General features: G+C 42.0%; 2 protein-coding genes across 5 annotated transcripts; one reads left to right on the top strand and one right to left on the bottom strand.

Annotated features, from left to right (window-relative positions):
- Positions 1 to 13066: 13066 nt before the first annotated feature.
- GVQW3 (GVQW motif containing 3) lies at positions 13067 to 41018 on the bottom strand. 2 transcript variants are annotated; one of them, XM_037522990.1, is made up of 2 exons: positions 40087 to 41018; positions 13067 to 13327 (listed from the first exon to the last, which is right to left on the bottom strand). In XM_037522990.1, exons 1-2 carry the CDS (start codon positions 40549 to 40551, stop codon positions 13067 to 13069), a joined length of 726 nt encoding a protein of 241 aa, XP_037378887.1. In that variant the 5' UTR covers positions 40552 to 41018. The 2 variants fall into 2 exon arrangements, with proteins under 2 accessions (XP_037378887.1, XP_037378888.1); XM_037522991.2 differs by lacking the exon at positions 13067 to 13327 and having other exon boundaries at positions 31835 to 41018.
- Positions 41019 to 41506: 488 nt separating this feature from the next.
- Positions 41507 to 60160, top strand: THAP12 (THAP domain containing 12). 3 transcript variants are annotated; one of them, XM_054699548.1, is made up of 6 exons: positions 41507 to 41636; positions 49571 to 49691; positions 51531 to 51638; positions 53667 to 53703; positions 55261 to 55667; positions 60047 to 60160. In XM_054699548.1, the coding sequence occupies exons 1-6, from the start codon at positions 41548 to 41550 to the stop codon at positions 60143 to 60145; spliced, it is 861 nt and encodes a 286-aa protein (XP_054555523.1). In that variant the 5' UTR covers positions 41507 to 41547; the 3' UTR covers positions 60146 to 60160. The 3 variants fall into 3 exon arrangements, with proteins under 3 accessions (XP_054555523.1, XP_037378886.1, XP_037378885.1); XM_037522989.2 differs by lacking the exon at positions 60047 to 60160 and adding an exon at positions 56440 to 56478 and having other exon boundaries at positions 41509 to 41636; XM_037522988.2 differs by lacking the exon at positions 60047 to 60160 and having other exon boundaries at positions 41509 to 41636; positions 55261 to 58115.
- The last annotated feature ends 11929 nt before the right edge of the window (positions 60161 to 72089 follow it).

Here is a 72089-nt window from a genome sequence, read left to right as displayed (position 1 = left end):
GGGCCTCCTGTCTTCAGTGATGATTCTCTGCAGCTTGCTCTGGCGGTCTTACCTCTTCCCCATGTGTAACTGATCCCAGTCCTTTGGCTCTGTCAGCACTCTGCTGTGTACACCATGACATGTGCGAGCCTCCAGCGGGTGGAAACCTCTGAGTGAGGTGTGAGTTTCCTCCCAGGCCATGGAATGCCAAACACTTGGTGGGAAAGCAGTGCTTTCACTTGGTAGTCAGGGAAAGGTGATGCCCTAAGTCTTCAATTAATCTCTTGGCTCCCCATCTCTTTCCACATCAGTTCTGCTGAATTCACATACATTAAAATATAATGCTAAATTTATTTTTCCAATTGAAGCCTTTATTTAGTTCCTCATCTCCTATCAAATTCAAGATATCTACCATTGTATGTTGAAGCTTTCCTGGAATGGCCCCAAAGCTTTTTCTAGACTTATCTCCCACCAAACACTCCAACCAGAGAACAGCATTCTCTGTAGACATCTCTGTCAACACTGGTTCTTCTCTTCCTTCTTCCTGGCCCATTTCCACCTGTACAGAGCCCACCCAAGCCACAAACCTCATCTCAATATCCATAATGGCTCCATGTCATCTCTTCTTGCTTGGCTGAGCTTAGACGATAGGGATCATGTGTGTTTGTTTTTATCACCATGTCCTATACAGAGTGTTATGAAATCAGTTGTTCAGAAACATTTATTTGAATCAATTGAGTTCCTCCTATATACTGTAGATTTTGCGGTTAAGGAGGAAGCGCTCTTGGCACCTCTTTTATAATCCTAGACTCTTTAGCAAAGGAGTGCATTTTAACTGTCATTTTGTCCAATTTTGCATTTGAGATAGGAATTTCTTCTTGACATCTCTGCCAGAGGATGATGCCAAGTAATTTCTCACTGGGCAGCTGAACAAGCGGATCAGTGCCTCCAGTTAGGAAAAAATACCTGGAGCAAGAGAGGAAATTTATGTACAAAGCACCAGAGATAGTCCATCTGTGTCATTAGAAGCCAGGCTGTCTCTTTCAGAAGACATTCTCAAACCCTTGTAGCAGGAAAGATCCTGCCACAGTAGTGGGGTACCCAGGTCAAGTCAACTCTTGTGTCTGGGGTCCTTTTAACTGCAACCATCTTGCCCTTCCTCATCCTAACAGAGGCTGTCTTTGCTTAAGTACCACACATCATGGATTCATTTCTGAGAATAGGAGGCAATGAATATGGAAGAAAGAGCACGGTCTTCGGAGTCAGTCAGAATAGATTCAGTTTTCATTGTCATGCTCAGTGTGATGTGTTTGAGAATTCTGGCTCTGTAACTGGGCACAACTTAGTTCTAATTCTTTTCTGCATTTCCTGTGTCCATGACTTTGGGCAAATTATATAATTCTCTGAGCCTTCATTTTCTTATATGTAAAATAGTGACACTGATTTTTGGTGATAATTAAATGAAAAAGCATATGTGTATCAACTAAAATGTCTTCAGTTGCAAATAAGAAACAAAAATCCATAATGGCTGAAGCAATAAGGAAAATTTATTTTTATTTTGTTTTCTTAAACTTTGTGCCTTTTTAAGATTTATTTTTATGTATTTATGCATACAGGAACTGGGGTGAAGGCCAGAGCTGTGGGGGGTGAGAGGATTTACCAGAGACAGAGTGGAGAGCAGAACAGGTGGATTGACTGAAATGTACTGCTGAGGGGAGCAGCAGGCAAGACAGGAGAGGTCTGCTGTGCATGTGGGTTAGCTTTCTGGCTGGGGATTGAACTCATGCCTCAGTTGCTGGTAATAACTTGACAGCACGAGACTTAATCCCCGCACCACCAGGGAGACCTGAAAATTAATTTCCCATATAACAAGATGCCCAGAAATGGGGAAGTTTAAGATTGGCTACCTGATGAAGGACCTAGATCCCTTCCATCTTATGCTCTTCCAACCTCAGGTTGGAGGTTTTCCAAGGCTGGCTTATCATAAGATGGCTGCACAGTTCCAGGAATCACATTCAGTCACTACAGCCAAAGAGGGTCATCTCTTTCCTCTGTATTTGTTTTTAAGAGTGAGAAAACCTCTGCCTGCTATTCTCACAGAACACACACCCTCTTCACTCAAAGTCCTCACATATGCTACTTCCTCTCTCACACCCCAGCCCCTCACTTTAATACAATCATTGACAAAGGGGATTGGATTCACCATGATTGGCTTGGCTGCCAAACAGGAGATCAAGTTCCTTTTCCTGAGGGATGGATCTCTGAACATTCTGTGAACAGAGAAGGGGTAGGATGGTTGTTAGGTGGGCAACTAACAGTGGCTGTTACGACATGGAATGTGGCACATGGTAAGCATTAAATATATGTTAATTATTATCCTTATTAACTTTCACTATCTTCCTGGACTTATTCAAATCACATCTCTCCCAGCATCCCATTTTCTCATCTGTAAAGTGGGAATAGGATTATTTGATTTGTTGGACGGTTATACAATTAAATGAGATGACTTATGTATAGTCTTTAGTGCTTAGTAAATAATAACTATTAGAGTTTTATGTAATAATTGCCTGGGAACTTGGGCAACAGGCTGAGATCTCCAACAAAGGTTGCTGGGATTGACCTCAGACTGAAAAGCACAAAACTATGAGCACTAGAAACAGTTCATACTTTGTGGCAACAGGAACTTAATTAGGGACACAATGGTGGTGGAGCAGGTTTGCAAGGCAAGACTCTGCTACTTGTGCAGAAGTTCTTGTGCCATTTATTGAAAACATCCAGGCTAGTAAAAGCTGATCATGTTACAATAGTATGAGGAATAGGGTCCAGAGGGTGGGATAGGAATGGGGGACAAAGTTTTACGAGGGACAGGGAAGGGAACATCATGGCCATGTGTCAAGAGACATTTGCGTCAGCAAAGTATTTGATGTTATCACAGGCAGAGTTATCCTGGGCCCGCCATGGAGATAGTCACGTAGTCAGGTCAACAGTGGCCTAGCCGTCCCTGGGGCTGCCTCGTGATAGGAGCTATACTCTGTAGGGAGTCAAGGAATGTTCTGCTGTGATGTGTAGATAGCAAATAGGTCACAGCTGCCCATGAGTGGCCAGCTCATAGGAACCCACAACACTTAATGTTCTCTAGCTACAAAAGTACATATTAATTTGCAGGACCCAAATCCTTCAGGAATATGTGCCATGCCCAATATGTCTCCCTTGCATCAGTACTCCCAGCAAGACAATAATTCCAACTAGGTGGTCCATTGCCCTGGTGTTCTTGCCTCTAGAGACCACTAGTGGCTATCCCACCTGAGATCTGGAGAGTTCCATGACCTGATGGCCAGACAAACAGCCCATGTACCAGCAAAAGAAAATCTTATTTTTGGTCCTTGAGCCATCAACTCAGGATGGGAGCTTAAAGGCAGGAACCATCTTCTGTCTCCTTTGCTCTCTTCAGCCCCTATGACTATCCCGTGTCAACTCCCTGTTCCTACCCTACAATACCACTTAGAGTGACAAGTAGCAATGTGGCGTTGGGGGAAGTTCTCTGCCTGTCTTTGGCTATTTCCCTCACCTATAAAATGGGGGTGATAATATATATCCAAATGGATCTATCCTTGTCCTAGAATTAGGGTAAAGACTAAATTAGGTGATGGCTGTATGTAATGATTGTCAAACTGAGTGAAGCTCAAGAACAGTGGTTGTATTCTTGGAAGCACTCAATAATGATTTGCTGATTGATTATAGAAGGTGAATCTGCACATATGACTTGAAGATAGTGATAGTTAATATGGATCCAATGCTTAGATTTTAACAAATTAAGTTTTCTCTGTAAAGGTAGAAATCAGGGGGCCTCCCTGGTGGTGCAAGGGTTAAGACGCAATCTATGAAGTTATCCACAGCCACTGCAGAACAATCCCCAGCCAGGGAGCTACCCACATGGCGCAGCAGACCTCTCCTGTCTTGCCTGCTGCTCCCCTCAGCAGTGTATTTTGGTCAATTTGCCTGTTCTGCTCCCCACCCTGTCACTTTTTTCCCCCAACACCATCTTTATACTTTTTAAATAACCCTCAAATCACTACATTCTTTTCTCTTCCCATTATCATCAACCTGTTTCAGGCCTCCAACATCTCTTCCCAGAGTAATGCAGCAGCTTCTTAACTGAGCTCTCTGCCTCCACCTCATCCTCCAGAATGACATTTTAGACAAAGAAAGCTGACCACGTTGCTCTGAATTTAAAACTCTTCCAGAACATGTGGCCCTGCTCAGCTGGGCAGCCTGTTTTCTGTCACCTACCTCTCAAATTCTGGTTGCTGGTTATTTGGAACAGCCCACACCATGTCTCCCCTCCAAGCCTTTGCTACTTCCTCTGCCAGGATCAATGACAACTTATTGGTTTGCCAACCCTGGAAAACCCATCCTTATCCTGAAAGATGAGGTTCATAAAACAATTCCTCTTTTTCCACCTCATACCTACAGCTCAAGTGATCCTAAAGCACCTTGCAATTATTTCTATCATTGCATTGATCTCCCTGGATTGTAACTGTATTTTTCTCTTCTGTTTTTACCACTAGATTATAAAGCCATGAGTCAAGGGGAGGGTCCCCCAACTTATCCATTGCCCCACCCTCAGATGAGTAGATTGTTGAAGTGTCATTACTACCATGAAATCTTAGCGGTGAAGGGAGTGCTGTGATTTCTAAAGAAGGGCCATGGTTGTTGTGTGGAGCGCTGAGCAGCACCGCAGAATCATTCTCCCTCCCTCCTTCCTTCCCTCTTCACCCACAAAATCTCAACCACAATAAAATAGCATGATGACTTACTGCCTTGGGAGACTTCCAGCAAGTGGAGTATTTCAATAAACAAACAATAAAAGTGTGGAACAAATGGGAGAGGGAAATGTAGGCCCTCAAGAGGAGGATTGCATCGGACTTGGCAAGAGGCTGTGAATGCTTTAAAGCTGATGGATTTATGATAGGGAATTTTGTGTTTCCACATGGACCTTGCTTGTCTCGAATACACTAACAGACAGGGCTGGACTCAGAGTCAATGTGATTTGGAGGAGATAGGTGACCTAGATTCATTTGACTTGGAAAGAGCTTTGAATTTTTATATTTTGCCTTCAAACAAAGGGTTCCTAAATGGCCTTAGGGGAGTACAGGTACCTTTATGCACACATATATTCTCTCATTCTTTCTCTATCTCAGCACACACACACAATCACTTCTGCTTGCAAGAATTGATTTTTCAAGAATTTGACTGCATTCCCATGCTTCCCCAAGAAATTAGATAGATACAGAAGAGATGTAGAAATTTTTTTTTCCTGGGGTTCAGGGGAATTTAGGTATTCCAGGTTCTCCTGTTTGTCTGAGCCAAAGAAAATGTCTCTAATTCAAGTCTCTGTCTATTTTATTCCTTCCCATTTGTGCCCTAACTTTAATCTAAGAAGCCTGGGAAACCTATGAATTCTAATAACATTAAATTATGCAGTCAGAGTTTGGGACTGATTCTCAATGCTGTTAGTCCTGCAGCTATCATAGGAAAAATCATTGTTTTTGAGCCATAGAAGAAGGCTCTGTGCATGTGCCTATAACTGAGAACTTAGAACTCTGAGCTTATTAACTTCATGAATCTTCTAGTATAGTCAGAAGCAGCCTACCCATTTCAAAAATCTTAGTAATCACAATCCTTAACCATAACAGTCCATTCTAGCAGAGATTTGGTCTCCCAAAGGCTTGTCTTTAATAGGCATTTCATTCCAGGTATTCCAGGTGATAGTTTCAGTGTCTTTTGCTGTTGCATGCCATGGACAACTAGCTATTGGAACAGACAGTCCCCCAGGGACCCCAAGTCTTCCTCTGCATCTTTGTCAAATGTGTAAAACAGCTGAGGCCTAACCCTACTCTAACCCTTTCTGAGTCATTTCTGTAACTCATCATAGAGACAATCAGTAAGTCATGGTGACCACATGTGACTACTGTACAACTCTTTACTCCTTAAGGAAAAGAAAAAAGGTACTGAGCCCGGGCCTCCCCGGTGGCGCAGCGGTTGAGTGCTGGGTTGCGAAGCTGCCCGCGGCCTCTGAGGAGCCGGTTCGATCCCCGGCTGCTCCCCGGCCACCGGAGGAGGATCCCACATGGCGCGCAGACCTCTCCTGCCGTCCGCTGCTCCCCTCAGCAGTGTACTTCGGTCCTTCTGCCTGCTCTGCTCCCCGCTCTGGCTCTGGTGAATTCTCTCACCCTCCCGCGCTTCTGACTGTACCCAGTGCATGTATAAACAAAACAAACAAACAAACAAAATAAATAAATAAAACATGCCTCTATTAAAAAAAAAAAAATTAAAAAAAAAAAAAAGGTACTGAGCCCTTGGCCCTGGGTGCCTAAGCAATGTGTGACCTACTGCATATGTAGCTATCCTCTGGGTCCATTGCATTCCCCTTGGAACTTGAAGGCAAAGAAACCAGCTCCACCATGCATTGCTCCTGCTGTTGCTGTGCTGTGAAACTATCATTTTCTGTACCCCTGAGTCCTGTATACTTTCAGCACTTACGGAGTGTGGCAAATCTACTTGGAGTCCTGTTTCTCCTTGCCATCTTCCAGGAGGGTGAGAGTTCTTCCCTGACACAATATCCCATTTTCCACTGGCAATGAGGTCATTACTGATTTCAAGCCCAATCGGGTTATATAACAATCCCAGATTCCCTTCCTTGAGAGTCAGTTTCTCCCACCCACTTTCATTTTATCAACTACTACATCAGCTAGTGTCCTGTCTGAAGAATAAATCATTCTGGATCTGTGCCATCCAATTTAGTAGCCGCTAGACACATGTGGCTATTTACACTTAAATTGTTAAATTAAATTTAAAATTCAGTTCAATTCAAGGGCTCAGAAGTCACATACAGCTAAAAAATACTGTATTGGTCAGCACAGTTGGGGTATGTCTATGATCACAGAACATTCTGTTGGATAACACTACTCTAGCTCATTTCAAGCAGGAAAGTATTTTTTTTTTTTCCAAAATTGTTTTTTTTTTTTTAAGATTTATTTATTTATTTATTTATTTTATTTATACAAGCACTGGGTACAGTCAGAAGCGCGGGAGGGTGAGAGAATTCACCAGAGCCAGAGCGGGGAACAGAACAGACAGACTGACGAGGTACACTGCTAAGGGGAGCAGCGGGCGGCAGGAGAGGTCTGCGCGCCATGTGGGACCCTCCTCCGGTGGCCGGGAAGCAGCCGGGGAACGAACCGGCGCTGCAGAGGCTGCGGGCAGCTTCGCAACCCAGCGCTCAACCGCTGTGCCACCGGGGAGGCCCAAGCAGGAAAGGATTTAATGCAAGAAATTATTTACAGAGGAGTTGGGTACATGGGAGTAGCCTCAAGAAGAAAGGTCTCAGAAGGCTAGAAGAGAAGTGGTAGCTCAGGAAAGTGCTGACCCCCTGGGTGAAGTCATTCCACAGTAGGTACTCATCTTCTTGGGGTGCTGTGCTGAGGAAACCCAGGGTCTGCACTCGGTGCCACTGCTGCTCTAGAAGATATTACCAAAAGGCGAGACAAAACAATGTCTTCTTCCCTCCAAATGCCTTTCAGCTTCTACCTGGTCTTAAAAATGTAATTTTAAAAAAACTTTTGCAAGTTTACACAATTCTTGTAATACCAAAGAGAGCAAAAAGTGGGGATGTATCATACAACAAACAGACAAGTTACCACAAAGTAGGGATTTTTTCAATAATAATATTACTAAGCCTCCCTGGTGGGGCAGGGGTTAAAGACACTGCACTATCAAGCTGCTGCTAGCCACTACAGCATGAGTTCTATCCTGGCCGGCCTCCAGGGAGCTTCCCAAGTGGCGCAGCAGACCTCTCCTGACTTGCCCGCTGCTCCCCTCAGCAGTGTATTTCAGTCAGTCTGCCTGTTCTGTACCCCACTCTGTCTCTGGTGAATCCTCTCACCCTCCCGTGCCTCTGACCTGTACCCCAGCTCTTGTATAAATAAATAATCTTTAAAAAAGAAAAAAAAGAAACAACCAGATAATTGCAACTCTAGGGAAAAACAAAATCTCTTCCAGAGAATGGAAATGTGGTCACAAAGATCTATACAGCTTGATCATGAATAACATTTACAGAGTCATAATCAGGGCCACAAGACTGTATTTATTAGATTAATTGTATAGTAGTTAAAATATTGAAAGTTTTCTATACTGGTTAGTAAATAGTACCTACCCCTAGCTTCCTGAATACCCCACTATCATTGCTCCAGCTGCCTCCACCAGCCAACCCTCAGTCTTAGAACTTCTGGAACTTTCCCAAGATCCAGCAGCTAATGAGACAATGCCTGACACAGCAGGGGCTCCAAAACTCCACTGGAAAAGCCAGTATCTGTTTCGATCAGTTGGTGCCTGTGCCAATCAGCAGCCTCCAGCCCTCCTGGACACTGCCTTTGTTTCCTCCAGAAGGCTTACCTCAGCTCTGCTTGCAACACCTACTGCATCCAGGGAACCTGTATCCAGAGACTTTCTGGTGCCCACCAGGCTACCAGCCAATGGCTGGCCTGCTCCCCCCACCCCCATCAGCCCTGCCCTCAGACCTCACCAGGAGAGACAGCAGTCCCGCGGTCGGTTGGCAGTTCAGAGGGAGAATATATTTCATGGGGCTTCTGGCCACAATATGTAAATACCATATCATAATTTAACCAGAAATTGCAACATAATCATATTGGAGGGTAGGGCAGGGAAAGGGTGTTAGAAAGAACTTCTGTTGTTCAATGTCAGTAGATAATGTCTGAATTTAAAAATCAAGAGGCAACAGTAGAGGTATATTATTTCAAAAACAAAAGCAGATACCAAAGTACCTGCTGAATGAGTTGAAAGCAGCTAGTTGTCTCTGAGAAGCAAAGTTTGGGGTGAGAAGGGATGAGACAGGAATCTACTATTTTTTATTATAAGCCTTAGAGAAAAAATTGACTTTTTTCCCCTCAAAGATCGCACATATTTATTGCTGAGCCAACAAGCTAGGTTTGGAAGCATATAAACAAAGAGAAAGATAATGTCTTAAACATGTCCGAGTTGTGATGTCTTTGGTGTGATATGCTAAGAAGCTAGAGATTTGAGGCAGCGTGAAGATGTGTGCCGGCTCGTGTGAGATTCTCCTTAGAGACTGCCTTGGTTCTTCTCCAGTGTCTCCTCTTGGAGTTGTGCCTGATTTTTATGACCAGGTTTCATCCAAGTCCAGTGGGGAATGGGACCCTTGAGCTGTTGTTTTTGGCAGGGACTCTTTTAATCCCGAGAGTCTCATGAGAAGACATGGTGAGGATCAGAGTCAAGTGCACACAATCAGATGGTGGACAAAAGGCGAGAAAGTGAAAAGTGTGCCATTTGAACCATATACATCACTCTTTCTTTTCTTTTTTTTTTTAAGGTTTATTTATTTATTTATACATACAAGAAGTGGGGTGTAGGCCAGAGGTATGGGGAGTGAGAGGATTCACCAGAGACAGAGTGGGGAGCAGAACAGGCAGATCTACTGAAATACACTGCTAAGGGGAGCAGTGGGCGAGACAGGAGAGGTCTGCTGCGCCATGTGGGTCAGCTCCCTGGCCGGCCAGGGGTCGTACTTGTGCTATACTGGCTGGCAATAGCTTGACAGCGCTCTGTCTTTAACCCCTGTGCCACCAGGGGGGCCCACTCTTTCTTTTCTTTTAGGAGATCACTGTAGGAATCCTACAGAGAGGCAATGGTCAGTGATGGAATAAATGAAGAATAAGTGAGTCCAAGAATATTTAGGATATGAATTGGCTTAACTTGCTTTTTGCCTGGTGCGGTGAGTAAGGGGAGAGGGAGGAGAATTACAGATTTGGGTGTTTAGCTGATTCCTGGTGAGCACTTGGATGCCAAGGATCCCTCCAGCCACCACAGATAGCAAGAGTAACTAATCCTTGTTAGGAGAGTTGGAACTAGTTCACAGAGAAAGGCACATTCGAGCTGGGTCTTGAACAGAGTCTAGAAGTTCCGAGGTCTACAAAAGGTCAAGTCTAAAGTGAAAAGATATGTTAAGGGTTGCTTCTCGGGCAAAGATCATGGAAAATAATAGGAAAAGGCACAAAAGCATGGGAGTATGGTTTCTGTTTTGGGCCGTCCCCTGTGACTACAGTGTGGGAGGCTGTTGCGGGAAGAAAACAGTATGAAACAAAGCAGCGACAGGAGATTGTGGTGAGAGCCCAAGATCCTACAATGTAGTCCAGTGGTCCCCTCTCTGAATTAGTGGCAGAATAACAGGAAGAAACTTTCTGAATAACCACTTGGAAATACACATCAGATGCCATTAAAACGTTTTAACCTCTGTCCCAGTGATAATATTCCAGGAAATTGTTAAGAAAAACTGATTTCTTAAAGGATGAGTGAGCAATATACAACAAGATATTTATTGTAGCATTACTGAAAAGAGTGAAACGTTGCACAACTTTTCCATCAGAGGAAATAGTAAGTAAAAGATGGTACATCCATTTACATTACTGTGGACTAGTATGCCTATGTATTCAGCTGGAGCCACCCAGGAGGCCTGCTGGGCCCAGGGGAGGGGAGAAGGTTCATTGTGGACAAAAGACGAAGCAGCATGAACCCTTGGTCAGCCCAGCGAGAGTACCATTTATTGGGTGTTTCCCTTTCGGTGCCTCATTTAATCCTCACAGCAATCCCATGAGGGTAGTTCTCATACCATCCCCGTTTGACAGTCAAGTACCTGAGGCTCAAGGAGATGGAGTGATCTGTCCAGGGCCCTCTACCTTCAAAGGGCAGGAGCTGAAATTCCAACTCAGTCTAGGTAATACAGAGCAGCCAGTGCTTTTTCCTCAGCACTGTGGTGCCCACTGTTAATGATGATCATGGTGGTGATGGTCCTGGCATCTTTCTCCAGACTTGGGGATACAAGACCAAGCCTGTGGGACACTAGGGGCTGGCAGTAAGTAGCAGAATGGAAAAAGCTATAATATAAAGCTGAGGAATAAAAATAGAAATGTAATAGTATCCATGATGAAAGCAGCCAAAAAAAAAAACAAAAAACAAAAAAACAACCAAAAACATGGACACAGACAACAAGAGGAAGAGGTAAGGAGAAATGGAAACAGATGATGTGTGAGTGGGTGCTCATTTTCCTCTTTCTCTTATTTTTGGGGTTTCCTGTCTTATCACCGTATTATTTGCACAATAAAAAAATTTACAATGAAAAATGGAAAAACTGAGTAAATATGAGCCCCCAGGGTAGCCCATGGTCCTGCTTTGATTCCAGCTGCAGCTCAGGACCTTCCAAAACCATTTTGAAGGCAATACTCGTTAAGGGAAAACTGACTTCTTCTGGACAAGGAGGAAAAGAAAAAAATGTGGAGTGTGACCCCGACCAAGAGGCTTCAGTTGTTTGCCATTATGCTCCAGATGTTGGTGTCATTGTTACATCCATGTGAAGGTCCATGTGGACTGGGGGGGTGTGATAGCGCTTCCCAGCCCAGATGCCTTGCATCTGATGACTATTGTCCCTGTTCATTTGGCGCTAGCAATCCTGGTGTGTGGAGAGAGGTGCTGGCAGCATAGGGAGCGGTCACAGTGGGGGTTGGCCTTGCTGGAGGAAGAGCCAGTATGGAGCAACAGAGGCCAAAGTGACCTCAGCCTGCAAAAAGAACAACAAAACCACAATAACCATGACTGGGGTTCAGAGCTGGGGCCCAGTGATTTTCCTTCCAGTCATGCTCACACTTCATACCTCACTCAATTTTATTCTGCTCTCCAGATGACCGTTCTTTTCAGGATTCCATACATTAGTCCTGCTCCCTCAGTCTGGAGTATCCTGTCTTGGTGCTTCCTGACAGAGCTAAACCCTGTCCATCCTTAATACCACTTCCTTTGTGAAACTTCCCCAATCTGCTTTTAGGAAATCAATCATTCCCTTCTCTGAGTCCTGCAACACTTGATTTGTGTCTTTCTGATATAGTTTGTATTTTCCTGCAGTACAGTATAGTTATTTAATCCACGTCTGTTCCTCCCACTAAGTGGTAAGCCTCTCAAAGGGGCCAAGGGACATGACTTTCGCATTTCTGATTCCCCACACAGCATGGCCGACCTCCGGCATATGGTGGGTGTTCCAGCAACGTGTGGAATGACATTAAATTACAATGACTAAGTTCTTTGTTCTGCTGCAGCATAGTCTCTCTGGGAAAACTGTAGAGATTGTAGGCAGATGACCAACTAGTTTTATATCTTTCTTTCCTATGCATTTTGAAAGGGGCAGGAAGAGGAAGAAAGTTAAAGCTATCTGTGGATCCATATTCCAGAGATTTCAGTCAGCAATCCTTAGAGGGGTAGTAATATGAGCGATAACCAACATGTCTGAGACTTATACTTTCACACCCATGAACTCTGTTGGGTCTCACAAGAACTCTAGCAAATAGGTTAGCTTGTCCCAATATTACAGCTAAGGAAACCAAGGTTCAGAAAAATGCAAGTTTTTTGCTCAAAATTATATCAACTCACAGTAGAGTTGGCACTGAAATCCAAATCTGTTGACTCTAGATCCTTTGCTCTTGGAACTGCTGAGGTGATGAGCACAGGATTTCTTGCCCACTGAGAAAGGGTTAGAGAATGAAAGAAAGAAACCCTGGTTAACCCTTGCAAGGTGAACTAGTGTCTGGCCTTTTGCACATTCATCTGTCTCCCAAAGCTAGGGTCTTGGCAAGCCCCACGCTTTGGCCTGGTTTTGGTTTCTGTGCCTATAAAATGAGGAGCCTGCGCTAGAGGTTTAAATTGGGTCACATTCCCCCCAGCGCCCAGCACAGAGCCTGGTCCACAGTTTCCATCACCCTCCCTTGTGGACAACTCCCAGCTTCAACACTAGAGGCCTCCAGGACTCCAGCTGACATGATGGAGTGTGTACCCCGCACGTTGCAGCCTCTTCCCAGGCTGGCTGCGGAAACCCAGCCTCCTCCAGACGGCAGGGCTGCTCTGATCGCGCGGATCAAGTTGGGGGCCTCATTAGTCATGTCAGATGACATAGTTAACACTTGGGGCCGGCACAGTCAGTTCATCAAAAGCTCCTATGTGCCTGGCTCCATCACTGCAGTTGAGGAACTACTGTATGTAGAGCAGGCAGTACATCAGAGGAGCAGCGCCAGAGTGCTTCCAAATTGGTTTTGATTAATTGCATAGACATGTCTTTAATTGGTGCCAGGGTAGCGGCCAGAGAACTTATGGGAAAGCAGGATGTTATGCTTTCATTCCCCGAAGTCCCATAAAGCAATGAAAGATGAGGAACAGAATCACTGCTCGTTGAAAATTTATCGACTGTGCAGACCCAGAAAACACAAATAACTATCTGAATAGAACCTAACCTCATTTTCCCAACCCATTGGAAGCCATACATATTCCCCTCGGTGCCCCTGCCTGCCTGCTGAGATGTACAACCGAGCAAAAGGTGTGATTTCTAAGAAACCAGGGCTTTCGCACATAGACGACACTCTTAGCTTTCCCCAGATGAGCAGAGGTAACTGGGAAGACCCCTCCCCTCAGAAACAGCTCTCCCTTCTCCCCTTCACCAGCCTATGAGCTGGTATCACTTTGGGTGAGACTCATTCCACGTTCATGCTTTCTTTTCCACCCTGTGGGGATTTAAGGCACATACATTAAATTCCTACCAAATACAAAGCACTGTCACCACAGCAAGGAAGATACAGAGAGAGTCAAGTATAGACACTTCCCTCAGGGAGATGCTACCTAGGGGAAAAGAGGGCAGGTCCCCAGATGAACTAAACCATGGTGGGTGTTTCAACTAGAAGATGAATCACAGGGATTTGGCATCAGAGGACTTGGGTTCAAATTTCAGCTGATTCTTATTACTGAGGCTCCTTCGAAATCGCATTCTCCAATTCCCTGTTTTCATTATAGAATGGGATGTTAACACTTACTGCACATATTGGTCATGAGGGTTGTGAGAATTAGCAGAATTGGAAATATCCAGCCAGGGCTCAACACTGGTTAATAAATGGTTGCTAATTCTGAAAAGAGTCACCGGGGAGACTCTGGTAGAGCACTCTGTGAGTTTACATATTCAAGGAGCAAATGTTTGCATCACAGACTGTGCCAGGCTCTGTGCCAGGCATGAGGCATTTAGACAGGAAGCTCTGCCCTTGGTGACACCGAGGTCCACTGGAAGTAACAAAGTGATCGGTAGTACGGTAAGAAAGGCAAACTGGTACAGGTGTGACGGCCAAAGCCCACTGAACCTGTGGGGAGGATGGAGACAGGCCTTCTGCTTGGGAAATCAGGATAATGATTGAGCCAAGTTATAAAAGATGACAAGATGTTCATTTTCAGATAAAGCAGGAAAAGATATCCTTGCACAATGCCAATTTCCTTCTTTCTGTTCCTCGAGCAAAGGTTATCCCCTGGGGTCTTGGTAGCAGCTGCACTCTATGAATGGAAAATTCCTCCCCTTGATTTTCACAAAGCAGACTCCTTCTTATCATTTATAACCTAAGTCTTTCTTATTTGTTCTTTGGTTTATTGTGTGTCTCTTCCATTAGAACGATGGGTCCATGAGAATCCGAGATCTGGGAGTCTTTTTCTCTATTACAACATCTAGAATACTGTAGGTGAGGTGTTCAATATGGGTCTGTTGCATGAATAGACAAACAACAGAGGCATGAAAGGGAATCCTGCAGTCAGGAACTCAGAGCACACTGCCTGGAGCACAGCGGGCATTGAGTTTTTCTTCCTCATAACATTGAACAATTAGGAATGCCTGAAGCATAGGTCAGAGGAATTGAGGAGGGAGTAAGAGAAGAGGTGGACTCGGAGCTGCACCCTGAAGACAGAAGAATGACAATGTGGTGGGGATGTTGACGAGGGAATCAAAAGAGTAAGTCAGATAATTTTTGAAGTCAGATAATATATCCTTCCAACCTTGGGCTTCTAAGGATTTCTCTGAACAAATCATCTCTTGCCACCATTCCTGGTCCCTTCATTCACTCCACTGCTTTCCACTCCACCCTGTCTGGAGGCTGTAAGGACATCTGACACACTATTTCCTGCCAATGTAAATCATGGACTGATGTGTGATGCTCGGTCTCCTTTTTTACCATCCCCCGGGGGGGATGGACCTATAACTCAGGGTGGAGACCCCAAGCAAAGCCAGCTTTTCCACAGGGTGGCAAATTAAGGGGAACTTGTTTACCCACCAGCACCCTCCTGGCCCTGCTCCCAGATAATTTTATATCCTCTGGTCCTGGATCTGCTCCTTAGTTGGATGCACCTCACTTCACTTGCTGGAGCACTGATGTGTGACTGTTTAACTGCTGCTGCTTCCTCTCCCAGGGATTCTGGACTTCAGGGAAAATGGGAAGGAGAAAAGAAAGAGAGCTTTATGTAAAGGAGGCTTTGACAGTAATACTAAAGTCACAAAACTAACTTACATATGCTTAACAATTTACAAAACTGTGGCAAACTCCTAATCATCCTTCAAGACCCTGCACAAACGTGAATCTCTTTTCACAACCTTCATCTGTCCAAGGCAGAGATAATCCTTTTCTCCAAACTTTTAAAAATCTCTATCATAATCCTGTACCTTGCAATAATTTGTGTACATGTCTCCTTTCATCCTTTCATCCATTAAATCACCAGCTTCTTGGGGCATATCTCTTCTCTCCCAGGGAAACTTTTTTCCTTCCTTCCTTCCTTCCTTCCTTCCTTCCTTCCTTCCTTCCTTCCTTCCTTCCTTCCTTCCTTCCTTCCTTCCTTCCTTCCTTCCTTCCTTCCTTCCCCTTCCTTCCTTCCTTCCTTCCTTCCTTCCTTCCTTCCTTCCTTCCTTCCTTCCTTCCTTCCTTCCTTCCTTCCTTCCTTCCTTCCTTCCTGTTCTTTCTTTCTTTCTTAAAAAGTAACTTTTATAATATATACATGTATTTATATTATATTATATTATATATAGGTTATTTACTTTTTTTACGCTCTCACAAATAAAATAGATATATTCAGGGGCCTCCCCGATGGCGCAGCAGGTTGAGTGCAGCGCTGTGAAGCTGTCCGCAGCCTCTGCAGCGCAGGTTCAATTCCCGGCGCCGGGGAGATACCCACATGGTGTGGCAGACTTCTCCTATCTTGCCTGCTGCTCCCCTCAGTAGTGCTTTTGGTCTATCTGCCTGTGCTGCTCCCTGCTCTGTCTCTGGTGAATCCTCTCACCCTCCCGCACCTCTGCCCTGTACCCCCAGCTCTTGTATAAATAGATAAATCTGTAAAAAAATAAAACAACTATATTCATAAATCTTTGTATCTTTGACTATTTCCCTAAGAAAGATTCCTAGAAATGGAATTTTGAGGTCAACTGGCTTAAGCTCTTTCAAGGTTCTTGATGCTCACTGCTTAATTACTCTGAGAAAGTGATAACTAATTTACAATTCCACCAGTGCATGTCTGTGCCCATCCCACAGTGCCCTCCCTTGCATCACATGCTATCCCACTGGTATCATTACCAAAGTCAGTGCTCTTTTCATAATGCCCCTCAAGGTGAGTCATTTTTCTTAAACACAGCAAAAATAATACAACTGAACACAGATTTGTTTTCCTCCATGATATCAACCCGGGAGTGTATATATACGTGAACAGTGCTTCTGCTGCTTTAAACACTTCTATTATTTTGATTTGAAAATTGCCTGCAGAGCAGGCATCTAAATTGTAATGCAATTCTGTCTTTGGGGAATGATATTTTATTTTTTAGCAAGAGTCAAAAGCCATTTGGAACTCATGGAAAATGAGATGAGAAGCTACAGATGATTTGGGGTCAAAAATCAGGTGTCATTTTACAATAATGAAAGTGAGGTCTTTTTGTGACTTGTAAAAGGGAGTCCCCCAGGAGTTCTGGGCAGTAGTGAGTATATCATCAGAACAAGTTGACCACTCCACAGTGATTGTGCTCAGTGGAGGCAGAGTCTAGTCCCTGGGAACTCAGAGCCTCTCCTTTTTTTTTTTTTTTAAAGATTTATTTATTTATGATTACAAGAACTGGGGTACAGGCCAGAGGTGTAAGGGTGGTGGTGAGAGGATTCATCAGAGACAGAGTGGGAACAGAACAGGCAGATTGACTGGAATATACTGCTGAGGGGAGCAGCAGGCGAGACAAGAGAGGTCTGCTGCACCATGTGGGTAGCTCCCTGGCTGGTTGGGGATCGCACTTGTGCTGCAGTGGCTGCGGACAGCTTCATAGGTAGCATCTTAGTCCCTTGGCCACCAGGGAGGCCCTCAGAGCCTCTCCTTTTGACTTCATCATTGCTCCATGTAGATCCCCAGGGACAGGTGCCAACTTATTTCAGAGGGAATCCCTTTCTACTTTCTCTCTTCACCAGCCCCACTGGGTCTGCTGTGATTCCAAGACCAAGACCTTACAGGATCAGTTTAGGGAAAATGTAGAACATGGCATGGCAAGGGAAAGAGAACTCTACAACAGTCAGAAAGCACTGGGTCTGAGTCCTGGCTGTGCTTTTTACTAAATGTGTATTAAGTCTTGGCTATAAAAGATCCTACTTCAAAGACTTAAAAGAAGTGGAGCATACATTCAACTGTACCTTCATACACACACCCAGACACACACACACCCACAAACACACAAAATAGCTAATGTATATCAAGCACTCACTGTGTGCCAAGTGCTGTGTTTTATATATATGTGGCAGACCCCATAAGTTGGCCACCAAGAAGATATTTCCTCTTGCTATCTCCCACCCCAGCTCCTTTGTCACTAGAGGTAATCTTGTGACCCAATTCTGGCCAAGGAGATTTAGGTAGAACTCTGCTGGCAGTTCCTGAAAGAGCTTTTGCTTTCCTGATGAAATAAGATTACTGAATCTGAACTGTCTTCCCACTCCTATCCCACACTGCCTTGAACTTGAAGGTGAAAGCTGGGTTTTGCAATCATCTTGTAATGTTGCAGAAATAAATTCTAGCCTTTTACCCAGGCAGGGGAAGAACAAGCGGTACTTTAGGAATGGTGAGGTCAGGAAAGCTTTATTACTCATGCATGAGGTCTCAGACCTGGGTAGTCCCATAAGTTCTGAGCACTGGTCTAGAGACAAAGAGTTTCTTTTATACACAACCACTTTACATTGATAAACTTGGTTAGTTAGCTTACAAATTCTTGACACAGGAAAAGGGAAAGGATACAGATCTTCCAGGATGGCCTGGGAGATCAATCAGCCTAGCAGGCTGCCAGACCTTATTTAGATATGCTTATTAAGGAAGCAAACTTATTATTTACTTTACATTTCCAGGTCTATGACTCTTTAATAGGGAAAGATTTCTTTTTCTTAGCAGTTCCCTTTCAGTAACAAGGTGAAAAGGCCAAAGGAACACCTCTGGAATTCTTAGTATGTCAGAAAACAGCTACCTATTTGTTTAACGCATAGTTAATTATCACTATTTGCAGCTAAAAAGACTCTAATACATATGTATAAAGAAGGGCTACACATAATAGATGCTCAATAAAGGGTTTTTATTCACATTCACATTCACATATAATTCTTTCATCCAAAGAACTGATGATATTTAAGATTTTTATCTAATATTTATGCATCATTTGGCATTTTCTAAAAGATATTTTCATTACCATTTTGTCATTTGATCCTTCTAACTCTGCAAACACAGCAACTTTTCATCCCGATGACTTTGAAAAAGGATATGTAGGAAGTATTTCAGAATGTTCTTATGTTAATATAGGCACCCTCCTGCCCAATCTTCTTCATTTTCTCCATTCCTTCTTTCCTTCCATGCCAATTCTGAGCCTGGCTTTTGATTTGTTTGTTTGTTGTTTCAGACCCAGCCTCAGTCTTCTTTGCTTTGCTCTATAACACAGGTAGGTTGATCCATTCACCCTACAATCCAAGCCCCAACATATCTGACATCCAACTGAATTTAGCTTTTCTGGAGAGAAACCAGGGGCTCTGAGCTACTTTTAAAGTGCCTAGAAATCTTGCATGACAATTTATACAGAAAAAGACTGAACACAAAACCTATTTTCACATTTAAAATATTATGACTCTCAGTATCTACCTAAAGAATGTGAAAACTCTAATTCATAGGGATATACGTACTACTATTTCATTGCAGCAGCATGTACAATAGTCAAGGTGTGGAAACAACCTAAGTGCCCAATTAAGAAGACGTGTTGTATATATACATGATGGAATACTACTTAACTATAAAAGAAAATGAACCTTGTCATTTGTAACAACATGGATGAAATTGGAGGAGATTATGTTAAATGAAGTAAGTTAGATGTGGAATTCATGTGGCATATAGAGAAAATAAACAATGGAAGTAACAAAGCTAAATTAAACAAAGTTTAGATATATGACTGCAGAATTAAGGCTACTTGAGGGGTTGGTGAGTTGGGGGTGGAAACAAAATGGGGTGGGGGCCCAATGGTCTATGATAAAAGACTATGAGTGCTTTGGTGGTGGCTGTGGAGTGGTGACATACATCTGAGGAGGTATGAATCTATTCCTCTAAATTATATAGTATTGTAAACCAAGGTTACCTCAAAAAGAAAGAAAGAAAGATTATGACTTTGGCAATTTAGAGACTCATTCTGAGTTTCAGTTTTCTTATCTATAAAATGGAGATAATGAATATCTTCCTAAAGGAATTATTGCTTCTCATCTGGCAACTTGCAGAAACATGACAAAGTAGACTAATGTAGATGGGTTTCTGGGCCTACCCTGGTGGCGCAGCGGTTGAGCACTGGGCTGCGAGGCTGCCCGCAGCCTCTACAGCGCTGGTTCGATTCCTGGCCACCGCAAGTGTCCCACATGGCGCGACAGACCTCTCCTGCCTCTCCCACTGCTCCCCTCAGCAGTGTATTTCTTGGTCAGTCTGCCTGCTCTGTTCCCTGCTCTGGCTCTGGTGAATTCTCTCACCCTCCCGCGCTTCTGACTATAACCAATGCTTGTATAAATAAATAAATAATAAATAAATAAAAAAAAAATGATGTATTTAAAAAAAAAATGTAGATGGGTTTCTCATCCACCCTCTGCTATAGATACGTAGAGATGCTAGATGAACTATAAGATTATTTTTAATGCCAAGTATCAAAAATACAGAGAGAAATCCTGAGTTAGAAATGAAAAAGAATTTAAAAATTCAATCAGTAGAGGTGATGCAACTTAGCAGCACACGAATATTTATATTTAGCGCTTGATCCTGTGAGCTGAGGCCAGGCCTCCACTGTATACTAAAGGGTAGGAGCTAGGGCATCAGTTCAGGCCGGGTGGGTGAAGACGGTGGAACCCAGCCCCCCTGCATAAAACTCTGACATTAGAAGCTCTGCCCTCTTCCGTGAAAAGGAAACTGGAGAAACTGTACCCCAGAGTTAAAGAAATCATAAGGAAATTTGATGTCTGAAGAGGCCTTGGGTGGGGAAAAATGGCACCCTTGAGAAATAGAAACCCAATCTTTGCCAAATGCACATGGGGGGCTAAGTTTACCTGTATGTGTAGGCACCTAGTGAGATAAATTAACATAAAACTTGGTCCAGACCATTAAAATTCTTAGGTTAGAGTTGAAGTAAGCCCTATTAAAATTCTTAGGTTTAGACTGAAGCAAATCCAAAATAGCTCTATAGGGACGCTTAACACCCCGGGGTGTGTGGAATTTGCAACAAAAACAAAAACAAAACTTTCTGAAAAATGTGATTATGTTCGAAGAGTGGCCTAGTGCAGATGAGTCCCCAATCGCTTTCCCACAAGGATACCAGGACAAGTAGAACAGCACCGTGTTCCCAACTCTATGCCGGGTGTCCTGGCCTGTGGCAGGGAGGGTCCTGAGGAGGGAGCAGAGTGGCCATGAGAATTTACAAGCTGGAACACACGTGGCCTGTGCTCTTCTCATGGTGGATGGCTAAGTGTGGCTCCAGCTCCAGGTTTGTCCTCAGCCAGGCTTCTGGCGTTTGCCCTCAGGCCTCATCAGGTTGGGCCTCTCCTCAGGTGGCCAGCCTCTTCCTCCAGGTATACGGCCTGCCCCAGAGTCTCCTCTGCAGGCTGGCTGCCATCTCCTCTGTGGACTGGGCTCCCCCTTTCTCTCAGGGCCTGTGCTCACTGGACAGCCATCTTCTTCTGGCTGGGAGTCTGCAATACGGACACTCTGGGGTAGTGTAAGAGGAGCTCCGTGGCTCCTGATCCCGTGGTGCAGGGGAGGTTGTCTGGCTCCATCGTACCCCCATTACTACATGGCTGACCTCAGCCCAGGTTGGTTTTCAAGTACCCACGGTTTTGAAAATGCACCAGTCAGGTTTGAAATCAGCAGACCCTGAAAGCCATAAAAGGCAGGGTAGCAGACAGCTTGAGACTCCTGAGACTGAGTTGTCGGGACACTGTCTCCTGGTAAGACTATTGGATTCTGCTTTCAGACCTTTGCTGTCACTTCCAGCACAACTGGCACTGCCACCTAGAGCCACACACTGCGCTTTGATCCTTGACATCACCTGTGACCGTAGCTGACTGGCACTGCTGGCCTATGCCCGGCCACCTCTAGGAGCTATCTGGTCATCACTAAGGGTTGTCCACTGATTTTGATCCTCTGGCACTACCACCTGACCGCTGTACCTGCCTCCCACAGGGCTGGCACCATCTCCTATTGCTGTCGCCTCTTGCACTGTCCAATCTGGCTTCTAGATAAGCGCTGTTGGCTGCTGCAGAGTGGCCTCAGCTGTGCCACCTGTGATCAACTCCAGTTCCCACTGTGAACTGGGTCCTGGTACTAGTGATCCACCAGCTCCAGGCTCTCATCGAAGGGTCAATGCCATCGTGCATGAGCAGCTTTTGGTTCGGACTACTGGGCACTGTGGACACTATCTGGGGAGGCCAGATGGCCATTTGTGGCCTTAAAAACTCTTTCCTTTTTCCTTATCTCTTCCACCCCTCATAAAGAAACCCTGCTGTTGTTATACTCTGTGTTTGAGTAGTGTCCTTGCAAGTGCATGGGTGAGGACCCACAGACCACGACATTCCCCCAGGTTTGCATGGTTTCAGTCAGACAGGCTACATTCAGCCTAAATTCTCTTTCTCTCTCTCAGTTCTCCCTTGTCTCATTCCATGTAAATAAATTCTGCTGCTGTTTCTCCCCATGTGTCTGCTTTCACGTCACACCCGCAGTTGTTAGTGTGCAGGTGAGAGTCATCCCATTTCTTCCAGGTTTGCTCAGTTTCAGTCACAAAAAGTGCCAAACCAAGAGAAGAAAGAAATGACGAAAGTGGAGAATTGGAAAACCCAACAAACTACAGAGAAGGGTAAAAATAGAACCATCTGAAAGAGATTATGGATTTGGATGATTAGCGTTAAGAGAAGGAACTGGAGCCATAAAAAAAACAACAGGGTAGTGTAACAGGGAAAGAGCTGGAGATTTGAAAAAGAACCATGCAGGACTTCCAGAAATTAAAATGCACTCACTAAAATTAAAAACACAAAGGATGAATCAAACTACATATCAGACCAAGCTGAAGAAGGAATCAGACATTGAAGGAAATCACACAAAATGGACTAACATGACAGGAAGATAAAAAAACCTGAACAAGAGTTTAAGGGGTAGAAAGGACAAAAAGAGAAAGTCAAGAACGTGTGTTAATAGAAGTTCCAGAAAGACTGAATAGAGGGAACAGTGGGAAATCATTGTTAAAAATATTATAGTTGTATTAGTCATAGTTCTCCATGGAAACAGAACCGGTATGTGTGTGTATAATTTATATATTTATATCATATATATATATATATATATATATATATATATACACACACACACACACACACACACAGTCTTACATACCGATACATAGTTTTCCTCCATAATGCATCACTTCTTCATTTCTTAACTTTTTACTATAATTTCGCTATCATTTATTTTCTTGAGGTTATGCATCCTCTTATATCTTTATGTAGAACCACTACAGAATGGTGCCCTACTGTACATCCCATCTCCACAATTAGTGATGTCACACTGGCAACTTGATTATACACCAGAAATCAACAACTGCTCCAAATCAGGGCTTCCCTCCCCTCCTCCACAGGAAAGCTGGTTGCTAAACACATGTACATTATGTATATTACATATAAATACATGTGCTATATAATATATATTTATATAAGGATAAAAATATTTTTATCTTTTTCTTTATGTATATTTTCTTCATGTATTTATACGTAAAGTGATTAATTAGGATTTGGTTCATGCAATTATGGTAGCTGACAAGTCCCAAGAGTTGCAGTTGGCGAGTTGGAGACCCAGGAGACCCAACGATATAGCTCTAGTCCAAGTCTGAAGGCCTGAGAACCGAGAAAGCTGACGGGATAAGTTCCAGTCCCAAGAGCAGCTGATATTTCAGTTTGAGTGTGAAGGCAGGAAAAGACAGATGTCCCAGTTCAGTCAGGGAGGAAGGGTTCTGTCTTTTCTTTTATTCAAGCCTGATTGGATGAGGGCCACCCACACGAGGGAAGCAATCTGCTACATGATTCTACTGATGTAAATGTTACTCTCATCCAAAAACACTCTCCCAGACACACACAGGATAAAGTCTGGCTAAATATCTAGGCACCCCCATGGTCCAATCAAGTCGACACATAAAATCAACCAAAGGCTGATAATTTTCTGAAATTGAAGAAGCATACACAAGGCAATAAAGAATTTCATAACTATTCATACCCTGTTGAAGCTGCAAACCCACAGGGCAAAGAGAAAAATACAAAAGCCCACCATAAAAAGGACAGATTACCAAAAGGGATATTAGCTACAAAGATAGTCTTCTCATCAGCAATGATGGAAACCAAAAGACAGGAGGATAATATTTTCAAAATGTAGAAAGAATGTAAACCTCAAACCAGAATTCCATACAGCTAAATTCTTAAGTGAGTCAAATTTTCAGACAAGCAAAGACAAACAATGGCTGAAAGAATACTAATGGATATACCTTAGTAAGAAGAAAATTCAATCCAGAAAGAAGTGAGATGAAGGAGGGGGATGTGAGGTGTTAGAGTCAGTTTGTATCAGCTCAGAGAGCTAATTGTTAAAATTTCAGAAATTTTGAGAACTACATGTTACATAGTTATTATTAAAAATTAATTATAAAAACTTACAATTAAATGAATTATTTTAAAAATCAAGGTACAAATTTCTCAGAATGCATCACTTCTTATTTTATTAAAATTTTCCTATTATCTTTGCTCTCAAGTGTATTCATATCCTTTATTTATAAGGTATAACTATTACAGGACAGAGAGAGGGGCACGCCCAAACCCCCAACCTGTCCACTCTAAATAGGTTCTGCTATCTGCCATATCAAAACAAAACATACTCTAGCGTGTAAGACCTTTAATGGAAAGAAACTTCAATACAATTAGTGTGCAATACAGAAAAGGAGAAAAATGGGGAAGAATATAGTTTCCAAATCAATTTTCCAAAGTTACCCATCCCCTCTTGGGTAAATGTCCAGCCAAACAGGGTTGGCCCAAAGCAGAGCCGCTGAGGCCCCAAAACTGCCACAAGTCTAAGGCACCTTCCGGTGGGGACCCATAGGAAAGGGGCAGAAACAGCCAGGCAAGTCTGGAAGGAAAAAAGCAAAACCAAAATCAAGATCAACGCTGACATTGTTAACCTCCCCACGGGTCTCTCACCCACATCTGTTTCAACCAGTCCAGGACAAAAAGCAAGTGCAGCTTCTTCACATGTCTCTCTGCTCCATCTGCCTCCTCCAGGGCTCCTTCCAGCTGTCCATCCTGCTTCCCACGTTTCCCAGTCTCCTCCCCGCTCACCTCCAGCCTCCCTTGGGTGGGGCAGGGAACCTGGAACCACCCCTTTTCCTGGCGAAAACCCTGTTACATAACTACTCAGAATTGTGTCCTACTGTGCATCTCTTCCCATTCCTACAGTCAGCTATGTCACATTGGAATGTAAGTACTTGCACCCTGGAGGTCAACATATGCTACAAATCAGGGCTCCCCTGCTTGTCCCACCAAATGAAACCTGACAGCTATTTATCAGCACACCACTGAATATAAGAAATAAGGGTTTCCACTCCTAGGTATCTATCCAAGAGAACTGAAAAGATAAGTCCATAGGACAAAAAGAAACTTGTACTGGAAGAGGCATTGCAGCATTCTATTGATACACAAAAGCAAAAGGTGGAAACAACCCAGATGTTCATCAACTAATAAACAGATAAATGCAATGTGTTATATCCATACAATGGAATGTTATTCAGGCATAAAATAGAATAAGTACTGATATATGTTCCAACATAGATAAAACTAGGAAGTGTTATGCTAAGTGAAAGAAACCAAATACATAAGGTTATTTATTTTGGGCCTCCCTGATGGTGCCGCGGGTTGAGCGCAGCTCCATGAATCTGTCTGCAGTCTCTGCAGCATGGGTTCGATCCCAGCTGGCCGGGGAGAAACCCACATGGTGCAGCAGACCTCTCCTGTCTCGCCCGCTGCTCCCCTCAGCAGTGTATTTCGTCAGTCTGCCTGTTCTGTTCCCTGCTCTGTCTCTGGTGAAGCCTCTCACACTCCCGCACATCTGACCTGTACCCTGGTTCTTGTATAAATAAATAAATCTTTAAAAAAAAGTCATTTATTTTATGACTTCATTTATGTGAAATTTTCAGAATAGGCACATCCACAGGGACTGAAAGTGGATTAGTGGTTATCAGGGGCTGGGAATGGGGGAAATGACTGGTGATGAGTATGGGGTTTCTTTTGGGGATGATGAAAATATTCTAAAATTAGATAGTGTTAATGGTTGCACAATTTTGTTAATATACTAAAAACATGGAAGTGTACACTTTAAAAGGGTACTTTGTATAAGAAGGAAAAATGAAAGAAAGGCAGATAAAGAAACAATTATGCAGGTATGTAACTCGAAATAAATACTGACAAATTGAAACAAAAATACTAAAAATCAAATTATTTGAAAGACAGAAGTGGATGGAGTTCAAAATTAAAGAACCTAGGACTCCTGAAATCATCACAATGGGCTAGAGATAGTGATTAACTTAAATATTAAGTCAATAATGCACATTAATGATGTATGAACACCCACTGAACGAATAGAACGAGATGTACATTCTTCCACGAGTGAGACTAGAGGGAATAAAGAAAGCAACCAAATCAAAATAACGGCAAGATAAGAGAATAAAGGAAAGAAAGGACATAACAGGACCTCCCGTGGTGGCGCAGTGGTTGAGTGCTGGGTTGCAAGGCTGCCCGCAGCCTCTGCAGCACCAGTTCGATCCCCGGCCACCGGCGAGGGTCCCACAAAAAAAAGAAAAAGAAAAAGAAAGGACATAACAAATAACAAAACAAAATGGGAAAAATATGCCCAATATATCAGAATCAGAAGAAATATAAATATGCCTGGAAAAAGACAAATACTCTTTGATTGGATTTCTAAAATTCTACCTCTATGTTGATACAAGAACACCTTCATAATATAGTGACACAGAAAGATTAAAAGTATGGAGAAAATATACTAGGCTAATATTAAGTGAAAGAATGCAATAGTAGATTTTAAGGCAAAATGCATGATTACAGATAGTCATACCATAATGACAAAAAGAACAGTTCATCCATAAGATAAAAATGACCCAGATCATCTCTACATCAACTGGAAGCATTATCTTCAAATATATAAGACATACTTGCAAGGAGAAATGGAAAAATCCACATAGCAGGGAATTTGACCATCTTCCTGAGTAGCTCTGATAGAGTAACTGACAACATATTTGTAATTTTTAATAGAAGAGTTGAATAACACTACCATCAAATTCTTTCTCTTTCCAGACTTACATTCCTAGGCTTTGAAAGGTCCTCCTCCCTGTTACTGTACATGAGTCAGTGCCAAGCCCTCATGAGTTCTCACGGTATGACAGATTGGTTCTATGCCAACACCTCTTCATTCTATAACTAGTTCTTTGGCAGAGGCTATAGTTGCTTCTTGCTAGAATCATTGTAATTGTCTCCTAATTGGCCTCCCTGTATTTGTGGAGAATTGCCCAAATGACTTATGTTTCAATAGTTTCATCTTAATGCTCTAAATTTTATCTTTGGGTTAAGTCAGACCAAGGGTACTACAATATTTCAGCCACAGCGAAATCACTTTTAGTAAACTGAGCTCTGGCATGAAGATACTGGTTTCTTGGAGAGATGTAAAGACAAAATCATGGGAAACTCCCTTTGGAGGGTATATTATTCCAGGCACACATAGTATCTTCTTTATGAGGAATCTTGAGAGGAAATATTCTGAAATCTGCATTTACAGTTCATATGTATTTTATAGACATGAAATCAGGTAATTGATATTTACACTTTGCTAGGGTCACTATAAAACTCAAGCAAAATTTATTGTCCACTTTTAACAAGCATACATAATAATAGTATTTATTAAATGCTTGGTCAGAACCAAGTATTATTCCAAAAGCTTTACATGTATTAATCTGTTTAACCCTCACTTCACCCCCATTTTAAGATGAGAAAATTGAGACCCAGAAAGGTTATATAACAGGCCCTGAGTATACAACTAAGATAAAGAGCCAGAATTTGAATCCAGGCAGTCAGATTCCAGAATCCTCAGATTCCAGAGTCTATACTCTTAACTCTGTGTGATATTACCTTTTTAGTTTTTTACTATGCATGTCTGTGTGCTAGTAATAGCCTCCAACTCTACTAATTTCCTATACTTATTAAGCAGATATAAAAAAGATCCAAATCCCAGTAGGAACAAATACATTCAGTGCCCATAACTTGGTTTCTTGATACCATTCTCCAGTAAAAGGAAACCGGACAGTCAGAGCAACGATTGATTGCAGATCTGGAACAAGGAAAATAAGATGATCATGAAAACATGTTGTAGTATCAGAAAGTAAGGAAGTATTAAAAAAAAGGATGGGATCAAAAAGATACAAAAACCAACTTTGAAAAGGATCTAATGGCCAAAGCTGGTTCAACTTTAACAATAAAATAACATTATATTGCACTATAATCCAAAATGTAAAAAATTACACATATGTCCAAACTTGGATAAATAAATTATAAAATAAATAACTTGGGAAAAAAAGGTAACTCCTCCATATAGAAGAATTCCAAATGGTATGTACATACTCCCTGTCTCTAGGAGGCTAAACTCAACCACTCCTCTTCCCTTGTGTGTGGGCTGAAATTGGCGACTTATGTCCAAAGAATGAGTATGGAGAAGGAAAATGAGTAGATTTACAGTAGGAAAATCTAGCAAAACTACCTTAGCCAAAGTGATTAAAGCTAACATCTTTGACTCCTTAAGAAACCTCCCAAATAAGTGCTTAGATATCGCTTCAAAAAATGAAGAAAGTTAATATCACCAATGATGTCATGTGGATATTATGTACTCTCTAATTTGATGAAATAAGATGGACACTTTATTTCTATGCTATTCTTTTCCAAAACTCACTAACTACAGTCTAAACAGGAGAAAAACTTCAGACACACCCAAATTAAGGGATATTCTATACAATACATGCCCAATAGTCCTCAAAACTTTCAAGGTCATGAAAAACAAGACAAGACTGAGGAAGTGCCAAGAGTGAAAAGAGACTAAGAAGACACAACAACTAAATAAAATTGGATCTCCTTAGTTCATTGCTGGGACAGAAAGAAGACGTTAATGAAAAATTGTTAGCAAAGTGTAGGGTTTAGTTAATAATAACGTACCAATGCTGGTATCTTAGTTTTGATAAGCATAACATAGAAATATAGTAACAGTAGGGGAAACTCAAACTGAATGAGGGAATATTTGGGAATGCTCAATACTAACTAAAATTATTCTAAAGTTAAAAATCTATTTAAAAGATAAAAATAAAATTTTTAGAGATAGAAATTATAGTTGTGATGAAAAATGGGATAAACATAGATTAGACATCTCAGAAGAATTAGTAAAATTGAACACATATCTATTAATAAAAACTATACAAAAGACACAAGGAGAAAAAAGACAAAAAATTAAACGGAGCCTCAATAAGGTGTGGGGCAATTTCAAGTGGCCTAATATACATGTAATAGGAATCCCTAAATGTGGAAGGGACAGGAAAATTATTTGAAGAAATATTGGTCATAAGTTTTCTAAATTTGATAAAAACTTTAAGGCCACAAATCTAAGAAACTCAAGCATAGGAAATATGAAGAGAACTACAATGGGGTATTGCTTACTCAAATTGCTACAGTCAGCAATAAAGAAAACATCTTCAGAGAAGCAAGAGAGAAAAAACAGTATACAGAGGAACAAAGATATCAATTACAGAAGTCTTTCATCAGAAGTAATATAAACCAGAAGATAGCAGAGAAAAAGCTTTAGGGTACAGAAAGAAAAAAAAATTGTCAACTAAAAATTTGAAAGTATCTTTCAAAAACAAAGTTGGCAATGGGGAAATAACAGGTTTTCTTTTTTTCTTTTTTTTTAAGATTTATTATTGGTGGCGCAAGGGGTTAAGACGCAACCTCTGAAGCTGTCTGCAGCCACTGCAGCACGAGTTCGGTCCTGGACAGGGAGTTACTCACATGGTCAGCAGACCTCTCCTGGCTCGCCTGCTGCTCCCCTCAGCAGTGTATTTCAGTTAGTCTGCCTGTGAGAGGATTCACCAGTGACAGAGTGGGAAACAGAACAAACAGACTGGCTAAAATACACTGCTGAGGGGCAGGAGACATAACAACTAAATATGTCTTGCTGCTGGGATGTAGGCCAGAGTTTTGATGTGTGTGAGGATTTACCAGAGACAGAGTGTGGAGCAGAACAGGTGGATATACTGAAATACATTGCTAAGAGGAGCAGCGGGCAAGCCAGGAGAGGTCTGCTGCGCCATATGTGGGTTAGTATCCTGGCGGGTAACAAATTCAGGCCATAGAGGTAATAGTGCAAAGACTTAACCCTTAGGCCACCAGGGAGGCCTGGCAACGGTTTAGTACAAGCTATCAAATTAAAAATAAACTGGACTTCACCAAGTTAAAAACTTTTCAGCATCAAGGGACACTATCAAGAAAGTGAAATGGTAATCCATGAAATAGCAGAAAATATTTGCAAAATAATATGGCTGATAAGAGTAGTATACAGAATATATAAATAATTCTTACAACTCAACAACAGAAGGGCAAACTAAATAAAATGGGCAATGGATTTGAATATTTCTTTCTCCTAAGATGTATCCATGGTCAAAAAAATATGGAAGGATATTCAACATCATTAGACATTAAGGAAATGCAAATCAAAACTACAATGAGATACCACTTTATACTCATTTGAATAGATGGAGTTTTTAAAAAGGTGGGGGGGAGGTAAAAAGTTTGGGGGAGGTAAAAGATGTTGGTGAGAACATGGAGAACTTGGAACTCTCACTTCATATGTTGCTGGTAGGAATGCAAAAATGGTTCAGCTGCTATAGAAAAGTTTGGTGGTTCCTCGATTTGTTAAACAAAATTACTATATGACCCAACAATACCACTCTTGGGTATATACTCAAGAGAGTTAAAAACTGGTGCTTAAAACAAAACTTGTACAAACATGTCTGTGGTGGGACTATACATACGAGTCACCAGGTAGAAACAACCCAAATATCCAAAATGGATAAATATGGAATATCAATACAATGGGATTATTATTTAGCCCTACAAGGAATGAAATACTGAATATATCTTATAACAATGGATCTTGAAATTATGCAAAAAGAAACTAGACACATAAGGCCACATAATGCATAATTCTGTTTATATGAATTTCCAGAATAGCCAAAACCAAAGCCAGCAAGTAGATTAGTGATCATCAGGGGCTGCCAGTAGGAGGGGCATGGAGAGTGAGTTTCACCAGTATAAGATTTCCTTTTGAAGTGATGAAAATGTCCTGGAACTTGATAGTGGTGATGGTTGCTCCACATTGTGAATGTTTAAATTCACCACTTAAAAATGGTTAAAATGGTGAATTGTTATATGAATTTTACCATCATAAAAAATGCAATTGCCCTAAGTCTATTCTTCATTCAGCTATCAAACATTTGTTGAACAGTTCCAGGCAAGCTTAATTCTGGATGTCGTTAATACAGAGGATAATCAGATGTGGTCTTGGTTTTTGAGAAGTTCATGGGCTGGTAGAGGAGGAAAAACATTCTGCAAGCAATTAAGTTCAGTTGAGTATTATAGTTACCTTGACATAAGAGTTTGCATTGCACATGGGGGGGGGCAGCTACATCATCTAGGGAGGGGGGCAGTTACTAGCAATGGAAAGGCTGAGGTTTGATTGCTGAGTGGGAGTCTGCCAGGTGAATGGTAGCAGAGAGGGGAGTCTAGGCAGCAGGATGACTTGAGTAAGCACAAAAAGTTGAGGCCAGAAAGCCTCTGGTTTTCAGCAAACTGCAAAACATAGAGTACTCTGATATTTGAGGATGGACTTCAGGGCGTGAGGTAGCAGGTGGGTGGCCACGCTGTGCAGGTATAGTAGGTGACACTCAGAAATATTAGAAAGATACAGACCTGACTGGACTTAAGGGTCAAAGGAAGTGTGACTCCACAACTGGGTCAGCTGGTGACTGGCTGGTATTGCTAGTCCCTCAGGTGGGCCCGATGGATACTGTGCTCAGTGGACATGTACTAGAATTTATATTCCCCAACTTAAGTATTCTATTTTTAATTATTTTATCTTGCATTTGAAACCTACTTCCCCTTTCCTTGGACTGCCTCTGTTTTCCTGTTTGAAATATGTTGCTATGGAAATGTCATGGCACAGTATAGTGGCATTTACAAGTGAAGTGTAAAGGATTTTCAGAACATCTAGAAACACAAGTCCGGGGTTTAGGAATATAAGCCTTAATGATGTGATAGCATTCATGCCTTCAGACACTGTGTCACAAATACAAACACACCCAGAAATTTGAGACAGCATAGAGGAGATAGTTGAGAACTTTATTAGGATTTATGTGCCCAGACTTTTAAGATGTATGAGAAATATTAAAAACACAAAACATAACACACTACTTGGGAAGAACATCTGGAAAAAAGGAATGACAAAGTGCCAACTTATTCTTATGAAAAACACATCTGGAAGGACCAGAGGCCTGGACACCGCAGGGAAATGGAAAAACTTTTGCACCACCTTCTATGCCATAAATATGTTTCCTAAAAATTACATGTAAATCAACTGCTGGTAAATCATACTTATCAAATGTAAGGGTGCCTGCTACTTCAACAATATGTTAAGGATGTATGCTTTAGGAAATTATTACCAACAGCATAATGGGAAAAAAACTCCTGGGACGGAGTGAAATTCAAGGTCCTTCATTATTATCCTGCCTCTTGCCATCAACGGGATGTGTGATTCAAGAAAAGTCACTGAGACTCCCTGGACCAATTTTTTCATCTAATCTGGGTTGTAATTCTGAATTTTCACTTATTAGGTTTTTAGAGCAAGGGTGTTGGGCCACAGTCCAATGTCCAGTTTCTTCTGAGAGGTACTGCTGCGGAGGAAATCCTTGTGGACAGAGCTTGGAGCCCTTTAATATAAGAGAAGCCAGGGTGGTACAGCTAGCAGGCCCCTTACCACTGTTGTGTCCTGCCTCTTTATATTCTACTTTCTCATTCTCACAACCACCCTAACGGTGATGATTCAGACTTTTTTAATTTCCAAATTCTTTATAAAAGCTTGTTCCCTAGAACTGTCTTGGGGGAAAGAATGTTGATGGTAGAAGCCCATTCTTGGTGGTCTTTCTACTGATGGTTCCTTCCCTAACCCACAGTGCTGCGCCCTCTGTGCCCAGGCCCAGGTCTGAGGGAATTCGGTGTATGACCATTCACTTGATGTTTTTGAAAGGGCACACTGAGGCAGAGATGGGTGTGGGGAAATAACTGAACCATAAGGTTCAACCTCTGGCTGCTTTTTAAAATATTTCTGAACTTCCACATTTTTCTGATGGGCAAACAAAACAAAACTCCACCAGCTTTCAAAACTCCCTTTCTTGGCTTTTTGTCAATGTTCTGATGTCCCATAAATAATGCAAACTTTGCCCAGTTCTGCAATATTTGGAATAGGACATAGGAAACCCATCCTTTCTTTAAGAAACAATCATTACAGTCTCCTAGCCTCTTTTGCTCAAATAGCAATGATACCAGGCATTTGTCTTTGTGGACCTAATACCTGCCACCTAGTCCGAGGCAAGGATCCCTGACCAACTGGCTTCAGAAAAAGGCCATCAAGTGTTTATGCTGTTACTACCATCATTTATCTGCCATGCAGGGAGTACAAAACCCAACTGTAAGAATTCTTTTGTACTCTTATAGCAAAAACAAGTTTAGGCCTCCTTAACTGGCCAGACATAGAATGCAATGGGTCAGGCTTTTTGCCAATTACTACTATTTTGTAGTCATTCAGGAGCTATTAGGAAGACTAAAGAAGCAAAGGGAATCACCATCTATTTGGTACTTACTCTCTGCCCGGTCTTGTGCTGCCAGCTCACACACATTGTTTAATGTAATCCTCACATCTAATAATCACTATCTGACATACTGTATTTTTACCCATTTTTCCAATTTCTTGTCTGTCTCCCACACTTAAAGGTTTGCCATGTGTAGGAACATTTTTTTTGTTTTGTTCACCGCTATATCCTCATTCCCTGGGACAATTTCACATGCACATAAGCGCTCGATAAATATTTGTTGAATGAGGAAAACAACTCCATGAGATAGGAATTATTATTCAACTTTTAGAGGTGAGAAAACCAAAGGGCTCAGAGGGCACAAACGAACTACGCAAAGCTGCATGGATCGTTATGGAGCAGAACTAAAACTCAAGTTTCATTTTTTCGGTTCTTTCTATAGACCAAGAGACTTAGTCTTAGATCTAGAGCTTGAAGAACTCTTCCAGTTTGACAAATCTACAATCTACACGCCTACAGAACATGTATTTATGTTGTGTGCTCATTTGAAAGTCTGAAATTTTACCAAGTGGCTCTATTTGGCATTTTAATAAACATTTTACCAAAGCAACAATGAAGTACACATTTTCCCAGCACAATTTCATCTCCGGATATACATTATCTACATCATTTCACACTTTCAAATTCTATAACATGATTACTCTTCAGAAATAAATAAAAAGTACAGCAATTCTGGGTGCCAACAAAATAACATTTGCAAAGCCTAGAGTTAAATTACAACATTAAGATGACTAATGATACGCACGCGGTATTCTCAAGCAGAATACCAAATATCCCCATGTATATCTGTGTTGCTTGAGAGTCCCAGTATGCGAGGAGGTAGACTTGGCACATAGAAAGCCCTTCTTATCCTAAAGAAATTATATGGAAAGCTCAAGGATTCTTCTGAGAGCCGCTGTAATAAAATCCATTTTGAGAATATTCCTTTTGTATGAGAAAATGTAAGAATGAAATCCAAAGGTTAATTTTACCCAAAAGAGTATTTCATATCCTTTCCCATTTGTCAGAACACACTTGACCCACACGTGCTCCACCTACCTCGGGTTACATCTCAGGGACATGCCACTTGTGGAGTCTACTCTGGTCGCATACCCTGTCCTCTCGGGCAGGCCCCTATTCCCTTGTCGCATTCCTGTCACCAACACTTATCATATAGTCTCCATGTTCCACCTGTCTTGCCAATTTTTGTGTTGTTTTATTTTTACAATTAATATTTTGGAGGAGTATTTTTTGAAAGAAACAGAAATATTAAAAAAAAAAAAAACCACCCTTATACTCTAACTACCCAGTTAGTGTATCTTTCTAGTCATTTTAAAAACATTTCTGAATTATATACACCATTTTGCATATCACTGCTTTCATTTAACATCACAAACATCTTGCCATGCTGTTTTAACTCTTTACAAACGTTAATTATAATGGCTGTGTAGTCTATTGTATAATCATACTTAATTTATTTGACCAATTTTCTACTGTTGGACTGCTGGATTGTTAAGCATAAATTGCCCACATTTTAGATTATTTCTTTAGGACAGATTCCCAGAAGTGGAATTAGAGGATCAGAAGATATAAACATTTTTAAAGCTCCTGATAGATATTGCCAAATTGCTTTTCAGAAAGCTGTTGCCAATTTACACTTCCAACATTGCCAGTGTGTTTTTCTACCAACACAGATCTGTCTAAAGCATAATAAAATGTAAATGGAACATACAGTCCTCAAATTATTAATGCAGTTGGAGAGGGATCATGACCAAGCACAGGGGCCTATGGGAAAGGTCACACCAACTCCAGGTAAGCAATTAACAATGAGTTAGTGTGAGCAAGAGTGAAGAGTAATATAATTAGATTTCGGACTGTCAAATCTAAGACCACTGCCTGTTTTGTCCATTGCTGTGCCTCAGCATATGGGACAGTGCCTGGTACATACAGTCACTCAATAAAAATTTGTTAAATCAACACAGCTTCTTTCAAGATGCAAGTTTTTCAGCAGCTGTAGGATTCAGTCACTCCTGGATTCAAGGGAAAAGTAACTGGCTGGATTAAATACTCTACTAAAGGTCTGTTCAATCCAGAGATTCTATTTCACTTAAGGAATATCAGTTTAAATAAAGGTGACACAATATGGCTTTTTAGGGGAAAAACAAGTAAATACACTTAAAAGGGCATAACTTGGCACAAGCTGCAAATATATATAGTATTACATATACTTACAGTATAATATATAGTATAATTCAATGAATTTCGTCACCCCCATAGCAGTCATTTTCATAGGTGATTACGGACTTATTCAAATGCTGCCTAAGATCAAGGCAATTTTGGAACCACCTTCATTCATTCTATTACTGCTGGTTGCAACTTGGTACCCTTTGCAGTATTTTCAAAATTGTTTTTGAGCTATTACAAGGGCATATACTAGGTAGCAGATTATGTAATATCATTTTTTGTCAAAAACAGCACAAAATTCATTTTATGAACCAGAATATATCAGGGTAAAATAGTCAATCATTCAGCTCTGGCACCAAAAAATTCCCTTCAATATTTCACAACTTCTACATAGTAAATTGTCAGGCACTGCCAGATCTACTTGGCATTAACAATGTTATTGATGGAAAAAGATCAATTATCTGTCATTTTATATGCACTCTTTATGTACAATAGAACAGGGGCTGGCAAACTATGGTCCATAGACCAAACCTAGCCCACCATCTGGTTTTCCACGGTGTATAAGCTAAGATGTGTAAGAACAGTTTTTCACATTTTGCAAATGGTTGAAAAAACATAAAAATATTTTGTGACATGTGACAATTATATGAAATTCAAATTCCAGAATCTATAAATAAGTTTTATTAGGGGCACAGTCAAGCTCATCTGTTTCCTTATGAGCTAGGTCTGCAAAAAAAAAAAAATTGAAGAGTTGCAACAGAGACTGTATGGCCCACATAGCCCAAGACATTTCCGTTATAGAAAAAGTTGCTGAGCCATTCACTACGCCTAAGTGAGTCCTTAGAGGTACTGGTTTCCCACTATAGAATTTTTGCTTCTGGATATTAATACCAGGAAAAGGGGAATGCATCAGAGACAGTGTTATGCAAGGACCTGATAGGCAGAGGCTGGAGAAGATAAACACATGGGAAGTATCTCAGATAGTATGTAAGAGCCTGGTAAAATCTGGGCGGTCTGATGCAAGTAAGAAGCAGTTAGAGGACACGGGGTTACATAGACAGTCCTGGCAGCAAAGACAAGTTTTTACTAATTGAGCCACAGAGGACCCCGGGGGGAGACCCAATCACAAGGAGCCTACTGAGACTTGGTACCTGAGCAGTGTATGTGACGCTGTGACAGATGGTTCCTTTACTAGATGTCCTCAAGTCATTAGCATCCACATTTATCCAGGTGGATGTAATGGCAACTTTGAACTCTAAGCAAGAAACAGATCTGAAAAGATGGCTTGGAAAGCAGCTCTAGGCACATATTTTCCCCAATACTGTTATACTGTTACCATTAATTGATACCGAATAATTTTTTGAGAGTTGTCAGACCTAAAAAATAACCTACCACTTTTGGATAGAGGTGGACACCTGAATCTCTGAAAAACTTTCATGACTCCTGAGGACCAGAGATTAACAAACCACTCCTTGAGAATTGCCAACACTGATCGCCTCTGGGAAAGGGAACCCAGGGTAGCCAAGAGCAGGAGTTTTTTTCCCTTCCTGTATTGCCCTTTCTAAACCAAACCAAGCAAGCATTGCCCCACGTCACTCTGCTCTATTTCTTAATAGGAAGGCAGAGCTAGAGAAGACAACTTCCTTAAGATTGGGGTTGAAGGGCAGAGCTGGAACAGGGATCTAAACATCAGGGAGAAAGATATTACAAGTGGAAAAACACCGAAGTGGCTAAAAGTAGCTAGTGGAGGAAGGTGTGGTCCAGACCCAGAAAACAAAGCACCAGAGGAACAAGAGCAAACAGAGAATAAACTGGGAGGAGCCTGACAAAAGGCAAGCACAAAAGTCTGCCGCAGGATGCATGGGTGGATCCCTTAGACCATACTGTCAGGAGCTCAAGCCGCTCAGGCTGTAACATGCAGGTCTAGGCAAAATTTGAATCAGTTAAAAAAAAAACAAAAACAGATTTGGTGGGTGGGTATATAAGTGGTACTGTTCTGTGAGAGCTCTTCTGTCTGCTCTAGCCCAGGGTTTGGTGATTTGGAGCAGCCACGTACGAACGGTTGGCTCGCCTGCCCAAAATCTGAGCGTTTATTATAATGTCATTGAATATTTTCTGAGACACCTTACAAATGGGCCATGAGTTCAGGTAGCAGTTCAACCTGCCTAACTGAGTAGTAAGATAGTAAATCTAAGATCTAAGATAGCCTATCAAGTCCTTTTCATTCTAGCTACTTAAGAGTGATTTGAATTCACTCCTTATCACCTGCTTCCTGTTGCTCTGTGTTAGCCCTGTCTGGTACCCTACACTCCATCATAGGCTTTGACATCTTTGGCAGGGTCCCTCAAGCCCTGTGTATGACAGGAGTAAATGCAGAACTAAGTCCTCTCAGGACCTGTTTTGTAATGGGTTGGAAAAGAGGCCTATAGGTAGGATACTGGCATGGGTCTGGTCCAGAATTATATAGCAATTACTACTGGGCCTGAGTAAGGATTACTATGAGGTTCAGCCGCAATGTTGCAATAGTCAGCAGTGGGGAACTTGTTCCAGAAGCACCTTGTCCCTGGTGGCAAGTGCTTATGGGAAAGCCAGCACCTCATATAGTATAAGAAGACAGAATGGTCCTGAAATGGAATGCTTGGAAATTGCTAAGTAGGTAGAAGTCTGTTAGCTATTGCTTAGTTTAAGAGTTTTCTTGAATAGTAATTTTTATTTGTGCCTCAGAACCGAGAGGTATAAGTGAGGAACATGTAATTTACTGAAGGGGGTATAGAGAGTGAAGGAACAGAACTAAAAGTCATTGTGTTGAATAAATATTGGGCCTCTACTATTAACCAGTATTGTTTACTTCCTTACTAGCTAAATGATAGGAGCTGTTCCATGAGAAAATCCTTAGGTAAAATGCAGGCATTGACTAATCCTGTTAAATGCTATTATCCAGCTCCCACTCCCCTTATACTCCTTCCAGGCATTCTGAGATGTTTCTAGTCAGTGGTATTACTTGGAACCTTCTTGGAAAAGTTCTAGTCCATAAATCCTGACAGAAAGGAAGAGATAAAGGAGAGTGAACTTGTAGAAACTGCTTTTTGGGAGGTTTTATGGGAAAATTAGATATTCAAATAAGAGGATTATTATAAACCTACACGCAGACTCAGGGGAAGCAATACACAAACTATTGGCATATAATTGGGAGCAGAGAAGAGGAAGAAACTTATCCCAAGTCGTTCATCTTCGGCAACACCATTATCCTCCTCTTTCAACTTTGCTATTTCAGCCAGTAGTGCCACCTCCATGCTGTTCCACCTGCCTGGGAAGCTTTCCCTAATTTCTTAGTCCCTTGTCTCACTCTTCCTTTTGGATCCAGTTTAGAATCACCTCATTTATGAAGTCTCAAAGCCCTTGGTGAGCTTCTGTCATTACTTCACATTGTCAATGCTCAGCAATGTTCTAAAAACCACAGGTGCTCATGTAACACCTGACAATGTTGGTGTTAGTTACTAAAAACAGGGCCACCATGTGGGAAATCAGCACATAGGCCCCAACTCCATTAATTTAGAATCGAGTGTCACCTGATCTTCCTCCCACACATCACAACTTGGGACTGAGTACCTGGTTTATATTTTCTAGGACCAGATCCTCCTCTTCTAGCAGAGGGGATACCTAAATGACTGGAGGCTTAAAGCACAGAATTAGAATGAAAAAAGCCCAGCTCTTCAGTGAGGAGTAGGTCTGTGAGCAATCACTACTGGTGGCCACCCCTGGGTTCTGAGGGGGTCCTACTGAGTCAATTGGATTGCATCGGCCCTAAACTTTGCTTTCTACGTTAGTCAGCATGCCACTGCCTTCCATGCCACACCTCAGGCCCTAACCATGAAGCAGGCTGGAATTGCAGGCCTTCTTTTGGGGTCCTCCCAGAAGATTGTCTCCTTAGGCACAGAGATACACTCCAGGAGGTCCTGTCCCCACCTCATACAGCCATGATCCCCTGAGGCAGAATGCTGAGAACAAAGGAACAGGACTGCCACAACAAGGTCTGAGTAGTGAAGAGATCCAAACTTATCAAACAACAGAAATCAAGAACAAGCAAGTACCAGACGTCAACAGCCAAACGTTCTTCAAAGTTACGGAGAATAGTAAGGAAGATGGTCCAGTGGTCCCACAAAGAATAAGAAGGAAGCCCATGACATATAGGAAGGAGTGGTACAAAGGACTGAAAATAGATGAGCAGCACATACAGGTACCTAACAGTGAGGCAGCTTCCTAATTTGGGTTCACTTGTCTCACCAAGGTGTGAACCAATCCTGAGCTGCCTTGGTGGGCAGGCTTGTTGAAGATGAAGGATGCAGAAGCTGGCTGGCAGGGTAGTGGATTCTGGGGTGGGATACAGGCAGAGGCACTTCCCCACCAGCCTGGCACTGGAGATGACTCCAAGTTTCAGAACTTGTTACCTTTTTCCTTACACAGGAACTAAGTTTCCTAGTTTCCTTGGAAAGAGCAGACTGAAAGTGAAGTTTTCCAGGTTTAGGATCAGCCCTCAAAACACCTGACAAAACTTTTGCCGAAACTTTCCTCATATTTAAGTTTTCTTTCAAAATGAGTCTAACAGTCTCTTTATCTAAATGTAACTCTTCAGCCATCATCCTCACTGTTAACCGCCTGTTTGAACAAACCAAGTCCTTGACCTTTTGGATATTTTCATCTGTTCGGTGGGTAACAGGACGCCCACTTCGAGCATCATCTCGAACATCTTCCCGCCCTTCTTTAAACCTCTTGTGCCAGTCAAAAACCCTGGCCCTTGACATGACTTCATCCCCATACGCTTCTTTTAAAAGATGATGGGTCTCACTTGCAGACTTGTTCAATTTCACGCAGAATTTGATACTGATCCTTTGTTCTAGATAGCGGTCACTCATTTTGGTACTTGACACGAGAACGTTCACAGGACACAGGGCTGAGGGGAAGACGGAGGGGCCGGTGTCTACAGAGCTGCCGGGGCGATCATGCCGCAGTTCTCGCTCCTCTGGAAGCCTCACCAAGGGAAGAGGAATGGATTTTGAGTTTTCGCCCCTCCACTTCCAGTCAGCGCGGGACAGCCGCTTCTGAGACGCTCATGGGGACAAAGAGTAGCTGCAAAGTCGGGGGGGAAACGAAATCTGCAACCTGCAACCGAGGGGTGCGCCCCACTCGCGACGGCAAACTGCCCTTTCGAGAGGGTGCCAACCGGTCACCAAGGTCGCCCCGGACGGAGCTGCGGCCTTTAAGAGCGGACGCAGATTTCCGCAACAGCGGCCTGAGTGGCGGCTCACGAAGCAAGCAAGGAGCGCTGCATCGCTGACGGGACGCGCAAGCTCGCCCTCGGGCTGCAGAACCCCGCGCACGCCGAACCTACCAGAGTAGCTCCGGGCTGGCCTGCTCTGGCGTCCCGGGAGACACGCCCGCATGCGCAGTGCCCTCGCGGCGCGGGGCGGGCCGCGCGCAGGCGCACTGCGGCGTCGCGCCAGGCCCCGCCTCCACCTCGCCACGCGCGCGTGCCCGCCGCCGGAGCCGTCCGCGCAAAGGAAGGGGCGGGGGAAGCAGGCTGAGGGAAGAGAGGGCACCCCCGGGCGCCGGGGTGCATTGTGGGAAGGAGGCGGCAGCGTCCCGGGCGGGCGGGAGGTGCACCAGCGGCGGCGGCAGCGGTAAATCCTCCCGGCCGCTCACAGCACTGTGGCGCCGCGTCCCCAGCCCGGCCTCGGACCGCGGCGCCCCTCCTGCCCCTCGCGGCGCCTCGCCCGCGCGCCCCTCCCCCCGCGCGCCGGCCCTGCCGAGCCGGCCGGCCGGCCCGGCTCCCCTCCCCGGCCCCGCCGGGCGAGCGGGCGGCCCTGAGGAGGCGGGGAGGGGAGGGCAGGCCGGCCGGCGGGCGCGCGACGATGCCGAACTTCTGCGCGGCGCCCAACTGCACGCGGAAGAGCACGCAGTCGGACCTGGCCTTCTTCAGGTTCCCGCGGGACCCCGCCAGGTGAGCGCGCCCGGGCCGCGGCGGGCCTGCCCCGGGGGGCGCGGGAAGGGAGGGGGCGCGGCGTGGCCCCCGGCGGCGGGGGAGCTGGGGGGCGGCCGCGGGCGGGGGGCGGGCGGGCGCCGGGGACTCGGAGCACGTGCGCCGGCGGGGTCCGCGGGGGGCAGCGCCCGCGGTGGGACCTCCGGCGGCCGCGCCGGCGTCGCGCGCGCGGCTTCGCCCGGCCGTGCTGCTGGTGGCCTCGGGCGCGGCGCGGCCCCCTCTGGGCTGCGGGGCCGTCAGCTGTCAGGGGTGCGTGGGGCCGGGGCCGGATCGCCCGGGCCTGCCTGCTGCCGCCGCCCTGCGGGGCTGCTGCCGAGTCCGGCCACCGCCTTTGATCTCAATTCAAGGCACAACTGCTCCTTCCTTCCGACCTGTTCTTTGTTCAAATTCTGGCTCTAATCGTCACTCTCTAGCGCAGTTCTCGAGGGGATACCGGTGGGAGGAAGTGCGTGAGGGCATGGGAATTGGTGTGGAAACCGCTGCCTGGAGGTAGCCCTGCATGCCCCGACTTCACTGCCCCGACTTCACGTTGGTGTAGACCCTGCTAGAAAGCTGAGGATGTTTTATAGGCCCCTTTTGTTGATTCGTTTCAAGGCAGTACCTACTATGTGCTGGACGTTTGGAGGTGAGAATGTCTCGTTTACAGAAAACTCTGGAGACAGGCGGTTGTAATGCCTAGCATGCTGTTTATCAGTCGCACGAATGTTTTTTGAAGGCATACTATGTGCTAGGCGTTGTTCTGAGAGCTGGAGTGTGCAGATGAGCAAGTCAAAGTTCCTGCTCTCAAGAACTTTACATTTTTATTGGGGGAAACTAGACAAGTGAATATACAGCATAACATAGTGATACTTACTATGGAAAAATTAAGTATTTCGAGGTGGGGGAATAAGGAGTAGTTACAGAGGCACAATTGCTAATTTAAATTTAGTCATCAGAGAAGCCCTCGCTAAGGTGGACTTGAGCAAATACTAGATTGGTCAGGAGACCAATTGGTCAGGAGGCCCAGGATTGGGCCTCCGCTGGTGGCGCAGGTGGTTGAGTGCAGTGCTGTGAAGTGGTCCGCAGCTTCTGCAGCGCAGGTTCGATCCTAGCGGGTGGGCGAGGGTCACACATGGCGCAGCAGACCTCTCCTGTCTCGCCCGCTGCTCCCCTCAGCAGTGTATTTCGTCCGTTTGCCTATTCCGTTCCCCACTGTCTCTGATGCATCCTCTCACCCTCCCGGGAATCTGGCCTGTATCCCAGTTCTTGTATAAACAAACAAACAAACAAATAAATAAATCTTAAAAAAAAGATTTATTTATTTATACAAGAACCAGGGTACAGGCCAGATTTTCGGAAGGGTGAGAAGCTTCACCAGAGAGAGCAGGGAGCGGAATAGGCAGACTGACGAAACACACTGCTGAGGGGATCAGCGGGTGAGACGGGAGAGGTCTGCTGCACCATGTGGGTAGCTCCCTGGCCGGCTGGGGATCCAACCAGCACTGCAGAAGCTGCGGACAGCTTCATAGCACTGCGCTCAATCGCCCGCGCCACCAGGGAGGCCCAGATTTTTAACGTGAGCATTTGCATTTACTGAGCTGTATGGAAGACTGGGAAGAGCAGGTTTGGTGGCGGAATATTGACAGTTTAGTTTGGGACACATAGAGTTTGACAGGCCTGATAGGTGGTTAAGAATAAATGTCTATCTTCATGCTGCATCCAGAAATGGATTTAAAAATGACCCGTATTAAGATCAGTGACCCAAGTGTTTAAAAGCTAAAACCACAAAACAGAAGAAAACATAGGGGTAGATTTTTGTGACCTTAGGTTTTGCAGAATATTCTTAGATGTGACACCAAATCCACGTATAGCAATAAAAAAAATAGATGAATTGGGCTTCATCAGAATTCAGCTTTTGGTTATCAAAGGACATTATCAAGAAAGTAAAAAAGCAGCCAGTGCAACAGAAGAAAATGTTTGCAAATCATATATTTGATTAGACTCCAGTATGCAGAAACTTACAACTCAACAACAGAAAGACAACTCAGAACAATGGGCAACAAACTAGATAGCCATTTCTCTAAAGAAGAGATGCAGATGACTAGTAAGCACATGAGAAGATGCTCGACATATTAGTTATTAGGGAAGGTTCAAAAACACAGTAAGGTACCATTTCAGACTCACTGGGATGGATGTAATAAAAAACAAAACAAATGGAAATAAGTTTTGGTGAAGATGTGGAGCTCTTGAAATCCTCACACATTGCTGGTAGTTATGTGAAATGGTTCAGATGCAGTGGAAAATTGTTTGGTGTTTCCTTTAAAAGTTAAGCATAAACATGACCCAGCAATTCCAGTCTGAGGTATATATAGTGAAAGAAATTGCAAACTGGCATTCAGAAAAACAAATACACGTATATGCGTGTTCATAGCAGCACGACTCACAATAGCCAAAAGGTGGAAACAGCCTAAAAATGGTCATCAATGAACGAGTGGTTATACAAATGACGACACATGCATGCAATGGAAGTGGAATATTGTTCAGCCATAAAAGGGGGATGAAGCACTATATACTTCTTGGGTGAACCTTGAAAATAGGGCTTCCCTGGTGACAAAAGGGATTAAGCACTGCACTATGAAGCAGTCTGCAGCCTCTGCAGCACAAGTTCGATCCCCGGCCACCAGGGAGCAACCCACATGGTGCGGCAGACCTTTCCTGACTTGCCCACTGCTCCCCTCAGCAGTGTATTTCAGTCAGTCTGCCTGTTCTGTTCCCCACTCTGTCTCTGGTGGATCCGCTTACCCTCCCGCATCTCTGGCCTGTACCCCAGCTCTTGTATGCAAATATAAAAAAAAGAAAGAAAGAAAACATCTTGCTATGTGAAAGAAGCCAGAACAAAATCTCAATGTTCTGTCCTTTTTATGAAATATCCACAGTGAATAAATCCATATAGACAAGGCAAATTGGTGATTTATGGAAACAGGGAACAATTACTTAATGGGTACAGGGTTTCCTCTTGAGACTTTGAAAACATTTTCAAAAGTTAGGTGGAGGTGGTGATTGTACAACTCTGTGAATATACTTATTGCCACTCTTTTGCACTTTAAAATGATTAAAATGTTACATTATGTGACTTTAGCCTCAATTAAAAAGATATCTTGAATGGATAGTAGGGTATATACAAGTCTGGAATTCAGAGACTTCCAGACTGGAGGTTGTAAGTACAGTTTTCAGTTTATAGAAGATGTTTAAGCCTTGGTACCCAGGGAGTAAAGCAGAGTAGATCTGAATGAGGATTGAAGTGTGGCACTTTCCTAGTGTTTAAAATTCAGGAACGTGAGGAGGAACTAGCGCAGGAGAGTGAGGAATAGATACTGGGTTGTATGAGAGCCGAGGAGAGTTTTGATCCGACTGGGCTTACTCCGTGAAACATCTTTCTTATTCTTGAATTATAGCCCAAGGACATTTGTAGGAGAATTTTTAACTTGCATTGTGAGGACACCAGAGTTTGTTCTGGGTCAGATTATTTGTGCCCATAAGTACTGAATACTCTTCATTACACTCTTGGGGAGAACACCTGTAGGGATTTGCAGTCTCAGATTTGAAAGGAATTTGTAGATCTAGTGCAGCATCTCTCAAGTGCTGACATTTCTCTCACTAGTAGTGACTTTTTCATTCTTTTTTGGGTGACTGTCCCCTGTCCATTGGAGCATCTAACTTACGGACCCTTTCCTGCAAAAAATTAAGACACACTATTTTGCTATCAAGGTATTTATGGGCCCTTTAGAAACCTTGTACATTCCTAACAGGTGGGCATCTGCCTTGCTCAGTGACTCCAGAGATATTTCTTTGTGTGAGCCGACACTTGAGTCAGCTTTGACTGTTTCTTTTTGATATTGAGTGGGAATCTGTTTCCCTATAATTTATACTTTAATGGTTCTAGCTTTGTCTTCAGAGTCCACACTGAGCAAGTTGTATCCTTTTTTTTTTTTATTTAAGTTCTTGAATATTTCAAGACCAAATTATGAACTTTTTTTTTTTAAGTTTTGTTTATTTATGCATACAAGAACTGACGTATAGGCCAGAGGTGCAGGGGTGAGAGGATCCACCAGAGACAGTGTGGGGAACAGAACAGGCAGATTGACTGAAATACACTGCTGAGGGGAGCAGCGGGCGAGACAGAAGAGATCTGCTGCACCATGTGGGTAGCTCCCTGGCTGGCCAGGGATTAAATTGGTGCTGCAGAGGCTGTTGATAGCGTCACAGTGCTGTGCTTAAACCCTTTTCGCCACCAGGGAGGCCCTGAACTTAATTCTTTATTAAGATATAACTTAACTCTTTATTAAGATGTAGTTTATATATCATGCAGTTCACCCAACTTAAAGTGTACAATTCAGTGGGTTTTGTTATATTACATAATTTTTTTAAATTTTGGTAAAATATAACAAAATTTGCCATTTTTAAGTCTATAATGCAGTGGCATTGATTACATTTACAATGTTGTGCAACCATTCCCTTCATCCATTTCCAAAGTTTTTCATTACCTCAAGCAAAAACTCTGATACCATTAAATAACAGCTCCCCATGCTACCCCCACCCCAACTCTAATACCCTTTCAGAACTCCAGGAATTTGTTTGTTCATGTAAGTGGAATCATACAAATGCTGCCCTTTTATGTCTGACTTATGTTCTGCAGCGTAATGTTTTCAAGGTCTTAATTTTTTATTCAAACTGAATCTCATATTACAAGTCCTGTTGCATGTGACAATTTTTCACTGTTTCCAGAGTTAACTATAATAAAGAAATTTCCAGAGGTGTTCAGTGAATCAGTAACCGTGTTTTTAGGGCTATTAGTTGTATTACGTTTCTTTTGGTAACTGTTGTAAGGAAGGTTGACAAAAGATGACTTTGCCAGCTATTTATTCTTCAAAAGTTAACTAGCAGTAGCACTCCTAATGTTAACTAAAAATAGATCAATATATTTAATGCTATTAAGTGGTACATTTCCCATTCATATTTATAGATTCCATATGCACTTTTAGAAACAGCTGTTTAGAGATAATTAAAAAAAAAAATCAAGCGTGTAATTAACAAAGGACATGTGGAATTTACATATTATAGTAACTTACTAATTTAGAAAAGTGGCATTAATATGCTTTTTTCTTCTTTTAATGTAAAATAATAGACGATATATGGTAGGGTGGTGGCAGAGAGGTTACATTTTACTTAAAATTAAGGTTAAAAGAAAAAAAACTGCTTAAATCTTGATTGTCCCAGCATGGGCAGTTAGTACAGTGGAGCTCAGCCCCAGACCAGTTGAAGATTCAAGGAGAGCTAATGAATTGCTCCTATTAGAGTGAATTGGGCCATTGAAGCTCTTTTTCTTCCTCCTTAGGCTATTAGTACTAACTCAGTCCTTGAGGTGGTGGTGTTATCCCAGCTTCCAAGGGCAATTTAATTACAGTTAGTTGAGAATTGATGTACTCTAGCTAGTAAAATGTAAATCTGTGATTTTCCTGGGTACTCCATATGGGTCCTCAAGATCCTTTCAAGGAGTCCAGAAGATCAGAACTATTTTTCTAGTAACACTGATTTTATTTGCCCTTTCCATGCTCATTCTCTTTGGAGTGGACAGTGGAGTTTTTCAAGGTCTGCATAACATGATGACATCATTATGTGTACCAACCTTAAGTTTGGTAGCTTTCCAATATGTAAAGACTTTTGTGGAGAGATTGATGGTGATATGTGGCTTTTTAAATATATATATTTAAAATATATGCACAACAAAACTTGTTGGGATTGTGATTGTATTGAATTAGTAAATCAGTTTGGGGAGAATTGCTATCTTTAGAATTCAGTGTCCCAGTTCATGAACATGTATATCCCTCCACTTATTAAAAACATTTTTTCCAATGGAGGTTTTACATATTTTTCATTCAATTTATTTTTAGGTTTTTGATAGGAAGACAGGTATAGTCATTCAGGCTCCTTACCCAGGCTGTTCTTAACTGTTTGGATCAGAGTGCTCTTGCTGTCAGAAAGCTGTTTCAACTTAATTCAGATATAATACAGAGTACTCCAGAGATTTAAGAATTAAAAACAGGGTCTCCCCGGTGGCGCAGTGGTTGAGCGCTGGGTAGCGAAGCTGCCTGTGGCCTCTGCAGCACCGGTTCGATCCCCGGCTGCTCCCCGGCCACCGGAGGAGGGTCCCACCTGGTGCGCAGACCTCTCCTGCTGCCCGCTGCCTCCCTCAGCAGTGTACTTCGGTCCTTCTGCCTGCTCTGCTCCCCGCTCTGGCTCTGGTGAATTCTCTCACCCTCTTGCGCTTCTGACTGTACCCAGTGCTTGTATAAATAAATAAAATACATCTTTTAAAAAAAAAAGAATTAAAAACAGCAACTTAGCAGTATGGCAAATTGTTTTATAGTGAGACAGTTTTTATAATACGTATTTGAATATTGAGATATGAAATGTTTTTAATGTTATTGTATCATTGTATAAAATATGGTTAAAATATAGACATTTTAGCCATCATTACTGTGTGTAGTAATACTTTTTGGTTGAATGAAATACTGTACAATTAAGTTGCTGTTTTAGTTTAGGTTTGATAATCAGCATTTCACCTTGGTTTTTACACATTGACAGTGGAGGGACTTAAGTGCCTTATGTGTGTGGAGGAGTGAATTGTAATGTAAAGAGTAAAGAAAATATACTTTGAAGTAATTATAAATCAGTGTTTTCAAATTTGTAACACTGTTCATGGCAGAGGATGGAGAAATGAAGGAAAATCTAGTTATAACTTAGCAAATCATTGTACTTAACATTACCGTACCTGCATTTCTTCCTGTGCACAGAGGGGCAATAATAGCACCCCCTTTGGGAGGACTTAGAACAGTGTCTGGCTCATAATTGGTAAGCATTACCTATTATTACTATTGTTATTTGATTTTCTACAGTGTTTAAGCCCCAAGAGGCTGTGGACTCTGTCTTTTTCACTATCTTCAACACCTGCAGACTAGATAGTATAGAGACAGTCCCTGCGTTCTTATGCAATCTAGTCTGTACATATGTTTGTAAATATGTTCATAATAAATCAAATGAGGTCAGCCTTCATTCTTCCATAAGAGACTAGTTACTTCTAGAACATCTACTGGCTATTATTCTACAATGACATTGTTTTATATACTTATTTAAGTTGAAATCCTGAAAGGAATGTTAGCCTGTTGGCCTCATGATTGTACAACTGCTGATGCCTGCGTCCTCTCTGATGCTTGGATGTGCTGGGAGTTGAGAGACAGGATTATGTTTTATTTTTTTTTTTTATTGCTGATTTTGTAGGTGACTGGGCAAATTACTACTTAACCTTGTGTGTAATTGAATGTACTAAATGATTTCGAAGGTTTCTTCCAGCTCTTATTTTGTTAGTAATCAACTTGTCCAAATATGTTTGAGTAGAGGGGAGCAGGAATCTGTTGTCCATTACACATATATTTTTACCTTAAAACTGAATGCTGAAGGGCCTCCCCTGTGGCGCAGCGGTTGAGCGCTGGGTTGCGAAGCTTCCCTCGCTGCCCGCAGCCTCTGCAACGGCGGTTCTATCCTCGGCTGCTCCCCGGCCACCGGAGGAGGGTCCCACATGGCACGCAGACCTCTCCTGCTGCTCGCTGCTCCCCTCAGCAGTGTATTTCGTCAGTCTGCCTGTTCTGTTCCCCGCTCTGGCTCTGGTGAATTCTCTCACCCTCCCGCGCTTCTGACAGTACCCAGTGCTTGCATAAATAAATAAGTAAATAAATCTTAAAAAAAAAAAAAAAGAATATCTAGATGATTAAAAAGTACTTATTAAAAAAACAACAACAACTGAATGCTGAAATTTAAATGTTAAGCTCATATCCCATAAATTTTGGTTGTATTTCTAGATGCCAGAAGTGGGTGGAAAATTGTAGACGAGCAGACTTAGAAGATAAAACACCTGATCAGCTAAATAAACATTATCGATTATGTGCCAAACACTTTGAGACCTCTATGATCTGTAGAACTGTAAGTAACAGGGATTTGGATTTTGTTTGTTTTCTTTTTCAGTATTTGGTTGGAAATGTAAACCTTTATTCTATTAATTGGAGTTTATTCTTATATACCACCACTTTTTTTAAAGATGAACAAATTTGGAGCTGGATAATATTTATTTTGTTTAAAACCTGGGTTTTTTTTTTTTTTTTTTACATCTCCCCTCCCCCTTTTTCTGATGCCCTGTACCTACTCACCAGAGGTAGCCACTTCTAAATTTCTTATGTAACCTTTAAAAATTTTTAGATGGTCATAAATTTATGTTTATATAAGATAAAGTTGGCATTTTTTATTTAGAGTAGCTTCTCTAGAGCTTTTTTATGAGTGGTACTCATTGAGGAATGGAGCTCTTTGTTTTCATGTGTACTGTTAGAACCAAACCTTAATTTTTTTTATGTGTTAACTACAGCAGGAAGCGTAACACAGTTAATGAGAGAAGTATTTAATCAGCAATTTGCAATTTCACATCAAGACCCGGATTTCTCAGCCTTGCTTTGCTGATTGTATGGATTCGGCTAAGTCACTTTCCTTCTCTGGGCCTCAGTTTCTAATGAAATTAAACCAGGTAGTTTCTGAGGTCTTGGATTTTTAACACTCTGTGTTTTATTATTGCTATTAGTCAAAAGTGACTTGATAGAGCTTATTTGGTTAAAATAAAACAGCCTTGAAACACTTTTGTTAGGAAGTCAGCTTTGTTAAGTAACATTCCTATTTGCTTCCCAGAAACCTTTTAAAAATAAAGTGTTTTGTCTTATCAGTGCAGATTTGGGAAGAACTTAGACACAATTTCTTTGGATTAATGGGAGGAGAATGTCAGAAGCAGTCATTCATATTATCTGCATCTTAATAAACATTTTTCCCTTACCTGAACGCCTCTAGGCTGGTTACAGAAGACACACCATCTACATTTACATTCAGCTTCTGGCCATGTTTGATTAAGTAATCAGGAATTAATGTAGAGAGTGATCATCCTTTACTAGTGGGAACATTAGGATTAGAAGGGAATTTAAAATACCTGGCTCAGTGTTTGCAGGAATATGCTTATGGTATGAGTGGCGCATAAATCAATTTTTATTTTAGAAGTTTTATAATGTGTGTTGAAAATACAACTAGCCCATCATATCATTATTATATAGTTTTACCGCTTAAGACAATTTTAACTAAAAAAATTGATGGTATAACTGAAATGACAGCAATAATGAGCATTAGTGTGTGAATAATTTCATTTTGGGAGATGTTGATCTAGTTCATTCTGTGAATTTTATTCAGAAGAGGAAATTAATGTCCAAAAAGGGAAAGTAATTTGACCAGGGTCTCATAGTTAGTCATTGGTAGAGCTCGGACTAGTTCCTAGATCTCCTGGTTCCCAGTCTAACATTACTTTACTGTGCCTTGATGCTTCTCAATTACAGTAGCAAAAAATGGAGACAATACAGATAAAGGAGGGAATTGTTACTATGGAGTATACAAGAGGATAGATTATTTTAGAAATGCTTGTGTATAGTGTAGATTTGGTGGGTTTATGGATGAACAGAATAAAGTAGGTGGGACGCTGGATTAGAAATGTGTATGCAAAATGCAGATACATTTTTTAATGCTTACCATCAGTTAGTTCCTTAATTTATAATAGAAGAGTGCCGGAAGGGCAAATGCAAAAAGAGTTAGGAATAATAACTTGATCATCATTAATTCTGTAAGTCACTATATTTTGGAATAGGAGTTGCAGGAGTATTGGGGAAGTCATTACTCTAGAATTTTATTGAAGTGTAATACATTCTTAGGTACCATCTCTAATACTTTTTTCTTTTTCAGAGTCCTTATCGGACAGTTCTTCGAGATAATGCAATACCAACAATATTTGATCTTACCAGTCATTTGAACAATCCACATAGTAGACACAGAAAACGAATAAAAGAATTGGTATGTCAGCATGATTTCACCTTTCCCACTCTCCATGATACTAAGATAACAAATAATAGATGCATTCAAGCGTCTCAGTTGCTTTCTCTTTCAAGTTGGCATTATGAGAAGTGAATGTTAGGTTATGAATGAAGTAGCCTACATGTAGGGATTAGTTTTAGTATTTAAATTGGAAAATCTTCAAATTTAACCAGTTGATACTCATTGACTTGGACCAAAGTGTCTTCTTAATTACAGCTATGAGTTCATTCCCTTTCTGGGAAGAGGAAAAAAAATCCTATCTTTTGTAACAAGGAAAATGGAAGTATATTGCCAGAATTCAGCACAATGGACTAAAGAAAGCAAGCATTAAAGTTAAGACAGGCAGTATTAGCGCTCAGGATTTCATTAAGTACTGACGGTCTTTACAGAAAGCTTTTAAAATCTCTGAATTTGGTATCATCATTTCTACAAGTTTTTATATTCTGATGTCATTCATTTCTGATGATTAAAGCCTGCCTGGTTTTTGTTGACCTTAAGTGAGCGAAATTAAATCTTAGACTCCTCAGTCCATAGCTTTCTGTCTTCATTGCCACCAGCAAGACACTTATTTATTATTTTTCCTTCTCCTCCTGTTCCCATTCCCATTCCTTCTCTCCTGTTGGTATCCACACTAGTTGTTTAATGTATGTTATTTCAATCCACCTGTATATTTTTTAAGATAACAGCTAGTTTTCCTCATTTCCTTTTTTGCTTTTTCCTCATTTACCTTTCATATTTAGATCTTACGTATGATGTCTAATACACATCTAATTTTATTTTTGTCCTTATAGAGAACCAGTTTTCCCAACATGGTCTGTTAATGTAGCCTTTCTCCCACTGGTATAAAGTGCCACCTTTGTCATATACCAAGTTTCTGTAGATGCAAGGCTGTTGATTCTTTTCTAGTGTTGTTGCATCCGTATTGCTATTGAAGTGTGATGCCTGCCTACTTCTTGTTACTTTTTAGATGCTCTGCTTTTTCTTTTTGCCCCAAAGCTTCTAATATTTTTCTTCATATGTTACATTTTAAATTTCTCTTAAGGTATATCTAGATATGAGGTTTTGGGCATTTCTTCTACTCTAATTACTTTTGTACATTCGCATAGATGAATGTTGATACCACACAACAGTCTTCCACCTCAGCTTTCTTCTTAGTAACATGTACTGGGGCTGAGGAGTCCAACCACATCACATCATGTAACTATCATTTTCTAGTACTCTAGCTCTCAGAACCCCATATACTCACAGCAGGCATACTCTTCTAGATCTGCCATCCTTATAACTCTGCAGCCCACAGGAGGAGGGGTGCAGGTTGGCTGCGTGTTGACATTTCTTGCTACCAATATCTTGTCCCATGCTGCCCAGCAGTTATCCTGCTGTTTCCAGCTGTCAGTCGTACTGCTGCTTTCCTGCCACAGAATAATAATATGATCCCAGCATTGTAGCATATTGGAGAGAGAGAAAAGGACACAGCTGGAAAGTTCTCACTCTAACCCTTGGCCCTAACCACTTGGCTCTTTAGGATGTATGCATCCATTTCTTTTCCACATTGGCATTCTTACTTTTCGTTTCTCCAGAATTTCTTACAGCCTTTTTTGTTCGGTTCTGGGATCCAGCATCTTACTCTTACCTGGCATCCCAGGGAGTTACATTGGTGTGGGTGGGGAGGCAGATTTGTGTCCCCTTGGATTTCACACCCAAGTGCCACAGTATTCTTTGATGTGTTTCATTAACCAGTAACCATGTGTAACCCAAGTTATGATAATTTACTATAAAGTAAGTTAGATGATACATCTTTGTCCTCTGATGTTTTATTATAAGCATGGATGCATTAACATAGTATTGTTTTGGTTTTACTATCATCTATTTGAGGAATGTATTACATATAACAAATTATGCTCTGGAAAGAATTAAATTTTACTCAAAATGAGCCTATTGTGAGTCTCTGATGATATGTTCAAGTTCTGTTTTCTTAAAGATGGTGTGGATTTTTCTTTTATTATTTAGAGTGAAGATGAAATCAGGACACTGAAACAGAAAAAAAGTAAGTGATACTGTTAATGACTCAACTTCTGAATGCCTTTTTAAAAGGCCTTGACCTGGTAAGGACAAATAAATATGTTTTATATCCAAAACCTACTGTGAGAATGGATATGAGTGTAGCAGGGATTAGTTTTTGGCTAGGAATTGTCAGACCAAAGTCTTCGGTTTGTCTTTATTGAGTGGTGCTATGACACACACGTTGACTCCTCCCCATTCAGTGCTCCCAGTGTAAGGAGGGAAGGGCAAAATGAAGGTGAGGATGGGAGCAGCGTTTCCTTCCCAGGGCATGGTCCATAACAACTTCTTGGTCATTGTTTAAGGAATAAATGCCGTGGGGACATTTAGCTTTATAGAGGGTAGGAGCTATGACAGCCTTTCTGCAGGTACTGGTGCTTGAGCTGTGTTGTTAACGGATGATGACCAGAAGTTCTTGTTTAGAAGTTTCTAGTGTCTAGAAGTTTTCATTCTTGTCAGTTGTTACCATTATTCCTTCTCCGTTAGCTCCTACTATTACTAACGTTTTTCATTGCATGCTTACTGCGTACCAAGTCATTATTGTAAGTGCTTTCCATAAATTCATTTAATTCTTACAATATTCCTGAGGTAAGTACTGTTTTCCCCTTTAAAGACAAGGACACATAAATTCAGGCAACGACGTAGGAAGGGTATTTTGTATAGAAGCCGGGTGCCTTGAAACAGAGTTTCAGATTTGGGGAGTTACACTCATTTAGTTGTTGGGACTTCTGATACCCCATAATGGCTGTTAGAAAATGAACCTAGAGTGGGGGACCACAGGGACCAGAGCTACAGAATTTCTGTATTATAATGGGCAGGACACTTGACCTCAGGGCTTTTCACATCCAAATGCGAAGAGATTAGACTAAGATTTTCTAGTATTAGCCCTAGAGTTTATATCAACATACTTTACCATATTGTTTATAAATAATATATGTAAATATATTGCTTATATATAAATCAGTAAGTATTATGTTGATTGGCAAAACTCTTTAATATCCTTTATAAGAGTGTAGCTCCTGGTTTGATAAGGGATAGAACATCATTGTTGGCCTTGGAGCAGTACAAGCTTGGATTTGAATTTCACTTCCATCCTTCTAACTGCAGTTGTGACCTTGAGCAATTATTTATTGTCCTCATTTGTTAAGTGGCTTGTGATGCCACCTGCCTGAAGAGAGTAATGTGATAAATGCCAACACAGTACCTCAATAAATACTAGTTTTCTTCCCTTTTCTGAGGTCATGGATCATCTGTTGCTACTCAAACAATAAGTGAAACTCCTTATTGTTAAGTTTATAAAAAGCTTTCCTATTTTATAATAGCATTTACATATAGGGTTAAAATATTTCTTCTCTCACTGTTTATTCTCCAACCTAATGTGTCTGAATTTAGTCTCTGTGCCCTTAGTCTCTGGTCTAGCTTGGTGCAACATAAATGATGAATGAATGTGTTTGTGGATTTTAAATATTCAATCAAAAATGTAGTTTTTTTGTTTGTATGGTTCTCATGAGCCTGTTTATAAGATTAATTCTCTGTTTTTCAGTTGAAGAAACGTCTGAACAGGAGCAAAAACATAAGGAAATAAACAACAGCAATGCTCAGAACCCCAGTGCAGAAGAAGGGTGTGAAGAACATGATGAGGACATTTTACCTTTAACCCTTGAAGAGAAGGAAAACAAGGAATACCTAAAATCTTTATTTGAAATTTTGATTCTTATGGGTAAACAAAATATACCTCTGGATGGACACGAGGCTGATGAAATCCCAGAAGGTCTCTTCACTCCTGATAACTTTCAGGCATTGCTGGAGTGCCGGATAAATTCTGGTGAAGAGGTTCTGAGAAAGCGGTTTGAGACAACAGCGGTTAATACATTGTTCTGCTCGAAAACACAGCAGAAACAGATGCTGGAGATTTGTGAGAGCTGCATCCGGGAAGAAACCCTCAGGGAAGTAAGAGACTCTCACTTTTTTTCCATTATCACTGATGATGTAGTGGATATAGCAGGGGAAGAGCACCTGCCTGTGTTGGTGAGGTTTGTTGATGAATCTCATAACCTGAGAGAGGAATTTGTGGGCTTTCTGCCTTATGAAGCTGATGCAGAAATTTTAGCTGTGAAGTTTCACACTACAATAACGGAGAAGTGGGGCCTAAACATGGAGTATTGTCGCGGCCAGGCGTACATTGTGTCCAGTGGGTTTTCTTCCAAAATGAAAGTTGTTGCTTCTAGACTTCTAGAGAAATATCCCCAAGCTATCTACACACTCTGCTCTTCCTGTGCCTTAAATATGTGGTTGGCCAAATCAGTGCCTGTTACAGGAGTTTCTGTTGCATTAGGAACAATTGAGGAAGTTTGTTCCTTTTTTCATCGATCACCACAACTGCTGTTAGAGCTTGACAGTATCATTTCTGCCCTCTTTCAGAGTAATGAAGAAAGGGGTAAAGAACTGAAGGAAATTTGCCATTCTCAGTGGACAGGCAGGCATGATGCTTTTGAAATTTTAGTAGATCTCCTGCAAGCACTTGTTTTATGTTTAGATGGTATAAATAGTGACACAAACATTAGATGGAATAATTGCATAGCTGGCCGAGCATTTGTGCTTTGTAGTGCAGTAACAGATTTTGATTTCATTGTTACTATCGTTGTTCTTAAAAATGTTCTGTCTTTTACAAGAGCTTTTGGGAAAAATCTCCAGGGGCAAACTTCTGATGTCTTTTTTGCAGCCAGTAGCTTGACGGCAGTGCTACATTCACTAAATGAAGTGATGGAAAATATTGAAGTTTATCATGAATTTTGGTTTGAGGAAGCCACAAATTTGGCAACCAAACTTGATATTCAAATGAAACTCCCTGGGAAATTCCGCAGAGCTCAGCAAGCTAACCTGGAATCGCAGCTAACCTCTGAGAGTTACTATAAAGAAACTCTGAGTGTTCCAACAGTGGAGCATATTATTCAGGAATTGAAAGATATATTCTCAGAACAGCACCTCAAAGCTCTTAAGTGCTTATCTCTGGTACCTTCTGTCATGGGACAGCTCAAATTCAACACATCGGAGGAGCACCATGCTGACATGTACAGAAGTGACTTACCCAATCCTGACACGCTGTCAGCCGAGCTGCACTGTTGGAGAATTAAGTGGAAGCACAGAGGGAAAGACATAGAGCTTCCATCTACCATTTATGAAGCCCTTCATCTGCCAGACATCAAGTTTTTTCCTAATGTTTACGCGCTGCTGAAGGTTCTGTGTATTCTTCCTGTGATGAAGGTTGAGAATGAACGCTATGAAAATGGGCGAAAGCGTCTCAAAGCATACCTAAGGAACACTTTAACAGATCAAAGGTCAAGTAACTTGGCTTTGCTTAACATAAATTTTGATATAAAACATGATCTGGATTTAATGGTGGACACATATATCAAACTCTATACAACTAAACCAGAGCCTCCTACAGATAATTCGGAAACCATTGAAAACACCTAAGAGACTTTTAAAATAGGCTTTCTCTTATACTTGATATTTGAGAAAATCTGAATGGAATGAAAACATCTTACAGAAAAGCTGTAAGGTGTATGTAGGCCACTTAATCACTGAATATTTTGATGGATAGGCCTCCCTTTGAGTACATTAGCCATTGATAATCTGCCTGTTTAAGTGGCCCGGGTTGAACTCTCATGTTTTGGAGACCTCCTGTCTTTCCAGAAGATAGCTTGAAAGTGCTACTTACACATGTGTGTGAGCTCTGCTAGTGGCACTTTGAAATTGTTTTAGTTTAGGCATTTTAGATATAACATTATCACTGTGGATCCATTTGTCAGGCCTTGAGTTATCAGTTCTTTGGAGAAATTTGAGGAAGGAATACATTGTGTAAAATGTTACTTTGAAGCTTATGACTGAAGAGTCTTAAGGATCTTGTTAAAAATCTGTAATGGATAGTTAAGGGAATTACCAGATAGTGAGAGGAATGTGTGAGCTTGCCAAATGAGGCTTCAGTGTAGATTTTGTCTTTATTAAATGAAATTGAAAGGACAAGTTACAGTTTGAATGGAAGAGTCTGCTGTTGTTATTCCACTTCTGGCTGTTGCTGTTTACATTCCTTTGTTGAGCCTACATCTTTGTAAGCTGCTTATTAGGTGTATGTTGAACACTGTGTTTCATGGTCGGGACAGGATCAGAGGCCATGGACACTGACAACTGATTTGTCTGTTTTCTTCTGTCTTTTCCATGACTGTATCTACTGCCTCATCTTGATTTATAAGCAAAACCTGGAAAACCTACAAAAATAAGTGTTTTGTGGTTTATCTGGGAAGAATACAGAAGATATTGCTGTTATTTTTGGTGAAGAAAATCAATTTTGTATAGTTTATTTCAACCTAAATAAAATGTGAATTTTGTTTAATGTTCAGTTACATTTTTTTTTTTGTTGGGGACAAAACATTCTTGTGGTAAATTTACTTTTCAAAATTTTGTTATTGTCACCTACACAATTGAAGATAAGTTTTTTTGTTTTTTTTTTTCTGTTTATGGTTTACTGTTTGGAGTATATAGAAAGACATTATTAAATGTAAGAATTTTTATTTTAATTATATACCGCATGGCTTCTGATATAAATTATCAGAGTTTATGTAACTAGACTGAATATAATTGCAAAGATGCCATTGGATTATTTTATGTTGGAAAGTTAGTGTTATTTGAGTTTCAGAAAACAAAATGAGTACATTTGCTAGAATACTTGATAGCTGGCATTTCCCTGCCATGCACAAGCCCAGCAGATTTGTTAAATGAAACATAATACCCTGCAAGTTATAAAAATGATAACAGGAGTTTACCTTACAGCCAGAGGTCTGAGAGATGCTGCTGTCCTTGGCAGAAAGACTAATCAGGTTCATGATGGCAGGATGGCAATAAAGGAGACACAGAGCTGGACTTTCAATATCTGCATCATTCTTAGGACAATAAAGTGGTGTGATCTTGGCAGTTGAAGATCTGGATATGTTCCTTCAACTGTGAAACCATGCTTATGGTTGTGCTGTGGGGGTTAGATAATTTATCATCAGTTACTTCTTACTGCTTAACAATGTCCCAAAACTTAGTGATTTAAAAAAAAAGCTCACGTATTTTGAGTGATTCTCTTCTTAGTTTCATCTGGGCTCTCTGACTTCAGCTGGCAGATTGGGGAAGGGTGGGACAGTGGGACCCTTCACGGGGTCTTTCATTTATCTTGGACTTCGTAGCATGAAAGTACCAAGAAAACAAGGGCAGCAACTTCAAAGCCTGGGCTCAAAAGACTTACTACATTCGCTTTCACTACATTCTTTTGGTCAAAGCACATCACAAGGGTGGGCCAGATTCAAGGGAGGAGGAAATAAAACTCAACTTGATGGAGAGAGCTGCAAAACATGGCCCCATATTTCAGTCTGCCATAGTAATGTATCCAAAACATTCATGCAGCCAGCATTGGTTAAGCTGTTACGGTCCCCAATATTTGTTTCTGTGATCTGTTTTGTTAGTTAATTTGGGATTTATATAAATCTAAAAAACTAACAAAGCAGATTTGTTGAGAGACATTTTCACAAACTCTGATCTTTCAAGGTAGCTTGAGTAGTTTCCCCAGATGAAACAGATAGTCTTTTTTGCAAGATTAGTTAGAAAGTGGTAGGTATAGTGACTATTCCACACATTTTAGTTGAATGTTTGTTGTGGCTAGGCTTCTCACTTAAGAATTGACAATACCAGATACACTGTGACTCAGTGCTTACAGCCTGGAGTTGGCCCACAGGACTACATTTGTACTTACTGACTTAAGTGAATCAAATTTATTGAAATTAAGGGAAGGAAAATAACAGGTTACGGTAAAAATCTTGTGCAAATAAAAAAAGAGCGTCTAAACAGTCTGCAAAATATACTGGGAAATAAAATACTCAAGATTTAGAATATCTAATCGTTGTTATTTTGCTCTTGACATACTCATTTTGGGGGGAAAAAGTTAGGTTGTACTTTTTTTTTTTTTAAGTTAGATTGGATAGTTGGAGCCTAATGCAGAATTTGGTGCCTGTAAAATAAATTTGAATTTTAGAAAACTCAATTGTGAACAAATGCTTTATTAATAATCAGGTAATTTTCATGTAATTCTTAATTACCCTTTGAGGGTAAACAACAGTTGATGGAGGTGAGAGACTAATTCTCTTGAGGCTAGTTCTTCTGTAGTAGTTTAGTTGGATCTGGTTTATTTTTGTTCTGTGTTAGGATCAGCCCCCCTTTTAAGTGCTATTTAAAGTGAGTAATTAAATACAGGAAAATTGTACTTATAGTGTTTATTAATATTTATATTTTAGGACTTACAAAGCACTTTGACTATATCATTGAAGTTCTCAGAAAAACTCAGGCAAGTATTTCTCTATTTTTTAGTTGAGAAATTAAGCTCACAGAGGTAAATGAATTGCTCCAAATTGTATAGTTATTAAGTGCTAGAGCCAGGTACTTTAATCCAATCCTTCAATCTTAAAATCGATTGTGAAAGCCACTTCATTCTTAAGGTTTGTAAAAGAAATATTTGCTTTAAGAATAGACTTATTTTACGTTCTTGCTTTATCCATTGCCAGCTTTCAGCACAACATTTCTGAAATGTACTCATTATAGTCGGCATGGGTTCCTTGCAAAAAAAAACACAAAACTGAGGTCTGGAACTTCTGAGACTTTACAAACTGGGTGTAGAAATGCTGCCACCTTTGTTTGGCTGCCAAAACACTACCACAAAGGACTGCAGATCCAGGTCCACTTACTTCATGAGAGTGGGTGCAGCTGTCTTCTCACCACAATCAAACACTCCTCTGTAACTCGCTTTTTGTGGCCAGAAAAAGCAAGGTAATTTTTTAGTACAGATTAGCATAAAAATCTCTACTAGATCAGTTTCAGGAAACAATTACTTGCTTAGAAACAACAATAAGTGTGATCTATAGGTTGGCTAAAATGGCAGTTAATTCCCAGACCTTTTTAAATGGCCCTTATTTCTCACCATGAATACTGTGTAAATAGAATACCCTACCTGCCACTGTATTTAGTTTCATAAATTATTTGGACAAGGTGAACAACAGACTTCAAAACTAAGTAGTGGTAGTAAATCTGCCCTTTTTAATGAGTTTGAATTTACAGTAGTACTTTAAACATCTGGAAGTTTAAAGTCTTAATTCATTCCAAATGTTCAACAAGGATATATAGCAAAGAGAATATTGTAATTGGGGGATCAAGAAAACTACAGTTGACTCAATCTGAAGCCTTTCTAATTTTCTCTATATACATTAATCACTTAAAACTTTAGAGGCTGACAGTTCAAAAAGAGAAGAGATGGACCAAAACATCCAAGTTAGCATGCTTGTGGAAGAGTAGCTTTTAAAAGAAGGCATGGTTATAACAACGATGAGGTTTAAATGCTGTTAATTAACACATTTGGGATGTGGCCAGATAGTTCTGCTATGTGCTGTGTTTGGTGCTGCTTATGGATGGGGGTGGTGGGGGAGAGGGGCATGGGCAGGGAGAGTAAAAATTTTTACTGAAACTGAATTTAGAGGAGTCAAACCTTTGACTTTTAAATTGTAATTTGATTAATGCATTTTGTAGTTCAAGAATATGCTCTGCAGGTCCTCCCCGGTGGTGCAGCGGTTGAGCGCTGGGCTGCGAAGCTGCCCGCAGCCTCTGCAGCGCTGGTTTGATCCCTGGCCACCGGCGAGGGTCCCACATGGCGCGCAGACCTCTCCTGCCGCCCGCTGCTCCCCTCAGCAGTGTACTTCGTCAATCTGCCTTCTGCTCTACCCTCTGGCTCTGGTGAATTCTCTCACCCTCCCATGCTTTTGACTGTACCCAGGCGTATATAAATAAATAAATAAATCTTTAAAAAAATTAAAAAAAAAGAATCTGCTCTGCAGTCAGCATCTAGCCTGAGACTAAGTATTCACTTAGTATGGTTTTACTGAGTCCCTACTGGGCGCTTAATAAGTGTTTTAATTTTCTTACAGCAAAGCAGGGTTGCCTCAATAGGAGGAGTGGTCGTTGTGAGGCTGCTGCTGCTAACAGGCCTCACTGTGTGCTGGGTGTTGTGCTGTCACACTTCCCTTAGTTATCTCGCTTAAGCTCCACCTATGAAAAAGGTACTATTATCTCCATTTTTTCAAGCCACACAACTAGTGAAAGGTGGAACAGCATGATGTAAAGACATGGCAAATCCAATTTGTCCCTTGAATTTGCTTTTAATTCTGATTTCAAGTTTTGTATTAAATGCCTCTGGTGCTCAACCTGTTTGGCCTCAGGTGTGATGTTAGGTGTCATGAACACAAAGATGAGTGAGGCAAAGGCAAATAGGATCCACCTTTGGAAATGGTGTATAGTGTGGAACTTCATATTTCCACCTCAGTGAAACGTGACTGTGGACTTAGTATTAGAAATATACCCATATAGTGTGTGATTCACTTACCACCCCCAAAACAGTAGCTGATCATTAACTACTCAGTATGCTACTTGAGGTATTCAAGGTACCTGATTAAGATGTAACACTTCTTCCCTAAGCCAGTGCTAGACATATTAAGCTGTAAAATCTGTACAGAATTTTGAGCTGGAAAGAGTCTTGGAGACTGTAGACAGCACCTCATTTTACAGAGGATTAGACAGGATAGTATGCTCAGGATCACGCTACTTGGTGGTGGCAGGCAAGGGGAGAACAGAAGCTATGCTGTCACACCTCACAGACGTCACTGAAGAGGGAAACCCTGAAAGAATCATTTCTTGATAGGTGAGCAGTGTTTATTCTTTAAACTGCTAAATGTAAACAGTAATCACATGAAAATATCAAATTTATAGGGTTGAGGTTTATTAAATAGGCCAGAGTCTGGGTTTTGGGTAGATTTCTGTTTTGCATTTCTATACATTTTTGTTTTAAAAAGATTTGTTATTGCTTACATCTTGTTTTGTAATTTGTTATTGTTATATTTGTTATTGCTTACATCTTGCAAATTCCTATTTTGGTTTTATCATTTTTCTTTGGATGGATACATGTAGTTAGATTATGGATTTGCAAAAGTTTTTTACTTAAAAAAAGATGTTGAGAGCTTTGCATCTTTGGTGATTTGGACTTCCTCTTATTAATAGCAGCTATTATCTATTGGATATTTATAAGCACCAAGCACCATATCTGCTTTGAATCATTTCATTTAGGTTCACAATGATCTGATGCAGTAGGTATTGCTATACTCATTTTATGAATCTGAAAATGGCTTGTCCAAGGCCATTCAATGGGGGAGTGGGAATCATGCCCTGACCAACTGATTCTGATAGGCCTCTCTGCATAGTGGAAATAATCTGTGTTTTAAAAATGTATGAAATGTATGAAAAGATTGGGCAAGAGGGAGGGTAAGTGGGTTTACAACAAAATACTGTTTGTCTCTAGTTGGTGAGAGATGAGGAATTACACATTTTCTTTGACATTTTGATTTTCCAAACTTTCTGTTTTCCTCATCTTGGCAAGGATTAAATAACATTCTGAAATAGGAAATTGAAAATTAGTTACATGAAATCATTTTTCTTCTAGATGATGTGTTACTACTTTCCCAGGTCAGTTTAACACGTTATGCCAGGTGTTTGGCTACAAAGATAAGACATCAACTCTAGTGCAAACTGATGGCCTCCTAACTCTTCAAGATCCAGCTTACGTGTCTGTCAACAGTATGCCCCTATCTTGCCTCAGTTACTTTTCACCACCCCTGCTGTTAATACTGAGGTTCAAACCATTACCTCATTTTATCTTTTTTTCCAAGTTTATTCTCAACCTAATAGGCAGAGTGATTGTGGACTTTCTCTATTCAGATCCCTCCACTGGTTTTAGACCAGAATCCAAGCTCCATCAGTGATCTCTAAGGCCCTACGTGATAATGTCTCTGTCACCCTCTTGGCTTCATCTATCCTTACCTAATTCTTGTTCACTCCAACTGTTAAGATCTTCCTTTGGTTTCTTCCACTCACCAAACTCATTCAGAGAAGCTGGTTCCAGACCTTTATACTTAACTGTGCCTTGAAAGCTGTTTACCCAGCAAACTCCTGTCTCCCTTTTGCATCATTTAGATCTTGGCTTAAATACTGTCTCCAAGGGAACCTTTCTCTTACTACTCTTTCAAATAGCCTACCTTCACTAGAAATGAGCTGTTTTCTTGCACTGTCACATAAGTTACGCAAGGCCTGCGACCTTGCATTCACTACAGTTATACCCCACTTTCTGAAACTGACATGTAATTCGTGCCCCATATTTTGTAAGAATGGACAGATGATATGTTTTAGGACCAATGGGAAATTCAGAGTGGCTGCAGGCTTAAGGAGAGGGGGAGGACTGATTCTCACGGGCCAGACTGCTCCTCATAGTGGAAATACCCACACTTAAACTTGGAGATGAAGATGGAAAGATTTTAGGGACCAATCCATGAAACGCCAGTCTTGGAGTTCCTGCTCAGGAGCTGGCAGTTACTCTGGTTAAAGAGATGCTCCAAGAGGTGCTGAGCCTGGAGCGCTTGCCTTTCTGGGCATGTATAGAAAATGAGAATGTGGTTAAACTAAAAAGCAAACCCCAGGTTGGTCACTATTAATTATAATTAATAATGTCTGTGATTTGTATAGTCTTTCTTCCATAATGTTCCAGGTCTTGAGACATGATCCCTTTGGGTCTCCCCAGACCGTGCCACAATAACAACCTTGGCGTGTGACTCACCACCCTCCTCTGCCATATAAAACCTCGTATTTATCACCCGTCTTAACCTTTCTAAGTCAAGTAATTTCTACCTTGTTTTTTCTTCTCTTCCTTCCCTTCTCAAACCACAACCCATATAATGTTCACTGCCTTCTTTAGAACCTGCGTGTGTCTCAGTTCCAGTCTTTTTATAGAGAAGAGAAGCAGACCTGAAAGAGTATGGAGGGAGCAGTGTGCACTTTTAAATTACCTCTTTTACGTAGCGGCATTTTTCCCTAGCCTGAAATTCTTTTTCCAGCTTTGCAGTCTCCTGGAAGATAGATGACTAAATGCAAGTTGACTGCTGGTGCTTTAAAAAATCACCAGCAATCTCAATGCTCATAATTCCTGAGCATGAAATATGTCAGTATGCCTAAATAATAGAATTAAGGTATTGATTTCTGCTATGCTTATGCTTCAGAAAGAATTTGATATTTATTGAGTACCTCCTGTAGGCCAGGCACTCTGAGATGTTTTATGTGTATAATCTCATTTAATATCAACCCACCCACACTCTGCATCCTTCCCTGCTGAGCTATATGATCTCAGTATATCAACCTCACATTTTGAAGAGGTTGATAGATTGTCTTCATGGGAGAACTGAGTTTCAAAAATTTTTGCCTGAGGTCACATGATCCATTTCTGTCCAAAGCCAGAGCCCGTCTTTGTGTTACGCTGCATGGCCAGTTTCAACCCTGCCATCACACTTGAAAAGGCGCTGAGGGTCTTCAGACTGACATTTCAGTTCTCATAACAACCTGTGACTTGTATCCCCAAAGACCTTGCCAAAATGCAGCATCACTCTGCATCTTCTCTCTTTCCTCCAGCTCTGAGGCCTGGTGCTTGGGTTCTGCGGACTTAACTGTCCTAGCTGGGTTGCTTGAATCTCACTCTCGAAGAGTTAGAACATTGGTGGGCTGTGCTGCAGGGGCCAGACCACAGCCCAGGTAACTCCAATCATAGCAGCACTGTGGGCTGCTGTCCCTTTCCCACTGGTGAGAATGCAACCAGGCCTGGTCTTCCCTAGAACTGGAGTGAGAGAAGGGTCGGGGTTGGCCAGGTTGGCATCAAGAAGCAAGAGAAAGAGCAGAAGTTTGGTGTGAGGAGACCCAGTCTGAGCTCTGCCACACAGGAGTAGTGGAGCCTTAGGTGAATCACTTAGTTTTTATTGTGCAGCCATGGGCAAGCCTCACCACGGCTTGGAATACTACTTTCTCCTAGGAAAGACTTGGCTAGCCTGACTGCTGACCCGCTGACTGTGGCTAATCTAGAACAGACATGAAGTATTAATATGAAGGACCTGGAGACTCACTTCTCTGCACTTGGGAGAGGCAAGTTAGACTTAGGTCTTCTCATTGTAAAGCAAGAGTGCTAATAATCTCCCATGGTTAAAGTGAAAGTGTTTAGTCAGGTATATACTATGTCATGTCAGAAATGCTCTGATAGAGGAAAAAAATCTAATGAAATTCGGGAAGCACCAAAGCACCTAGAAAGACTCCATGGGAGAGTGTGGTGTGAACAAGGCCAGAAAGGCTGGATGGGGTCAGCAGGGACGATGCAGAGGTGGGGGTTGGCTGGCACAGAGGGCAGACAGGCTACTGCTGTCCTTCCCATCTGACTGCCAGCCTCTCCCACATTCAGTCCAGCCTTCAGTTCTCAGTTGTAAGAGGCTATTAGTTACGAGACACACTTTCAATTAAATGGCAGTTTTTAGGGCAATAAATACTTCTACTATAAACATACATTAGGGCCTCCCCAGTGGCACAGTGGATTGAGCGCAGCGCTGTGAAGCTGTCTGCAGCCTCTGCAGCGCTGGTTCGATTCCTGGCTGGCCAGGGAGATGCCCACATGGCGGGGCAGACCTCTCCTGTCTTGCCTGCTGCTCCCTTCAGCAGTGTACTTCAGTCCAGTCGTCTGCTTGTTCTGCTCCCCGCTCTGTCTCTGTTGAATCCTCTCACCTTCCTGCACCTCTAGCTTGTGCCTCAGTTCTTGTATAAAAACAAATCTTAAAAAAAAAATAAACATACATTAGTTTTAAGTTATATCAAAATTTCAAAATCATTAGACTGTGGGGAGAAAGTGTATCTTAAAATTCAGAACATACGGCATGTCATTTCAGGATGATGATTACCAAAAAAAGTTCATCATATGGGCCTAGAGACCAATGCTCATGCTCCTGTTCTGCCACAAACTATCCTTGTTATTCTGGGCAAGTTGCTTGATTTCTCTAAGCAGCGATTGATTCTTCATATGGTCCATAAAAGGCTTGAGCATGGGAGGTAAGCAGTTAAAGTTGTTTGAATTTGAATGTTGATCCATTTTGGAAAGAAGTCTATAGAACATGTTTTGTCTAAAATTAGGGGCTGCTGTGTGTGTGTGTTTTAAATTATGTATTGTCCTTTTAGGGTAGTATAACAGCAATGGTTCTAAACCAGGGCTGGTTTTAACTACTCCCTTCCCTCCCCCCATGGTATTTGGCAGTGTTTGGGGCATTTCTTACAACTGTGTGGGGAGGCTGCTGGCATCAAGTGTGTAGAGACTAGGGATACTGCTAAACATCCTACAGTGCACCGGACATCCCTCCAGAACAAAAATTTTCTGGCTCAAATGCCTATAGCATGAGGTTAAGAAACCCTGACACAGATGAAGAACATTGACTGAGGAGTCCGACTCTGGATTTGAACCTTAGCTTTGCCACCTACTAGCTGTATATCCTGGGGTCAATTACTTGACCTCTGTCATCTGCGGAGTTTCTGCCACCTGGGGTGCTGTGCAGATTATTTGGATGTAATGTAGGTAGAATATTTCAAAAGGAGATTGACTTCCAAGAGGCACACCCAGTAGGTATTAGCTCCTAATTTAAGTTTTAGAATTCATGAAAATACCTGGTGACCAGTACTAAGACCTCAGACCAGTTACTTAACTCCTCGCACCTCAGTTTCTCCATCTGCTAAAAAAACGTTAGCGATGAGATGAAATCAAGGCTATGATGGAAACTATGGAAATAGTGGAAAATCTTACAATACACTTGTATCATTATTATTGCCTCAGGCTCCAGTAAGAGAATGTTAAGCAATAAACTCTCCTGGGCCAGGCTATAACTCAGCAGCAGGGACAGCCAAAGAGAGGAGGTGCTCGGAGCAGCACGTTGCAGGCCCAGCGGTGGATGGCGTCTTAAGTACATCCTCAGCTGTGAGTCCAGGAAGCAGCCTTTATTGCACTGTTATGTGCAGACTGCGCCCCAGCTTCACATACCACTTTCCCCGAAGGAGCGCTTGGGAATCGGCATATACGCCTGCTCTGCAGGCTCTGAACTTGGAGAAAAACAATAGCTTAGATGGAAAAAGAGTGCCCTAAGATCCCCTGGCCAGAAATTTGTTCCTGCTCCTCCTCTGTGGTCGACCTCTTGTTTTCTTAGCTTTCAGATGAAGGAACTAGATTACTGGACTGGCCTGGATCCCAAAGCCTGCTGGAACTCTATCTCTAACCACACAGAATTGAGTGGGGATTATTATTATCTTTAACAATTACATTAGCAAACTGTTACCTAGCAGGATTTTGTCAAGCAACTTACATAAATAAACTCATGATTTTCAGAACAACCTTGTGAAACATTGAGAATTATGTGGCCATATTGCTGATGATATCACTACGGCTCAGTGATGATAAGGAACTTGCCCGAGAATGCAGAACTAGATCCACATCACTCTTGACCATATTCTGCAGTACCCCCAAAACAGAAGGTCCAGAAAGTCTGACAAACACACTAGGCACTTAATATTTGCTTGTTGAGTTGATTGCCCAAGGGCAAGTCAACCATGTAGCTTGTGCCTCCTCTAGCTCTGTCCATAACTGCCTATTAACTGCCTCACCCCCTCTCTCTACACACCTCCGTACCTGCCCACCCTCCCAGAGCCTGGCACGTCTCAGCGGCATGTAAACTTATGTAAGGGACCTGGTTTAAGAGGCCAGCCTTTACAATTCCATTTATTGAGCCATCTCTGTGCCAAGCCCTGAGGGATCTTTGATTTGCTCAGTCATCCCCAGCACCTTATCTGAGGGGCATCCACGTACATAGGAGGGAGACTGAGCAAATGAGCTTGGTATGAGCACAATGGTAGAAGCAATCAGTGAAGGAGAAAGACTCAGGGAAGCCTTTCCTGTGGGCTGAGGATGTTTTTGAAATTTGCATGCCTGTATATGGCAACTGCTGCTGCTTTCTCCCATCTGTCCCAACTTACCCGTCATTCAGTGTCTTGTCCCCACACACAATGGAAAACTAACAGCTCTAGCAGCTTAGAATCAGCACCAAGGGAAAAGAGAAAGAAAACTGCTGCTAATTATCACCCATATGTCACGCACGTTTCTCTATTTAACTTACTGCTCATAAGTGTCCATGAGTTAGGGAGAGCTAAGAGGTGAATTAGACTTTTTCTGTTTTGCCTCCTTGTGCAGGTCCACCCTCATATGGCCCGACGGGCAGTGTTGGGGTGTCCAGTGAGCTGCTGAGTCCAGGGAGGGAGAGAGGAGAGCCCAGTTTCTGCAGACTACCCCCTCAACTTCTTTGGTCAGAACAACGGTGGGAGGGGAGCACTCATTTCCCCTGGAGTGCCTGTGGGGACAGCCTAAAAGGCAAAACATGTAATGTGGCAAGACATCCCCAGATCCACATCCAGAATAGGACATTTTTCTTTGTGGGAATTCAGGAAGGAATGAGAATTCAAGGCGCGGGCTTAGGAGAGTGGGGCCTCTGCTGTGCTTGAGACGGCCCAACAACAGGCCAACAAGCTGTTTTTGGACCCTCATCAAACCAACAGAACTGAGATTCTGCCTGCACCATCCACAGAGAACTGAGGACACAGGTATAACCTGCCACTGCATTGCCCACCTGTTCACCAATCACAATCACCCTGTCAATCCCCCGTTCCTCCTCCCTCGCTCAGTAATTCCTCTATCGCACTCAGTAATTTCTTTCTTTCAGCAAGTGTCAGATATCTCTAGAATTTTGCCTGGATCCAAGAAGCCTTCATCATGGTGCAGAAAGCAAGAGACTCAAACCTTGCCGGGTGAACTAGAACTTTGGCCAGACAGAAACGAGTTAAAGAGCAGTCCAGATGGAAGAAAGGTTTGAGCATTTGAGCAAAGGCAGAGAAGCAGTAAAATCTGGGAGAAGCGTGAGCAATGATTTGTCATCCACTTTGGTAAAATATTCCCAGGAATATTTTACCGCGGAGCACCTCACGAGATCAGTGACGTGAGGAATGCACTTCAGGAATGGCTATGGCACAGCGTGCCTATGTGCGCATTGTGTGTGTGTGTGTGTGTGTGTGTGTGTGTGTGTGTGTAGCAGAGAACAGTGAAGGTGAAGGCATTCGTACTTGCTCCTTGAGGTGGTGGTTCCCAGCATATTTGCCCCACAATAGTAGGCCCCAGAGATTCGTGGTGAGAACATGTTCCCTCAGTCAGCACAAGCACCACAGACAGTGTCATCCTGCGGACTCATGAGACACAGCAGCCTATTAAAGGCCACCACGACTCCAAGTCCTGCAACAAGGACTTTGATCAACACTACGTGGATCAAACATTTCACCACAAATCCCTTTGTTTCAGATCAGATATTAGGGAACATCTTTATTTGTGGGACTAGGAGATCTTTTTTTTTTTTTTTTAAGTTAACATGCCTGTAATGTGAGTACATTTCAAACAGCAGTGACGTCAGCTTTGACTTTTACTCCCACCTCGGCTCCCTGAACCTCCCAGTTACACAGAGAGACATTTGTAGTTCTGCATCAGCCAGGAATTCTGGACTATACAGGAAGCTGTGTGTTTTCATTTCAAAATGCAAACTGATACACACATCTCTTCTGCAGGGGTTTTCATCCTAGGGGCATCCTATGTGGCCTCTAGCGATGGGCATCAAGAACACTTCTCATCTATCCAGCTTTGACAAAGTGGCCTGCTGGCTAAACCAGACCATGACTTGTTTATGTACAATCCTCAAGAATGTGGCTTTATTATATTTTATTTTTGACAATTTTAAATGAAAAACAAAAAAAAAATGACACTTGAGAGGTATATGAAATTTAAATTTCAATGTGTCATAAATAAGATTTTCATGGAACAGCCAGGCCTGTTTATGTTTGCCTGTGACTGCTTTTCAGCTACGATGGCATTGAGTAATTGCAATGAACCAGAATAGTTCTCAGGCCTAGAATAATCACTATCTGGTCGCTTAGCGCTCCAGACAACACTGATGAATGTCCTTACTCATTATTGCAAACGTGCAAGTAGATCTTGCATAAATATCATCCTATTTAAGCCAATCAGAAGGTAAAGCTCAAAAAGCACATTTCACTATTTTAACTGATTTTTCTTTTATTTTGAGTGGGGCTAGGCATTTTCTCACAGCAGTTAAAATGTTTACTTTTCCGGCTGAATAAAGATATGAACAGAGGTGTTTTTCTCATTGCTTTACAAAATATTACAGGGAATTGGCACTTGGTCTGCCTTGTGTAAAAGTGTTTCCTCCATTTGTCATTTGACTTTGTTTATGGGTTTTTTTCATGCAGAAAAAAAATTCTCAATGACGTGAATGTGGGTTTAGATAGTGACAGCAAAGAGATGGGGGCCAGACAGGCAGTTCTTGTTTGTGGAGACCCTGCCTTGTTCCCGGCACCAGGAATCTTGTGGTGGGTGAGACAGGCAGAGGCTCTGCCACCTGGTAATGATGGGCAAAGGAGGCAGTGCCCATCATGATCATCACAGAGACACCCCTGAGGGGACCTGAGGACTGAGGGACTACTAGGGTCCAGACTGTGTGTAGGGGAGGGGGGGCTGTTCTGGGCAGTGAGTAAAGGCCTAGACCTCAGAGAAGCAGAGCTGTCAGAGTTCAGCCCTGGAGCCGGAGCTGTCGTGGGGGTTGGGGGGAGCTGGATAAGGACAAGGACAGGAGTGCAAGGAGTCCCTGAGGGGAAAGAAAGCTGCCCCACTAGGGCTTGCCCAGAGCAGAAGTTTCATCTTAAGTAGAAGGAAAGTGACTCAGGACTGAAGCCATAGTCAGTGGAGACTTAAATTAAGGTTTGAATGGTTAGATGGAGCAGGGAGGCGGGTGGAGGGGTGTGGGGGTGTGGGGGTGGAGGGGTGGGTGGGATGGGGTGGCGAAAAGGGGAGGGGGCAAGACAGGAGGAAAGAGCAAAAGGCACTATGATGATTGATGCTGTGATGGTGGAAGAACTATGGGATCTACACTTGAGGGGCGAAATCAAATACTATCCAAAAATTAACGATGTAGGAAAACTGATTAATTAAAAAAAAATAAGGTATGAATGGTTGGGGCTGGCAGGGCAGTAGAGCAGGGGAGGACAATGCTCACCACTCCTGAAGTGAAGGCCTCTCCTGGCCCGTCCACAGCCCGGCCTGTTGACACCTCTCCAGAGAATCAAAGGAAGAGAGAGCCACAGATGCAAAGGCAGGGCTGCAGCCAGGGAGGGAGGAGGTGGCTGGAAGGAGATGTGATGGGAGAGGGGCTGAGACCAGCTCTGGGGCCTGGCTAGACATTTCTGGAGGTGATGGGGGCCAGGGAGCCTGCGAGCTGTTCCCCTGCCTGGAGCCCCACC

This window comes from Talpa occidentalis, unplaced genomic scaffold (genome assembly GCF_014898055.3).
Source record: "Talpa occidentalis isolate TD23 unplaced genomic scaffold, MPIMG_talOcc4v2.1 talOcc4.3, whole genome shotgun sequence".
Classification (NCBI taxonomy): domain Eukaryota; kingdom Metazoa; phylum Chordata; class Mammalia; order Eulipotyphla; family Talpidae; genus Talpa; species Talpa occidentalis.
Note: the sequence above shows the minus strand (reverse complement) of the source record. Positions and strands in the feature narration are given on the sequence as shown.

Bases quoted from the DNA above. Each gene is read 5' to 3' on its own strand.
- GVQW3 (XM_037522990.1), bottom strand. From the start codon at position 40,551: ATGAGTGACCGCTATCTAGAACAAAGGATCAGTATCAAATTCTGCGTG. The intron at 13,328-40,086 runs GTAACAAGTTCT...GGTTCTATTCAG, and splicing joins GTTCCTGTGTAAGGAAAAAG to ATAGTTATTTGTGTTTTCTG.
- THAP12 (XM_037522988.2), top strand. From the start codon at position 41,548: ATGCCGAACTTCTGCGCGGCGCCCAACTGCACGCGGAAGAGCACGCAG. The intron at 49,692-51,530 runs GTAAGTAACAGG...TTTCTTTTTCAG, and splicing joins CCTCTATGATCTGTAGAACT to AGTCCTTATCGGACAGTTCT. The intron at 53,704-55,260 runs GTAAGTGATACT...TCTGTTTTTCAG, and splicing joins GACACTGAAACAGAAAAAAA to TTGAAGAAACGTCTGAACAG.